Here is a 71,346-nt window from a genome sequence, read left to right as displayed (position 1 = left end):
GGGATCAAGCCCAGCATCGGACTTCCCGCTCAACAGGGAGTCTGCTTCTCCCTGTCCCACTCCCCTTGCTTGTGTTAACCTCTCTCACTGTGTCTCTCTCTGTCAAATAAATAAAATCTTTTTAAAAAATAAATTTTATTTAGTTATTTGAGCGGGAGAGAGACAGCGCACACCGGTTGGAGGGGTGGGGGACATGGACAGAGGGAGGAGCAGACTCCCCACTGAGCAGGGAGCCTGACGCTGGGCTTGATCCCAGGACCCTGAGATCATGATCTAAGCTGAAGTCACCTGCTTAAACGACTGAGTCACCCAGGCACCCCAGGAACATAAACTTTAGAATGATACCACCATTCTTGAATTCTACCATTAAGAATAAAGTAGATGTGGTGTATATATACAATGAAATATTACTCAGCCATTAAAAGAATGAGATCTTGCTATTTGTGGTAACATGGATCGACCTAGAGGGTATTATGCTAAGTGAAATAAGTTGGACAGAGAAAGACAAATACCATATGAGTTCACTTATATGTGGATTCTAAAAAACAAAACAAATGAACAAACAAAAAGCACTGCCCACGGGTTCTGTCCCTGTGCTTTAGTAAGACCACCTTTTTTGGGGCGCCTGGGTCACTCAGTCGGTTAAGCGTCTGCCTTCACCTCAGGTCATGATCCCAGGGTCCTGGGATCAGGTCCTGCTTAGGGCTCCCTGATCATCAGGGAGTCTGCTTCTCCCTCTCCCTTCACCCCTCACCCCTGCTCATGCTCTCTCTCTCTCTCTCAAGTAAATAAATAGTCTTTAAAAAAAAAAGCAGAAACAGCCAATAAATAGAGAACGAACTGATGGTTGCCGGAGAGGAAGGGGGTGGGGGAATGGGCAAAATCGGTGAAGAGGAGTGGGGGGGATACAGGCTTCTGGTCGTGGAATGAGTAAGTCATGGGAATGAAAACATTGGGAATATAGTCAGTAGTATTGTAATAGCGTTGTATGGTGACAGTTGGTAGCTATACTTGTGAGCATAGTAGAGTGTATAGACTAGTCCAATCACTATGTTGTGCACCTGAAATTAATGTTTTAACATTGTGTGTCAACTATAATTTAAAAAAAAAAAGAGACTATCATCCATGTAACAATTTGTAGTAAAGAAATTGAAGCAAGATGACATCATAAGAAGTTCCTGAACTCCGTTCCTCTTGTGGGCGCACCAAATCTACAGCAACATATGAAATAATTGCCTCTGAAAAGGACCTGAAAACTAGCTAAATAGCTTCTTTACAGCAAACGGTAAAAAGGTCACATCGAGAAGGGTAGGAGAGACAAGGATACGGTTTTGCCAAAATCCCCACCTCCACAATCAGGACAGACCTCACAAACCTGGAGCTTCTCCCTGAGAAGCAAGGGGTTTATGTCCCACATCAGGCACCCCAACCCTTGAGACTTGCAACAGAGAGACAAATCCCCCAAAATGTCTGGCTTTGAAAATCAATGCAGTTTATGTCCAGAAGACTCAAAAGACTATAGGGGACTGAGATACTTCTCTTAAAGGGCTTGTGCACAAACTCACTTGCCCCAAGGACAAGCCCAAAGGCTGCAGTTTGAAAAGCACTTAGACTATACATGCAGGAGATTAATTTGTTAACCTTGAAGCATCTGCCAGAGGAGCAGTGTTCTGTTGGGGCTCTCTCCGGGGCCTTACATGCTGGTAGGCACCATTTTTGTGCTCGCCCTATCTTGATAATGCTTGGGGTCATGCCCCAGCCATGTGTTCTCCCAGGCCCCTGTGAAAACTGGCAAGCACATGCAGTCCACACAGGGGATGCCCCTTATCACTTGGCTCTAGAGGCTTGGGGGGGGGGTGCATGCATTCCTGGATCCCATGGGACTATAGCAACCAAAGAGACAATTCTTGGGGCGCCTGGGTGGTGCAGTCGGTTAAGTGTCTGACTCTTGGTTTCAGCTCAGGTCATGATCTCAAAGGGTGGTGAGATCAGGCCCTGTATCAGGCTCCATGCTCAGCACGGAGTCTACTTCAGATTCTCTCTCCCTCTGCCCCTTCTGCTCATGCGCTCTCTCAATCTCTCTCTCTCTCTCTCTCTAAAATAAATAAATAAATAAATAAATAAATAAATAAATAGACCATTCTTGACAGGATGCTACCCCTTGGGCACTACATATAGCAGACTGAAACAGATCCCTAGTCTTTCTGTTAAAAAGCCCTATTTACAGGGTACCTGGCTAGCTCATTGGTGGAGCAAGTGACTCTTGAGCTCAGAGTTGTGACTTCAAGCGCCACACTGGATGTAGAAATTACTTAAAAAATAAAATCTTTTTTTTTAAAGTCTTATCTACTTGATTAGAGCTTTACCTTGGAGGGAAGAATTCAGTTTTGCCACATATCTAGATGATAGGGAGGGGCTCTCAGGAAGGATAGGCCAGGGGATTCCCTACACGTGCTCTCCCTCAGCCCTGCTATCGTTTGCTGGTACCTCCCAGAAAGGAACTTATAAACTTGTCTGAAGCCCCAGTTCTTGCAACTGTCACCTCCAGATCTCTGGTCTGAAGGCCAGCAGGGTTTATGATTGTGGTCCCGTAGGACTGTACAGGTTTGCATGGTTTAAACCTGCTGCCTAAGGCTCTGGTTTCCAATCACTTGAAACTGGATGCTGACTGAAACCCCTTCTTTTAGAACACCCTTGACAACTGGGACCTATCAAGAATAAATCAGGTTCAAGAGACAACCAAGAGGGGCGCCTGGGGGGCCAGTAGTTAAGCGTCTGCCTTCGGCTCAGGGCGTCATCCCAGAGTCCTGCGATTGAGCCCCGCATCAGACTCCCTGCCCTGCTGGGAGCCTGCTTCTTCCTCTCCCACTCCACCTGCCTGTGTTCCCTCTTTTGCTGGCTGTCTCTCTCTCTGTCAAATAAATAACTAAAATCTTTGAAAAAAAAAAAAAAAGACAACCAAGAGCTAGGATGAGGTTGAACAATAAGGTTCATCTGCTATTCAAGGCCATCCTTCAAGACTGGGGGCAGTAGCTGTTTTGCCTAATACGTTGAAACAAACACAGTGTGGGGGGGCACCTGGGTGGCTCAGTTGGTTGAGTGCCCAACTCTTGATTTCGGCTCAGGTCACGGTCTCAGGGTTGTGGTCTCAGGGTCACAGGCTTGAACCCTACATTGAGCTCCACACTCAGCACACAGAGTCTGCTTGTCCCTCTCCCTCTTCTCTCCCTGCTCAAGCTCACTCTCTCTCTTTCTCTCTCTTGTGTAAAGTTAAATAAAGAACATCTTTAAAAAAAACAACAACACAGTAAAACAAAATGAGGAAACAAAGGAATATGTTCCAAACAAAAGAACAAGATGAAATCTCAGAAAAAAACCTTCATGAAATGGAGACAAGAAATACCTGATAGGGACGCCTGGGGGGCTCAGTCAGTTAAGTGTCTGCGTTTGGCTCAGGTCATGATCTCAGGGTCCTGGGATCAGTTCCCATACTGGGTTCCTTGCTCAGCAGGGAGCCTGCTTCTCCCTCTGCCTGCCACTCCCCCTGCTTCTGCTCTCTCTCTCTCTCTTTCTGACAAATAAATAAATAAAATCTTTAAAAAAAATTTACCCTGATAAAGAGTTCAAAGTAATTGTCATGAAGATGCTACTAAACTTATGAGAAGAATGAATGAAATAGAGATAGCTTCGACAAAGAGATAGAAAATATAATGAAGGACCAAACAGAAGTCACAGAGCTGAAGAATACAATAACTGACCTGAAAAATACACTAGAGGAGTTCTACAGCAGACTGGATGATGCAGAAAGTGATCAGGGCAGTGGAAATTCAGGGCAGTGGAATAGGGCAGTGGAGCTCACCTAAACAGAGCAGGAAAAAAAAATTTTTTTTAATGTTTTATTTATTTATTTGACACTAAGGAGTGAATGCAAGCAGGGGGAGCAGCGAGCAGAGGGAGAGGGAGATGCAGGCTTCCCACTGAGCAGACAGCCCATGCAGGGCTGGATCCCAGGACCCTGGGATCACAACCTGAGCCAAAGGCAAACACTTAACTGACTGAGCCACTCACACACACCCCTAAATTTTTTTTTTTAAGTGATGGTAGCTTAAGGGACCTATGGGACAACATCAAGCAGGATAACATTCACCTTATGGGATTCCCAGGAGAAGAGAAACAGACATGCAGATCCAGGAAGCCCAGAGAGTTTCACAGAAGACGAACCCAAAAAGGTCCACACCCAGACACATTATAACGAAAATGTCAAGTTAAAGAGAGATGGAGCACCTGGGTGGCTCAGTGGGTTAAACATCTGCCTTCAGCTCAAGTAATGATCCCAGGGTCCTGGGATTGAGTCCCGCATTCAGGCTCCCTACTCATCAGGAAGCCTGCTTCTCCCTCTCCCTCTGCCAATCCCCCTGCTTGTGCTCTCTCACTCTCTTTGCCAAATATATAAATGAAATCTTTAAAAAAAAAGTTAAAGAGAAAATCATAAAAGTGGGAAGAGAAAAATAAATTGTTACATATAAGAGAACCCCTGTAAATCTATCAGTAGTTTTTTCAGCAGGAACTTTGCAGGTCAGAAGAGAGTGGCACAACATATTCAAAGTTCTGTAAGGGAAAAAAAAAAAAAAGTCCAACCAAGAACACTTTCCTGGCAAGGTAATCTTTCAGAATGGAAGGAGCAATACAAAGTTTTCCAGACCAGCAATAGCTAAAGGCGTTCATCACCAAACCAGCCTTACAAGAAATGTTAAAGGGACTTCTTTAAGCTGAAATAGAAGGGCATTAATTAGTAACAAGAAAACTTAGGAAAGTATAAATCTCACTGTAAAAGTAAATATATAGTAAAGATAGTGGATTAATCACTTATAAAGCTAGTGTGGAGGTTAAAAGAAAAAAGTAATAAAAATAACTATAACTACAATAATCAAATAAGGAATACACAAAATAAAAAGATGTAAAATGCGACATCAGAAACATAAAATGGGGGGGCGCCTGGGGGGCACAGCGGTTGGGCGTCTGCCTTCGGCTCAGGGCGTGATCCCGGCGTTCTGGGATCGAGCCCCACATCAGGCTCCTCCACTGGGAGCCTGCTTCTTCCTCTCCCACTCCCCCTGCTTGTGTTCCCTCTCTCGCTGGCTGTCTCTGTCTCTGCCGAATAAATAAATAAAATCTTTAAAAAAAAAATAAAGACACAAAACGGGAGAGTGGCAGTAAAAGTGCAGAGTTGTAAAGTGCATTCAAGCTTGAGCTGCTCTCAATTTAAGATAGACCCACGTATATAAGCTGTTACATGTGAGCTCATGGTAACCATAAAGCAAAAACACATAGTAGACGCAGAGAAGACAGTAAGAAAGGAATGTAAGCACCACACTAGAGAAACCCATCAAAACACATGGGAAGAGAGCAAGAAAACAAGGAAAGAAAGGAAAAGAAAGAAAGAAAGGGAAAGAAAGAAAGAAACTACAAGTGAGCCAGAAAACAATGAACAAAATGGTAATAAGCACTTAACTATCAATAATTACTTCAAATGTTAAATGGTCTAAATTCCCAGTCAAAAAACCATAGAGTGCCTGACTGGATAAAAAACAAGGACAAGCTATATGCTGCCTACCAGAGACTCCCTTCAGGTGTAAGGACACACACAGACTGAAAGTGAAGAGATGGAACAAGATGTTCCATACAAATGGAAACCAAAAGAAAGTTGGGGGACTTATATCAAACAAAATATACTTTAAAATAAAGACTGTAATAAAAGACAAAGATGGGCATTACATAATGATAAGGGGGTCAATCCAACAAGAGGATATAACATTTGTAAATATGCAGCCAATGTAGTGGCACCTAAATATATAAAGCAAGTATGAACAGACCAAAAGGAAGAAATTATCGGCAACAAAATAGTAGCAGGGGACTTCAATACCGCGCTTACATCGGTAGGTATATCATCCAAACAGAAAAATCAACAAGGAAGAACAAGCCTTAAAAGACACATTAAACTTGGGGCACCTGGGTGGCTTAATCGGTTAAGCGTTCAACTCTTGATTTTGGCTTTCGTCATGATTTCAGGGTGGTGGGATCGGGCCCCAGGTCAGGCTCTGCACTCAGCAGGGAGTCTGCTTGAGATTCCCTCTCCCTCTCCCCCTACCCACACTCGCATGCGCACTCTTTCTCTCTATCAGATAAATACATAAATCTTAAAAAAAAAAAAAAAAGATACCTTAAACCAGACAGACTTAATAGATAGATACAGAACATTCCAACCAAAAGCAGTTGTATACCCATTCTTCTCAAGTGCACGTGAAACATTCTTCAGGATAGATAATATGTTAACTCACGAAACAAGTCTCAATGAATTTAAGAAGTTTGAAATCATATCAAACATCTTTTCCAACCACAGTGGTATGAACTAGAAATTAATTACAAGAGAAAAACTGGAAAAATCACAAATAAGTGGAGATTAAACAACATGCTACTGAACAACCAATGGGTCAATGAAGAAATTGAAGGAGAAATCAAAAACTATTTGAAACAAATGAAAATGCAAACACAGCAAATACAAAGCCTCATAAGAAACCACTATGAATAATTATACTAGATTATTCATCTTACATCCTACACAAAAATTAACTCAAATTGGATTAAAGGCATGAATATAAGACCTAAAACCATAAAACTTACAGAAAAAAAAAAGAAACATAGTAAACTCCTTGACATTAGTCTTGGCAACAATTTTTGGATCTCACACCAAAATCAAAGGCAACAAAGAAAAAATAAACAAGTGGAACTACATCGAACTTAAAAGCTTCTTTTTTTTTTTTTTTTAAGATTTTATTTATTTATTTGACAGAGATAGAGACAGCCAGCGAGAGAGGGAACACAAGCAGGGGGAGTGGGAGAGGAAGAAGCAGGCTCATAGCGGAGGAGCCTGACGTGGGGCTCGATCCCATAACGCCGGGATCACGCCCTGAGCCGGAGGCAGACGCTTAACCACTGTGCCACCCAGGTGCCCCGAACTTAAAAGCTTCTGCACAGCAAAGGAAACCATTAACAAAATGAAAACGTGGCCTACTGAATAGGAGAAAATATTTGCAAATCATGTATCTGATAAGGGGTTAATATACAAAATACAGAAGTCATACAGTTCAATAGCAAAAAAACCCTAGCAATCCGATTTTAAAATGTGCAGAGGATCTGAATAGACATTTTGCCAAAGAAGACACATAGAAGGCCAATAGGTATATGAAAAGACACTCAGCATCACTTAAAAAAAAAAAGAAAAGGAAAAAACGGGGTGCCTGCTTGGCTCAGGATATAGTGCACGAGACTCTAGATTGTGAACTTAAGCCCCACACTGGGTGTGGAGCCTACTTTTAAAAAGGGGGGAGAAAAGGAGAAAAGGAAAGGAGAAGAAAGGAGAGGAGGGGAGGGGAAGGGAGGGAGAGGAGAGGGGAGGGGAGGGGAGGGGAGGGGAGGGGAGAGGAGAGGAGAGGAGAGGAGAGGAGAGGAGAGGAGAGGAGAGGAGAAGAGAGGGAAGGAAAGGAAAGATGCTCAGCATCGCTAATCATCAGAGAAATGCAAATCAAAATCACAATAAGATATCACCTCACACCTGTTAGAATGACTATTATCAAAAAGACAAGAGAGACATCCGGCTGGCTCAGTGGGTAGAGCATGCAACTCTTGATCTCTGGGTCATGAGTTCAAGCCCCATGTTAGGTATACAGATTGCTTTAAAAACAAACAAATAAATAAACAAAACTTAAGAAACGTGGGGCGCCTGGGTGGCTCAGGTCATGATCCCAGAGTCCTGAGATCGAGCCCTGCGTTGGGTTCTCTGCTCATTGTGGAGTCTGCTTCTCCTTCTCTCTGCCCTTCCCCCCACTCGTGCTCTCTCTCGATTAAATAAATAAATAAAATCTTTAAAAAAAATTAAAAGGGGTGCCAGGTGGCTCAGTCAATTAAGTGTCTGACTTTGGTTCAGTTCATGATCTCAGGGTCCTGGGATCAAGCCCCATGTCTTGCTCGCCAATCAGCGGGAGTTAGCTTCTCCCTCTGCCTCTCCCCTTACCGGTGAGCTCTCTCTCTCTCTCTCAAATAAATAAATAAAATCTTTAAAAAAAATTTTTTTTAATTAAAAAAAAATGTCCCTCAAGGGGTGCTGGGTGGCTCAGTCTGTTAGTCGTCTGCCTTCAGCTCAGGTCATAATTCCAGGGTCCTGGCATTGAGCGCTGCATTGGGCTCTGTGCTCCCTGCTCAGTGGGGAGCCTGCCTCTCCATCTCCCCCTCCTCCCCGCTTGTGCTCTTTCTCCCTCTCTGTCAAATAAATAAATAAAATCTTTTTTTAAAAAGTCCTTCAAAATAAATAATAAAATTTAAGAAATATCGTTAATAAAGCACTAATTAAAAAAAAATGGGGGCACCTGTCTGTCTGAGTTAGTGGAACATGCAACTCTTGATCTCTAGGTCGTGAGTTCAAGCTCCAAACTGGGTGTAGAGCTTACTCAAAAATAAAAATGAAAAAAATAAAAAGACAAAAGACAAAAAATAACAAGTGTTGCTGAGAATATAGGGAAAAGGGAAGCCTTATGCACTGCTGATGAGAATGTAAATGGCTGCAGCTAGTACGGAAAACAATATGAAGGTTTGTCAAAAAATTAAAAAACAGGGGCACCGGGTGGTCAGCCATTAAGCGTCTGCCTTCGGCTCAGGTCATGATCGCAGGGTTCTGGGATCAAGCCCCACAGTGGGCTCCCTGCTCAGCGGGGAGCCTGTTTCTCCCTCTCACACGCCCCTTGTTTGTGTTCCTTCTCTCGCGGTCTCTCTCTGTCAAATACATAAATAAAATCTTTAAAAAATTTTTAAAAAACAGAACTACCATTTGCTCCAGCAATTCTACTTCTGGATATTTATCCAAAGAAAATGAAAGCATGAGTTTGAAATGTTCTATGCACCCCATGTTCGTTGCAGCATTATTTACAATAGGCAAGATTTAGAAACAATCTAAGTGTTCATTAATGGATGCATGGATAAAGAAATTGTGGTACACACACACACACACACACACACACACACAGACAATGGAGTACTACTCAGCCATAAAAAGAATGAGATCTTGCAATTTGGGACAACATGGCTAGCCCTTGAGGTTGTATGCTCAGTGAAGTAAGTCAGCCAGAGAAAGAGAAGTAATACATGATCTCATTCATATGTGGAATCTAAAAAACCAATCAAACAAGCAAAACTCATGGACACAGAGAACAGAACAGTGGTTGCCAAAAGTGAGTGGGACCCAGCTTCAGACACATATAAAATCATCATTGGAGAAAGGCTAATAATCTTTCTGCTGCAAGGCGAGGGAAAAGATTAGATTTGGAAAAACCCATTTCAACACACACATACACACACACAGTGGATACAACTGGTTTAAACAGTAACTCGGGCTCTTGGCAGTTTTATCAAGTCAAAGACTGATATTTACTAATCTCCTAAGAATGGAAATGAAGGATGTTTGAGGAGGGAGGGGGTCTTCCATTAAACTAAATGAAATCTCCTGTAAATAGATAAGATAGACAATCCCCTCAAGAGAGGTTTTTTCCCTCCTTTTTCATTCTAAGGCATCTCCGAAATGGACAATCTTATTCATGTCAAAATTCTCAGAGCAGCCTCTACAATTCCAGACCACCTTCCGGGGAGTTAGGTCAGCAAGCAGTGCAAATTCATTAGCAGGCAACCCATTAGAAGTTGGCTGACTGTTGGTCAAAAATAAAAATATCACAGTTTTGGGCCCTAACCACAAGGAGAAGTTGCTCCGCCTACTTTTCAAGAAATCAGCATGACTCCGAAGAGCCCAAGAGGTAATAAAAGTCCAGATACAGCACAAAATCAATGCAATCAAGGAGGGAGAGAGGCCTCGGGCAGGGGAAACTCAAATGGTCTCAGATGTGCATTTTCTTACCGAATGGAGGTCAGAGCTCATAGCGGGGAGGGTCTTGGTTATCCTTGGTGGTGATTTTCCAGCCCAAGCAGCCAAAGAGCTTCTGGGACAAACCTGTAGTCAACGAAGTGAGGTTTACTCACTTGTTGCAATGAGAGAGACTGCGCATGGAGAAACTATGCGGTGTCTCACTAAACAGAGGAAAAGATGAGTTACAGGATTTGGGGGGAAGGGTGACATTTAGGTGACATTTATTTTATTTTATTTCTTTTAAATAAGAGAGAGTGAGCGAGCGAGAGCACAAGCAAGGGGAGCGGCAGAGGGAAGGGGGAGAAGCAGGACGCCGCCGAGCAGGGAAACTGATGTCCAATGCGGGGCTTATCCCAGGACCCCGGGATCAGGACCTGAGCCCAAGGCAGAGGTTTAACCAGCTGAGCCACCCAGGCTCCCCCATTTAGGTGAAATTTAAATGAAGCAGTGTTTTGATAGGATCAGAGCAAAGCAGGGTCGTGTATAAAGGAGGCGAGGTCAGATCTGGACCGCAAAATTGAACAGGCTCCTGTTGCCTTGGAAACTGCAAAGTTAAAGTAAGTGTGGAATGCTGTCTTCAGAAATCTCTCCTCTGAAGTTTTGCACCTGGACTGGACATCAAGATTGCTTCTTTGTGCCTTAGATTCTCTAAGAAAGAGTGGGACATTTCATTCTTGATTGTTATTTTCAAACAGCGAAGTCTCTAGTCTATGATGTTAGGAATCAGCCGCCTGGGTGGCTCAGTCGGTTGAGCTCTGCCTTTGGCTTGGGTCCTGATCTCAGGGTCATGGGATCGGGCCCTGAGTGGGGTTCCCTGCTCAGCGGGGAGCGTGCTTCTCCCTCTCCTTTTCCCCCTTCCCCCTGCTCATGCTTTCTCTCACTCTCTCACTTTCGTGCTCTCTCTCAAATAAATAAATAAATAAAATCTTAAAAAAAAAAAAAAGGAATCACTAGCCATTCAACAAAGGGGGCTGTTTTGATGCGTTACTATGGCACCACGTCCTTGGGAGAAACTTCATTCCTTGTTAAATTTGCAGCTGACTTTATCTGTCCTCCTAGACCGACACATAGCAGGGCATATTTTTACTTTGTCAGTTCCAGCCAATTTATTACTTTCTCAAGTTGAACGCCTGCAGAAAAAGTGATGCTCTTTCTAGCACTGTTCCGGACAGGAAAAAAAAGTAGGATCGAGATGGTATAAATTAATTCTTACTAGTTTGATATACTTAAGCGGTATAGACTGGTATATAGATAATCTTGATAAACTTTTCCAAGAAGATCCAAGCTGGGGAAAACGCCTCTGAACACACACTGCGGGGTTGCCTGGGTAAAAGGGTGCGGGTTTCCACACATTCATGCTTGAGATCCTGGCTGGGGAAGGATGAGGCACTGGACGAATTAGTTGTCCTTGCTGCAGTTTCGGTCAGCTTGCACTGAGCAAGTTACTTCGCACTCTCTGAACTGTGTTTCTCTCATCAGGGTTAGTGTGGGACTTAAAGAGGTTAACAGGTAAATATAGTTAACATTTGTTCCTGGTCCCAAAATATGTTACTCGAGAGCCTTGAAAAGCAGAAGAAAGTCTGGAGGAGGGGACCATGGAGTCACTGATGTATTCAGTAGATGGAGGAGGAAGAAGTAATTGCAGTTTGCAAAGAGGAGCAGGGGTCTAAAAAGATAGTCTCTAAGAGCCAGAGATATATGGTATGTTGTCTTCCAGCATGATCTTTGTCATATTCTAAGATTTCTAAAGTTAGGCTACAGCTTTAATCTATATATACATTTAATATGGTATTTCTTTCCTTTCTTTTCCTTTATTTATTTATTTTTAATTAGGCTCCACACCCAGCGTGGAGCCCAGTGCGGGGCTTGAACTCACCACCCTGAGATCAAGACCTGAGCAGAGATCAAGAGTTGGATGCTTAACCGACTAAGCCACCCAGGCGCTCCAATACAATATTTCTTATTGTTTGAATCTCTTTATGGCTGTTATTTTCTTTTAATATTATTGCATTGCCATCAGCGACTATGGCTCGATTTCTGTTTTGAATTGTATTGTATTTTGTCTGGTTCCTAAAGTTTCAAAACTAGTATATCTTCCTGATGTTTTATACTTTTATTAATATGAAGTATTTCACACTACCTTTTATTGCTTTTTACATTAAATTCCATTTTCCCTATTACCAGAATTGTTAGTATTGTAATGCTGTATATTTTCCCATGTCAATATTTTTCGCCTTCTTGTATCATTTTCTTTTGGGTCTATCTTCTTATAAATTACATACCCAACATTTGTCTTTATTTTACCCAGGCTCTCTTTTATCAGTTGAATTTCATTCATTCATGCTGTGGTTTCTGTTATGTTTGGACTTACTCCAGCCACCTGAATTTGTACCTTAAATTTACCATTTTTTCTTCTATGTATATTATCTTTCTTTCCAACTATGTCAGACAAACTCTAAGGTGGCACCACGTTATCCCCTCTTTCTCATATTCACACCTTTGTGTAATTATCTACCCTTGACTGTGAATGGGACTTCTTGGTTGCTTCTAAACAACAGAATTTGGCAAAGTGGTGAGATGTCACTCCCATGATTACCTTACCTTACATCTGAGGCGCTGTTTTGGTATTAGACTTACTCACTCCAGAGACTCTTTTGCTGGCTTAATGAATCTGAATGGATCATTTAGACAAAGCTTACACTGGATTGGATATCTAATAATTTTCTCTCCCAGTAATTAAGAGGGAGGTCAGAATAATTTTAGGTTAAAAAAAACTTGTGTTGGCAACTAATGAATCATCGAGCCTTACATCGGAAACCGGGGATGTACTGTATGGTGACTAACATAATATAATAAAAAATCATTAAAAAAAAAAAAAAACTTGTGTTGGGGGCACCTGGCTGGCCCAGTCAGTGGAGCATGTGACTCTTGATCTCAGGGTTGTGAGTTTGGGCCTCATGGTGGCTGTGGAGATTACTTAAAAATAATGTCTTAAACACACACACGATTGTGTTGTACCATGTAGTGTTATTTGATTGGTAGGAAACTGGCTAGACTTAAATATACATCAGTGGAGTAACACATGTGTTATGGTACAGCCTTATGATGATGTATTTTTAAGATTTATTTATCTGAGAGAGAGAGGGGCAGAGGGAGAAGGAGAGAGAGAGTTCCAAGCAGACACTGAGCTGAGCATGGAGCCAGATGCAGGGGCTCGATCTCACAACACTGAGACCATGACTTGAACCAAAACCAAGAGTCGGTCCCTTAACCAACTAAGCCACCCAGACATCCCCAAGATGTGATTTTTTTTTTAAGATTTTATTTATTTATTCGACAGAGAGAGAGACAGCCAGCGAGAGAGGGAACACAAACAGGGGGACTGGGAGAGGAAGAAACAGGCTCATAGCGGAGGAGCCTGATGTGGGGCTCGATCCCATAACGCCAGGATCACGCCCTGAGCCGAAGGCAGACGCTTAACGGCTGTGCCACCCAGGCGCCCCCAAGATGTGATTTTTTAAAATAAAATGTGTATTACTAATTTGACCATACGCACTTTTAGATAAAATCATTTTTATTTTATGTCATTCATACCAGTAATATTCATTTTGAATTTGATAAAAGAATGATAATTTGTATTTCTTTCTCAGAAAATCCATGAGAAAATTATGTACTTTTTGATCATTCAGGATGCTTCCGTTGTACTGGATAGTCTAATACTTGGCCAGTCTAATTTCTCGACATACTTAGGTCAGTTTCTATAGGATGTAACCACCATCCACACTATGGCCAATACAAAGAATAAATAGTGGTATATGAAATTATTCTGAATGTCCAAAATGACACAGTCAAAATATCCTGCTTCAGTAACAAAATTATAGGGTAAATAATAAAATTTCTTTTGTAACTTAGGAACTAACTAGTTCAGTCATATTAAAATACAACAAAAGTGAACTAAAAGAGCTTAAGTTAGTGTTACATCTCAAACTTGGAAAAAAAAGTAAAGACCACTGTTGGCACACGAAACAAACTAGAATGAAATAGTACAAAAATATTATAACTAGCCCTGTAGATTATTTAGTCTTTGGAGAGCTCAATAGGTACACAATTATACTACTTTGAGAAATGCACAAGAAAGAATTGCTCCAATCCAAAGGAATAAAAAATATGATGCAAAGCTATTTATAGTCTTCTTCATAAAAACAGAATTCCAAAAAACCCAATTGTAACCATGACCTTCTAAGAATGGTAGAATGTCTACAAGAACATATGCTTTTCATGAACATTTATTTTTTCTTGTCAACATGCATTTACATTTCCCCACATTTGCACTAACTTTTTTTCATTCCTTTTTGTAACTTGGGCCTTTTCTCTGGGATCACTTATTTCTACATTTAGTTTAAGCTTTAAAATTTCCTTTAGTGAAAACTTCCTCATGGTGAAGTGTTAGGTTTTTTTCTTTCAGAAAATATCTTAATTTCATCTTCAATCTTGAAAAATTTTTGGCTGGCAGAGAATTCTTAGGCATAGTTATTCTCTTTCGGCATATTGAATATATCATTCTACTGTTGATTGGCTCCCATTTTGTCCACTCAGAAGTCAGATCTAAGCCTTACTGTTGCTCCTTTGGAAACAGTACTTCTCTCCCCAGTTGCTTGTTATTTTCCTCTCTTATTTGTTATTTTTCATATTTTTAAAGGGAAATTTCAAAACATACACTAGACTAGAAATAATCATGAAATGGACGCAAGTATCTATCACCCACTTAAAAAAATTATCAGCGTTATTCCTATTTTGCTTTTTCTATATTTTTATGCTGTAAATACCATATACCATATCATTTTAGCATAAATATTTTTCGTATGTATCTCTAACAGGTAAGAACTTTCTTTAAAAGATAACTACATACTATTATGATATACATATTTTAAGTTTCCTTAATGTGTTTGTGTGTGTGTGTTTTGTATTTTTGTTTTTGAGAGAAGGGAGGGACAGGGGGAGAGGGAGAGAGAGCATCTCAAGCAGGTTCTTGTGCTTGAGCCCAAGGCGGGGTTCGACCTTACAACCCCGAGATCATGACCTAACCCCAAATCAGGAATCAAACGCTTAACTGACTGAGACACCCAGGCGCCCCCTTAGTGTGTTTTGAAACTGTCTTGTCATAGCTGATGGTTCAATCTGTTTCAAATAGAGGCATATAATTTGTATTGGATGGAATTGTTTTTTTTTTAAGTAACAACTTTAAAGAGATGTAATTCATATAGTTTAAAAATTCATCTTTTTATTTTTTTAAGGTTTTATTTATTTGTCAGAGAGAGAGCGTGTACAAGCAAGGGGAGCAGCCGACAGAGGGAGAAGCAGGCTCCCTGCTGAGCAAGGAACCCGAGGTGGGACTCGATTCCAGGACTCTGGGATCATGACCTGAGCCAAAGGCAGCTGCCAAACCAACTGAGCCACCCAGGGGCCCTAAATATTCATCTTTTAAAATGTACAGTTTGATGGTTTGTAATCTGTTCACAGTTGTGCAATCATCACCACTTTAGAACTTTTTCTTCACTCAAAAAAGGGAATCCCATACACAATAAATAGCAGCCATTCCCTACATCTTCTCCTAGCCCCTGAGCAACTGTTAACCTATTTTTGGTCTCTCTGGATTTACATATTTTGGACATTGCATATAAATGAATCATATAATGTGTGATTTTATATGTCTAGCTACTTTCACTTATTATGTTTTCAAGTTTCATCCATGTTGTAGTATGTATCATTGCTTTATTACATTTTATGCCCAAATAATATTCTATCATACAGATATACACACTTTGCTTACCCATTCACCAATTGATGAACATTTGGATTGTTTCCACTTTTTGGCTATTATGAATAATGTTACTATGAATATTTAAGTACAAGTTTTTGTGTGGACATGTTAACATTTTGTGGGTATAAATTTAAGAATGAGGGGCGCCTGGGTGGCACAGCGGTTAAGCGTCTGCCTTCAGCTCAGGGCGTGATCCCAGCATTCTGGGATCGAGCCCCACATCGGGCTCCTCCGCTATGAGCCTGCTTCTTCCTCTCCCGCTCCCCCTGCTTGTGTTCCCTCTCTTGCAGGCTGCCTCTCTCTCTGTCAAATAAATAAATAAAATCTTAAAAATAAATAAATAAAATAAATAAATTTAAGAATGAAATTGCTGGGGGGCACCTGGGTGGTGCAGGCAGTTAAGTGTCCGACTCTTGGTTTCAACTCAGGTCACGATCTCAGGGTCGTGAGATTGAGCCCTAGGTTGGGCTCCATGCTGAGCATGGAGTCTGCTTGAGATTCTCTTTCTCCCTCTGCCTCTGCCCCTCCCCCCGCTTGTGTGCTCTCTAAATAAATAAATAAATAGATAAATAAATAAATAAATAAAATCTTAGAAAAGAAAGAAATTGCTGAGTCATATGGTAACTCCACATTTACCTTTTTGAGGAAATGGCACATTGTTTTCCAAAGTTGCTCCTGTTTTATATTCCAACCAATAATATATGAGGTTTCTAATTTCTCCATTTTCTCACCAAAACTTGTTATTGTCTGTCTTTTTGATTTAGTTATCCTAGTGTGTGTGAAGCAGTATCTAACTGTGGTTTTGATATTTGCATTTCCCTAATGACTGATGATATTCAATATCTCTTCATGTCCTTTTCGACCATTTGTATATCTTCTCTGGAGAAACGTGTATTTGGATTTTTTGCACATTTAAAAATTGGTTTATTTGTCTTGTTTGTGAGTTGTAAGTGTTCCTTATATATTCTAGATATGAGTGTTTTATCACATATGTGTTTTGCAATATTTCTTCCCATTCTATGTGTTGCCTTTTCACTTACATGGTGTAGTCCTTTAAAGCGCAGAAGTTTTTAATTTAATATAAAAGGAATTATACACATGACTAGGTGGGATTTGTCCTGGGAATGCAAGCTTTATATTAATCTTATACCCTTCAACCTTGCTGAGCTCATTTATTACCTAATATTTTGTGGAGTCTTTAAGATTTTATATATACAAGATTATGTCATCTGCAAATAGAGATAGTTTTACTTCTTTTTCAATCTGGATAGCTTTCATTTTTCAATCTGGCCTAACTGCTTGGCTAGAACCTTCAGTACAATGTTGAATGGAAGCAACAGAGCTGACACCCTTGCATAGTTCCTCATTTTAGGGAGAAAGCATTCAGTCTTTCTTAAGTGTGATGTTAGCTGTGGACTTTTCTAGATAGTCTTTATCAGGTTGAGGAAGTTCCCTTCTATATGTCTGCTCAGGCTGCCATTACAAAATACTACAAACTGGGTGGCTTAAGCTCTAGGCATTTATCTTCTCACAGTTCTGGAGGCTAGAAGTCCAAAATCAAGGTGTCAGCAGGGTTGGATTCCGGTGAGGCGTTTTTAAAAAAGATTTATTTATTTATTAGAGAGAGCATGAAAGTGGGGGGAGGAGCGAGGGAGAGAGAGAAAGAATCCTCAAATAGACTCCCTGCTGCGTGTGGAGCCCGATGTGTGGCCAATCCCGGGGCCCTGAGATCATGACCTGAGCTGAAATCAAGGGCCAGCCACCCAACCGACTGAACAATCCAGGTGCCCCACGGCGAGGCGTTTTTTTCCTGGCTTACAGATGTGTTCCTTCTTGCTGTGTCCTGCTATAGCTTTTCTGTGTGTGTGTGTGTGTATGTGTGTGTGTGTGTGTGTGTGTGTGTGTGTGTGTGTGTGTGTGTGAAGAGATTGATCTCAGGTGCCTCTTCCTTTGTTTATAAAGATACCAGGTCTATCAGATTAGGGCCCTATCCTTATGACTTCATTTAACCTTAATTACCTCCTTAAAGGTCTTATTTCCAAATACAGTTAGGAGTTAGGGCCTCAACATATGAATTCTGGTGAGGGAACACAATTTAGTCCATAACCTCTTGCATTCCTAGTTTGTTGAGTATTTTGTTGTTGTTGTTGTGTTTTGTCTTGTTTTTTGAATCATGGAAGGGCGTTGGATTTTGTCAGGTGCCTTTCTGCAGCTACTGAAGTTATCATGTAGTTTTTGTTCTTTAGTATGTTAAAATATGGTACGTTACATTGGCGTTGATTTGCAGATGTTAAACCAACCTTGCATTCCTGGGATAAATTCCACTTGGTCATAGTGTATAATTCTTTTTATATGTTGCTGAATTCTCTTTCCTAGAATTTTTTTGAGGGTTTGTGTGTGCATATCCATAAGGTATATTGATCTGTAGTGTTTTCGTTGTATCTTTTTTAGGTTTTGATATCAGGGTAATACTGGCCTCATAGAATAAGTCAGGAAATGTTCTCTCTTTTGTTTTTTGGAAGAGTTTGTGAAGGATTGGTGTTAATTCATTTTTGGGGGGGGTGTTAATTCTTTAAACATTTTGATAAAATTCACCGGCGAAGTTTCTGGACCTGGATTTTTCTTCATAGAAAGTTGTTTTTGTTTTGTTTTGTTTTTTTACTTTAAAGTAATCTCTACCCCCAATGTGGGGCTTGAACTCATGACCCCACAATCAAGAGTTTCATGCTCCAACAACTGAGCCAGGCAAGCATCCCTCTTCATAGAAAGTTTTAAAAAATTATTAATTCAATCTCTTGTTCCATTTGTCTATTTCTTCTTATGTAGTTTAAGTAGTTCTTCTCTTTCTAGGACTTTTTTCCTTTCACCTCGGTATCTAAATTGTTGGTATAGCATTGGTCATTGTATTCCCTTAAAGGGAAGTTATGACATCATAAAGCTCTCTTCTGAGATTCAGTCATTTAAAACAAAAAATGCACCTTGGATTGTTGCAAGACTTTATTTCCAGAGTTCTAAAAAAGTGGACTTTGACAGTTGTTTCTGCCACTGTTCTCATTGCTTTTATGATGACATGAAATTTTGGATGCCCTCGCTCTGCTGTTCTGGAAGTAATTCTGATTAATAAGTCTGTTGAATACCTACTCATATATATATTTAGCTAAAAATGAATTTAATAATGGCTATTTTAGTACCTTACACCCTGTAGGAGAGTTGGAAAGCCACATTTGGGAACTCTCATCCAGCAACGATTTCCAAATCACACCACAAAATTGGCTCCATAAAGATGCTTCTGTCTCTACTGCTGCTGCTCCTGCTGTGGACAGATGCTGCTGCTTTCAACACTGACCTTCCCCAGGCTGGAAACTGAATGCTGCTGCTAGAACCTTTGGGAAAGCACCTCCATTATTAAGAAAGTAGTGGCCACCATGACTGCCACCTGTCCTAGTATTGCCTCCACTAAATCAATTTGATTCACTGGCTCCTGTCTCCAAGTCTAATGTAGGAGATTTCTTATTGATAGGCCACATATCTATGCTCTGGCTGTAAGGGAGCCTGGGAAAGCGGTTATTAAATTTCTATTTTGAGTGTTACTCCTTGCTTCTCACCAAGACTCATATGAGAATTCTCCAGACATGGGAAGACTATCTCCATTATGCATATAACCCATACAATGTCATAATTACGGCAAAGTGACTTGCACTTTAAATGTTTGCTTGCCATAATAAATCTTGCTTTCCATAAGTCTTCTTTAATCTTAGAACCACCTCACTCCACACTTTTTTTAGTCATTTATTTGTTGAAGGTATGGAACATTCTAATTGTTGAGTTCTCCATATTCTAGATTTGGATGGTTGCATTCTTTTTTTTTAAGTGTATTTATTTATTTTATTTTATTTTAAAGATTTTATTTACTTATTTGACAGAGAGAGACACAGCGAGAGAGGGAACAAAAGAAGGGGGAGTGGGAGAGGGAGAAGCAGGCTTCCTGCTGAGCAGGGAGCCCGATGTGGGGCTTGATCCCAGGACCCTGGGATCACGACCTGAGCTGAAGGCAGACGCTTAATGACTGAGCCACCCAGGCACCCCTATTTATTTATTTTAGAGAAAGAGAGAGCATGAGTGGGGGGAGGGACCCAGGGAGAGGGAGAGGGAAAGAATCTCAAGCAGACTCCTCACTGAGAGTGGAGCCTGACGTGGGGCTTGATCCCATGACCTGAGCCCAAATCAAGAGTTGGACGCTCAACTGACTGAGCCACCCAGGAACCCCTGGATGATTGCATTCTCATGGTAGTTTAACATGTGCCTGTATTTCTTGTATTTCCTGCTTACTGATAGCTGGATCTAGATTTAGCTACTTTGAAGTTTTTTCTCTCTCTTTTTCAAGATCGTTGCATTTTATTGTATGTAAATGACATCTAAAACACACCTCAACTTAAAAAAGCAAAAATAAAATGAAACAAAAAAGCCAGGGGAAAAGGAGAACAAAAAAATGCAGATGGCAGGTCATGTAGTTGGAAAATTACATGGCGCTTCCTGTCAGTGAAAGCTAAAAGAGAAACACAACCACTACCCGATTCTGTTGCAGAGGCTTTAGATCTGAAAATACTTGCTCTTAGGTACCTTCAGTGAGGGACAGTATCCTTGAGGACAGCTCTGTAGTATGGACATTAACAGGATTCCAAAGACCATCCCTGACTGTATACACCAATGTTAGCCCTACTGACCATTTCTGCAGCAGGAGTGTGGTGGGCAGGCAATGTTAAGCCAAATGAGCAGCTTGGAGGCTCACATGAGATGAGGACAAAGAGCTGAGGAAGCCTCGAACCCTTAGGCAAGGGGTGCGGAACTGACTGCCCAGTGTGACTAAGACAGCTAAACTCGCAAGTGGCTGTGGCACCTGCCCTATCCCAACGCAATTCACAAACAAATGGCTTCGTTCCAGGGGTAATCTGCAAAATTGCAACCAAGGGCCCTCCCGGGCACATCCATTGAGCTCCACGTAGCAGAGGCTCCTGACTGGGCCCCCACCTCCATTTTCTCCTTCTTCTTTCAGCTACAGAAGCCCCTGAGTTTTAACTGGATACATGGCCACCCAAGTAAGAGGCTCTATGTGCCAGCGTCCCTTTCAGCAAAGTGTGGCCACGCTGATTTGAACGACTCCAGGTCATATCCTTTGAAAAGAAACTGCTTTGTTCTCTTTCCCCAAGGTATTGTAGACACAGAGATGACCTTGTGGGCAAGGTCAACACCCGAAGATCGGCTGAGCAACAAGAGAGAAGGAAACCAAGGTCCCAGTGACCTTGCACAGCTAAGTCTGCCCCAGACCATCTGATTACACCTGTACTATTAGAAGTGAGAAGAATAAACTTCTACTAAAAGCCACTGTACTTTAGGTTCTCTTTATTAGAGCAGCTTAGCCTGTAGCTTAACCTCATTCACAACAGAATGGAGAGATGCCAGAGGGAGACTCCAAAGGACTCCGGCAACACCCTAGAAAAGTCATGTCACGGTTCACTTCAGCAAACAGGTCAGGAAATGATAGCCATCACACCAAGTTATGCCTCCTACTGGTGCAGGAGAGGCCCAACTGCATCCCTGGAGTAGAGGGAGAGGCTTTTATTACAGCCCAGCCCAGCCGGTCCACTGCGGACCTAGGCCAAATCCTCAATAGCTGGAGATACAGACTGCTTTCCCCACCAACACTAGGCAGGCACAGCCCTGTCCTACCTTTTCCCCTAAAGCAGGAAAGCTTCACACTTCTCCACTCTTCATAATTACCATTCTTGAGAACAGGCCAAGTCCAGGAAGGTGTAGGGTGACACATCTGCTGGGGGGCTGTGTGTGAGGGTCAGGGGAGGGGAGTCCAGATCCCCAGAACGGAAGTCACAGCTGGGAAGAGGGAGAGAAGCCTCCATGTCTGCCTTGGGTTTCTGGGGTCCAGGGGCCTCAGGGTGCAGCACCTGTTCCTCCTGTGCAGTCCGCCTGGTGACAGAGCTCAGCCGGGCAGCTGTCAGCCACTACCGAATCCTAGCCAGTGGCACCTGCTGCTGCTTCCGGCTCTTACTGAAGAGTTCCACGTACTGGACCATAGTATCTGCTGGGCCATAGATGGCATTGCGGCTGTTCCCGACACTGTTCCCTGGTGTGTGGCTGCCTAGAAAACTCTGTAGGAACTTGAGCAGCAAGCTCCAGCTGCCGCTAGCTACCACACAGGGGTCATACTCCACCGCTACAGAGAGGCCTCGGGAACTGGGTCCCCTGGCGACCATGCCTGTCTTCACTAGGAAGTCACAGTACTGGTAACGGGTACTCCAGGTCTCAATCGCTGGCCTTGGCACTCTGGAAAAAGCCCTTGAGCTTCACCATGAGCACATCGAAGTTGGTGTCGGCAATAAGGCAAGGGCCATTCTCAAAGGGTACTCTGAGTCATGCGTCACGTACATCGGCTTCCCAGCCTGACCTTGGCTGCCAAGAGTAGAGGCCGCTGTGTGGTGGGTCTCATAATCCACGCAAAATGTTCCTTGCTTCTCTGCCTCAAGCATCTCCAATTTCCGGTGAGGAGCTCCACCCTCTGCTGGACACTCTTGCCCTCAGCCGCAGGCATCTGGGACACACGAGTCACTCCCGTGGTACTGAGCCAGAAGGGTGGCAGGTACAAACAGTTGAATTACAGTGTTCTCTGGCTGCCCACAGTAAGGGAAGCCCCCTCATGCAAGCTTCTGTCGAGGTTCTTTTCTTTGTTGTTAAACATTTTGGTTTCACCAAAATGTATCTCTGTATAGATTTCTCTGTATTTTTCCTACTTGCAATTTGTTGGTATATTGAATTTGTAGATTGTATTTCTTGTTTTTTCATCTTCAGTAGCTTTTTATTTTTTATTTTTTTAAATAATATTTATTTTGTTATATTAGTCACCATACAGTACACCCCCAGTTCTTGATGCACTGTTCCATGATTCATTACTTGCATATAACACCCAGTGCACCATGCAATATGTGCCCTCCTTAATACCCGTCACCGGCCTATCCCAATCCCCCAGCCCCCTCCCCTCTGAATCCCTCAGTTTGTTTCCCAGAGTCCACAGTCTCTCATGGTTCATTCCCCCTTCTGTTTACCCCACCTTCATTCTTCCCTTCCTTCTCCTACCGATCTTCCTATTTTTTATGTTCCATAAATGAGTGAAACCATATGATAATTGTCTTTCTCTGCTTGACTTATTTCACTTAGCATAATCTCCTCCAGTCCCATCCATGTTGCTGCAAATGTTGAGAAATCGTTCTTTCTGATGGCTGAGTAATATTCCATTGTATATATGGACCACATCTTCTTAATCCAGTCATCTGTTCAAGGGCATCTCGGCTCCTTCCACGATTTAGCTATTGTGGACATTGCTGCTATGAACATTGGGGTGCATATGGCCCTTCTCTTCACTACGTCTGTATCTTCGGGGTAAATACCCAGTAGTGTAATTGCTGGGTCATAGGGTAGCTCAATTTTTAACTTTTTAAGGGACCTCCACACTGTTTTCCAAAGTGGCTGTACCAACTTGCATTCCCACCAACAATGTAGGAGGGATCCCCTTTCTCCACATCCTCTCCAACATTTGTTGTTTCCTGCCTTGTCCATTTTTGCCATTCTAACTGGTGTAAGGTGGTATCTCAGTGTGGTTTTGATTTGAATTTCCCTGATGGCTAATGATTTTGAACATTTTTTCATGTGTCTGTTAGCCATTTCTATGTCTTCATTGGAAAAGTGTCTGTTCATATCTTCTGCCCATTTTTTGATTTGATTATTTGTTTCACGTGTATTGAGTTTGAGTTCTTTGTAGATCTTGGATACCAGTCCTTTATCTGTAGTGTCTGTAGATTGTATTTCATCACTTCTGGAAAAATTTCAGCCATTTTCTCTTCATACATTGCCTCATTCTGTCTCTTTTACTTTTTTTGGGGGGGGGTGCCGTCCACCCCACATGAAGAGCCTAAGGCTCCTCTTCCGTCCCGCCCCATGTGCCGTGCTCACCTCTCAGTGGGCTGCTGTGGGAGCCTCTGTCTCTTCTTCTAGAACTCCAATTAAACATGTTATACCTACCTACTGTAACCTTTATGGCACTGGCTCTCCATGGCAATTTTCACGTTTTTGTCTTTCCATGCTACATTTTGGATAGTTTCTTCTCAACTATCTTTCAGTTTACTAATTCTTAACTTGCATCTACTCTGTTTTTTAGGCCCATCCATCTTTAGTTTTTAATTTCATTTATTGTTTTGTCTAAGTTCTACTCGATTCTTTATCAGATCTACTGTGTTGCTTTAATAGTTTCCTCTTCCCTGAGGTATTTTCAAGTTTATATTTTATTTCAATGTAGTAAGCAAGGAGACCTGGTATCTGCTGGATTTGTTCATTGTGTTGATTCTCACTCATGGTGGATTTTAACTTATTATGTATTAGTCATTATGTTTGAAAAAACATTTGTGGCAACCATCAGAAATCTAGGATGAAGAAACGATTTTCATTTGCTTTTTCCAGGCACCTGAGGCCCCTTACTAGAACTATCTTAATCTAAATTCTGAGATTAAGGTTCCCTTAACTACTCAGGTGAGGAAACTGGGTTCACAGGTCTTTTGGAAGTCCTTAGTTTAATGGAGTAATTGGGGTATCAGAGTCTCCACTTGGGGGCGGCCTAGGCTTTTGACTTCTGTGCCCTTTGTCAGGTAAGGCCATCAAACCCAACTTTGAATGCCAGACCTACTTTTCTAGGTTTTGATCTTCTCTAGATTTTAGCCAGGTGAATTTCTCATTATATTTTTAGTTCGTTTAGTTCTTTTAAGAAGACTTAAAAATATATTTCATCCTGCTTGTGTTCAGAAGGATTAATTTGAATTACTTAGGTCATAGTTGCCGAAAACAGAAGTATTAAATACTTTTTGAAAAAAAAATCTAATGAGAATTTTATCTCATATAGATGTATACCTGAGAACATATTCTTACCCTACTATGAGGAATGTGCTAATGCATGGAAATGTGACTATTTACCGCTAAATAAAAAAACAAGATGATCTTACGAAGCATTTTATGGAATAATTTAAGAACCACTGACATCTTCATGTAAGGCATTTTCTTTTCTCATGGCAACAAATGGAGTTAATAAACTGTGATCATTGTTCTTAATCAACTTATACTAAGAATTTGCATACCTTTTCCAGAATTGTCAAGAGAACAGTAATTAATGCCTGTGTATTTCCTAGCTAAGAGTGTCTGCTTGTTTCTGTTAAAGGCAGAGGAGTGAAATTTGCCCCGTTGGTGTCCTTGATGAAGAAAGATGATGGTTTCATCAAGGGGCAAATATTTATACCCAGGAGAATTTAAAAAGATTCAGATTGAACACTCGCCTCATAGTCCTGTGAATCTTGGCTATGGGTCAGTGGCAAATCTCTGCACCTGCGCTAACGCCAAGACCCTCCTCTCTTGGGGGTCAAGATTATAATAAAAAAAATAAAGAATCCCACTCTCAGCAGAGAACTGGAAGTGAGATGATGTCCCTGAATTTGTCACTGTGTCGGACGGGAAATAGAAGAAAAATAAAAATCCTTTTGATGTCTGTATCTTAGTGTTCTCAAACATCATCCTAATAGCAATTAAGATAACTTTAATTAAAAGAATAAGGGAAGACCTAGGCCAGGGTGAAGTTCTTCTTCGATTTGACAAGTTTTAAGTCCTAGTTTACATGAACTGTAACTAAAGAATAAACATATGAAAAACACAGAAGTATATATTTTAAATGAGATCAAAGGTATAACTTGGAGTTCTTTTTGTTTCTGACGAAATCATGCAAAAGCATGATTTTAAAGAATTTGAATTGGGGCACCTGGGGGCTCTGTCAAGTGTCTTTGACACAGGGGCCTGGGATTGAGCTGCGCATTGAATTGCTCAGCAGGAAGCCTGCTTCTCCCTCTCCCTCTGCTACTCTCCCTGCTTGTGCTCTCTCACTATCTCTGTCAAATAAATAAAGTTCTTAAAACAAAATAAAAAAATTTGAATTGTATCCATACTGCAGGTATTTTAAAATCACTTCCCCCAGAATATGAAATGCATACTCAAATATGCATTTTTCCCTTACTTCCAATGATGTGGTCAGTGTGGTGCTAAAGTCCTAGAAAGTAGTAATGAAAATTCTTAAGACTTATTTTCAGTATTTTAAGTCTGATAGAAATCACATATTTAAAAAAATCTGCACAAGCTAATGAAAATATCGTTTCTTTGCTTTTAGCTGGCATTGTAGTTGGTGGTATGATGCCAATTATCACAGGTGGAAAATTCTGAATGACAGCTATATGTCCTTTTTTTAATTTAAGATTTTAAGTAATCTCTACACCCAACGTGGGGCTCGAACTTAGAATCCCAAGATCAAGAGTTGCTTGTTCTACCGACCGAGCCAGCCAGATGCCCTTTGTGTCTTTTTAATAGAAATGTCATCACATAATGAGCAATATATTTGGTAAGTATATAGCCATTCAAAATACACAGTCCAGGGGAGCCTGGGTGGCTCAGTCAGTTAAGCCTCTGACTCGATTTTGGCTCAGGTCATGTTCTCAGAGTCGTGACATTGAGCCCCGCATCAGGCTCTGGGCAGGGCATGGAACCTGCTTGAGATTCTCTCAACAAATAAATAAAAACAAACAAACAAAACAAAGTGAAAAACAACCAATCCCCCCCAGAGTCTGTGAAAGAATATATTTAAAGGGTGTCCTGGTAATGAAAAATGTTGCAACTACCCTAAAATACCATTTAGCCCCTACTATCACTGTTCTTTCATCCTTCTGCTTGCAATGTCTGTGGAAAACTTAAGTCCCAACTGTCTCATGGTTCAAGAAAACTTCAATAATCCTATAGGACAGATCTCTCATGAGAATGGATAGTTTGCTGCATGCAATTTATCAAGACTCTAGTTTCATTAGAGGAAAAAGAATCAACTGTAACAAATATCTTACTTTCCAACAAAGATCTGAACACTTACGAATTAATTTTATTAAAGACTGATCAATCTTAATGCTTACAGGTCATTCCTGGAAGTGACGAAAGCTTCTGTTCAAAATCTAGGACTCAGAGATACTTAAGGTGCTAGAAATTGAAGATTCCAAAATGTAGTGAGTTGGTATTTCCAATTAGCTAATTTCTCCAATTTGAAAAACCAGATTAATAAATTTTGCCCTAGGGCCTTTTGTGGGGTCAGTCACTCTTGTTCTTTAATTAAACAATCATTCTCTGTAAGTGTTGACCAGCCAACACACAAATACCCAAGCAGAGAACATCTGAAGAAACCCCTTTGTGCAACCTCATTAAGGATAGCAAATTCAGTAAATTTTAGTTACTATAAAAGCCAAAAACCTCAAGAGCCTTTTAAACTAGATGGCTTTTGGGGCACCTGGGTGGCTCAGTTAACATCTGCATTCAGCTTGGGTCATGATCCCAGGATTCTCGAATGGAGCTCCTTGCTCAGGAGGGAGCCTGCTTCTCCCTCCCCCACTCCCCCTGCTTGTGCTCCCTCTCTCGCTATTAAGTAAAATCTTAACAAAACTAGATGGCTTTCAAAGATACAATTTCTTTGAAACTACACTTAAAATATCTACATATAGATATGCTTTTTTTGGGGGGTCAGAATTCATTTTTGGCTAGATTCTCAAGAGATAAGCACTAGAGTTGCGTAAGGAAACTTGTCTGCAGGATAGTGGTTCTCACATATTTCTCATTTGTGTTGGGTTTTGATAAACCCAAACCTTTAAACATTGTTATTTGAAATTCCTACATTTTAAGTAACAAATTGGGAGTACACTGAATAACCTTTTTTCAAAATCCAACGCTGTCCCAACACCCTCTGAGATGGAGATAGATCTCCCCCAAAATGGGGGGGGGTACGTTTTTTTTTTTTTTTTTTAAGATTTTTTAAAAAGTAATCTCTATACCCAACACGGGGCTCAAACGTAAACCCTGAGATCAAGACACATCCTCCACTAAACCAACCAGATGCCCAAGGGGTACACCTCTTGAATGAGTACTGAAAGAAAAAAACCAGATTAAGCTGCCACTTAAACATAAATCAAGTCTTCAGAATATACATTACCCTGCAATCCCAGGAGAGCGCTATGCTCTACCCTAATTTATAAAAAGCAGTGGCTGATAAGTCAAAGGTGAATTTTTATTTCTTGCCATTCAACCAAAATTCGTTGAAATTGCACATCCAATTAAACTATTTCAAGACAAAAATACAAAACCCAACTGACCCTACAACAACCCATAGTCTTACGACAGTATTTTTGAATGACTTCATAGAAAAGGTAACAAAAAAATTGCAGTACACCTGCAGTGTCCTTGAATCACTTTTAATCAGTGAAACTTGGCATCCCGTGGTTGACATCCTATCAAAAAATCTTGATAATGGATAGATGAAATTTCCAGATATTAAAAATCAAGTATTAAAATTTACAATTAGCAAAAATCCAGTCCCCGTCATCATTTTGAAAGATGCACCAGGGAATGGTATAAAAGCTCTGCTTACCCACGTTAGTATCCCAACAGACATCTTAATATTCTTATTAACATAACTGAGACTACATAATATTAGTAAAATTAATAACGTTTCTATTAGGATGAGTAACACCGCACAGAACTTGGTCAAAACCATTCAGGAAGCACATTTAACAAGGTAACACAGGCTACTTATGTTTGTGTTGTAAGGACCTTAGAATTTTCACCCTCATGCCTTCAAGTAATTTGTCAGATTAGTTTTAAATGAATACTTCAGGATGACACCTCAATAACTTCATCGTTCATCCAAATGAAGTCCTACAGCTTAGCCTTGCTGTATTTAAAATTTTATCAGTTGGCATTCACAGAGCCTGAATTTAGAGTTCAAAGCCCCTTGGGGAAAAAAAAACAAATGCATTCTTTCAGTTCTTTTGTAAATTTCAAGACAATCTCTAGATGTAGTGTATTTCTTCAAAGTCATATATATCAAGACTTGATTGAAAAGTTTGGATTTTGTTTAAAAAGCCTTTATTCATTTTTGATCAGGGAAAGGACAATCTCAATGTCAACTTCTCACCTAATCGTAAATTTGAACTTAACAGGATTCACTGCCCTAAAGACGCTGCACCTACAGACTTTGACAACATAACTTAAAACGAAAATCTCCCTTGTTCCCTAAGGTTGCATGTTGAAATAATAAACAGTCCCTTGCAATAACCAACACTGGTACTTGGCCTAGGTTTAAGGTCAAATAGCAAAACAGGAGCAAAAGGAGGCCAAGTGCATTTAACTTGATAGCCAGCAAGTACAAACATCATTGAACAAAGAAAATTGCAGGCACCAAATGAAACAAAAGGCAGGTTCATCAGCATAAAAAATTTACATTTGGTTGAAGGTGAGGTCAACTATTCCGCATGTGAACATGTAGGTCAATCCTATAGACTAATGTGGCACCACAGAAAACAAAACTTAAATCCAACTACACTGAATGTTAAATTCAAAACTTCTGTTTACCCAGGAAAATTCTCCCAAATCTAGGGCTAAAACTGCTCTTCAATGCACCAGGAAGATGTTTTAATGACTGTTGCTTAGATTTGCACTGACCTACGAAAACTTAAAGTGTACTTTTCCCTACTAATCCTCCCTATGTCTGAATCTGGGTATGCTTAACTACTCAGTTCATGCACTAATGCATTAATGATGATGAAATCTACTACCATGACTTCTTCTAAGAACTCACACCACGTTAACAGTTAACACCCAATATAGCTTCCTAAAAATGCCCCAATAGAAAAATTTTGTTCAGCTTGGTGCTTGCTGTGACAATACCAACAGAATACAACTAATTTCCTCAGCCACTACTTCACAAATACCTGAACCTAACTTTTGCTCAAATTTTAACCACCTCATACCTATCTGCCAAAATGCTTGTTAAAATTTAACTGTTTTTGATACTCTTAAACTGTAGCTCCTACACACAGTTTAACAGTGCCTTTTCCCTGGGTGTATCTGGACATTTTAATCAAGAAAACAATTAGTCATCATGGTATTATGATTAGCCAAAGCTCTTTCTAGCAGACCACTGATAAAGTCTGATTTAGCGTATCTTTAATAAATGGCTTCCCAGAGACAGGAACAAAGCACAATCTTTTCTATTCATGAAAGGAGCTACCCACGTGCTTTGTGCCAAAAAGGTGCACTTTCCAAGACCTAGTCCAGAAGATTCATGGTCTGCTAGAAAGCTTCCACTAATGACAACCCTATGACAAGGTCTCCAGATATACAGAGAAGAAACGTTAAAGGTGTGGTAGAAGCCTCAATTTAGCAGGGAAACGAAGCCTTAGAGGATAATATACATCTAACAAAAATGGGGAACAGAAGGACACTGTAGCTGGCTATTCATAAAGGACCACAGTTTCTCCCTATGGACCAATACTCCCTACAAAATAAACTGTGCCTTAATTATTGCTTATTTTAAATTACACTTTTACAGAGCTATTTAGTACCTGACGCAGAAAAACAATCACATAAGGAAGCATTTATTTGAGGTTTAACATGAAATCATACAAATAAAATTTGTATAAACACAAATCCACATCGAGTCATAACACAGATAGCAAAAGACAAAGTAAAAACAAAGAAAACTAATTGGCGGCTATATACAGTTGGACACAGTTGTGTCTTGTACACTAGAAAGTCTTTTACAAAATAATCATCTTAGATCAACAGAAGACCGATCTTCAATGTCGTCCTGCAAGATGGGTTAACTTTAGCAATCTCCTCCTAAAAACAAAAACAAAATAGCAATTAGATTTGTGTAACTCTGAAAGCTTTCAAAGGTCCACTTTCATGAATTGTTTTAAGTCCTCAATTTATTCTTTTCTTCAATAATTAAAGATCACATGCATATTCGATGGCAAAATGTAATTTGGGTCTTTAATAAATTCACCCTGGAGTTCCCAAATGATACTAAATTTAAATTTAGTTAGGGAATTGGGGAATGCAATCTTCCCATATTCACAGGTTGAACTGTGCTAGATTAAGGTCTACTAGAAGTATCTCTAGTAAGCCAAAAACGCTCTTACAAAGATGAATTTCTAATAGGCTTATTGTATTTTAAGGAAACGAATTGCTGTGTGCATATGATCTTTAATTTATATCCCAGATTTTAAAGTTCTTGTTTTGGTTTGTAGATTTCACTATTAGCTATAAAAAGAAAAAGCAAGCATTAAATCTTAAAGAATGAACACTTAAAATGAGGCTCCACAATTGAAATACAACACTAAACAGAAGACCAAAATGATTAAGCTGTAAAAAGGCATTTATGTACTTTAACTCCTGTAAAAAACCATTTAAGTTAAGTTTAGACACTTAATCTTCAAAAAGATTAAAAAAGAAGCCAAAGTCTGAAGTTTTCCACTTTAATCTTTACGCTGGTACATGAAGTTGGAAGAGACCATACCACAGGACAGCGTTTTCTGGTGTATGCCTTGCGCTCTGCCCGCAACGTGCGACCCCCAGAGATAGACGTGGTCAGGGTGACACACGGCCTGCAATGAAGTTCCCGCTGGCGGGTACAAACAAGGTATAATGTCAGAGTTAGAAGACAACATTCTTGTTTTCCTTAAGTTGTACCCATTTCAGTACTTTACCTGTTAATAGTTCTAAAAAAGTTTAATTATTCCTCTAGACCACCTGGTACACAAAGCAAACAGAAAAACTCTTAAGTTTTTCTGTAGTACTAAAGAAAGTGAGATAAGACTTTAAAGTTAAAGATCTATAGACACTTTAGGCAAAACAGGCTCATAAAGCAATTAAAAAGTTAACAATTTAGTAAAAACAGACTACACAATATTTTGTTTTTACTTATTTTTCATTTGTCTATTGATCTTTAAATTAAATTAGACATTTCCACTGGTTTCTTGTACTCTTACACACACCTGTTTTCTCCAACGTCCTCCTTTAGTATGGCTGGTAATTGTTTTGGTGATTGCCACCCCCTCGAGATGCCTTGCCGTAAGTGCTCTGTTGGCCTATTTTGAACACAGAAAAATTATATTGAGATAGTTTTCTACAAAATGGTTTTATTTTAAATACTTTAGAAACAAACACGTACAACTCTGCATGCCAATGTTAAAAATATCAGATATTTTAAACAGCCATTATAAACCAGTCACTTATCACATATTCTAGAACACTTCTATTATCCAAAATCCTTACATTACTATAATCACCCGATGACTATCAAATGCCTAAAAACGTAACTCCAAACACTTCAAGAACGGAAAACCCACATAACAAACAGTTTCAGAATGGGACTGTACTTTAACATGGAATTTTAATACCATTGGTTTATGAAATTAAGTTAAATATTCTTACCACTGTAGTCTGCATATCCCTGTCCATATCCATAGTTCCCATAGTTATACCCAGTATAATCATAGCCGCCATAGCCACTATAGTTTTGATCACCACCATAGGCACTATTGTAATTTCCATATCCTTGATCATAATAGTTATTAAATCCTTGGTTCCAGTTTTGGCCCTGACCTGAAACAATGCACAATGATTGTTAGGAAACAACTTCTGACCCCCAATCCTAACATAAAATGTTGTGTTCCTGTCCCTCACTCTGAAAATCTTAAGCAGGTGGAATGGACATCTATGTAGTTATCTGAGAAAGTGATTATTATTCCAGTTGTGATAGAAGGGGGCAGAAAGTCCAATTGTGCCAATTATCAAGCTTCCTAACTTATGGAAAATCAGAACAAAAGTGAAGACAGGTAGGCTGTTTAGTTTTAAAACAAGGACTCCTGCCCAAAGAAACCCAGGACCCTATGGTGTTATCATGTAATCTTAACTACATTAAATTGGTTATTATTTTCCCAATAGTAAGGACACTGTCAGAGTGACCATTCTTTTTACTGACGCCAGTACACTAAGTAACAAAAACCCACCCACTAACTTGAGCACTTTTTATGTTGAAAATCTTGCTTTACTTTCTTATGGGCTTATTCTTATTTAGCAGTTTACAGCTTAAACCACGGAATCATTCTCAAATAATTCAGTTCCAAAGAATTAAACCTACCTCGTCCACGACCCCTAGTACCACCTCGTCCACCAGCTGCAGCACCTCTTCCTCCTTTTTGTTGTTGCTGTTGCTGCCTATATACCTCTTTGGGTTGTGCAACTTTAATTTCACACTATAAACACATTAAAAAAAAACAACAATTTTTACTGTAATGTCAAGCCATTGTATTCCTCTCAAAACAAATTGAGAAATCTCACTGAACAAAACAAACGAAAAAACCACCTTCAAAATTTTCACTTAATAGAAGCAAAATGTCTTTACCTTCCCAGAACCAATTTGATGATATCTGCTTTCTAACAATTTCTTTACTGGCTCTTCGTCTGTGTATGTGATAAAACAAAACCCTCTTCTTTCATTTGTTTTTGTATCCATGGGAAGTTCAATATTTTCAATCTGAAACCAAGAAGCACACTCAAGATCATGCAGCAATGATAACAGCTACCAAAAGGTATTACAATGCCAAAGGTCCTCTTCAAGCTTCAATATAACATGCTGCATGCTATTCTAGTCAGGTTACTTCTGTATGGAAACTCATTTTATTATCAACATTGCAACACAAAGATTCATCTGTGAAGCATTTAGAGAAGCGCAAAACTTCATTTAATATCATTTTGCACCCAACAGATGCCACCGGTTGGTAAGTCCAAACACTGACCACCCCAAAGCACCTGTGTTTTGGCCAAAATAAATTATGATGTTGGTTTCCATCACAGCACAGAAAACAGCGATTAAGGTACAGTGACTAGAAGGGATCTGAGCAGTTAATTTAACCTCTTCCTCACCTAAGAAATCAATTGGTTCTGTAAAAAGCTGGGGAATAACATTACATAAACACACGAAGTATGAAAGACATATAAACATAATCATACAGCGCACCTCTCCAAAGGCTCCAAAATATTCTTTAATTTGCTCTTCAGAAGTATCTGGGCTCAATCCACCCACAAAAACCTTTTTGGGGGGTTCCTTCCCTTTTAAAGCTTTGGCCCTTTTGGGGTCTATCAATTTGCCATCCAGTTTGTGTTCTTTCAGTTCCAAAACCTAAAAGACAAATGTATTTAATCTGACAATATACAACCAAACCCCCAATTTGCAAAAAAGGACGCAGAAGCAGCACAGTGCAAACCTGCTCCTACCTTATCAACACTAGCAGCATCTTTGAAAAGCACAAATCCAAATCCTCTCGATCTTCCAGTCACTGGATCTGTTTTAATTGTACAGTCTACAACTTCCCCAAATCGAGACAAATATTCAGTCAGATCTTTCTTGCTTGTATCCCAGCTCAAGCCTCCAATAAACATTTTACTAGAAATAAAGTTATTGTTTAAAAAAAAAAAGATTAGCAGCACCTCAAGGATTACTTCAGCTCTGGAATTATGTTCAACTACGAAATAAGTAGGGGGAACTTTAACCGTATATGCAAGTTAATTCAATCCGTGTCTACAGTTCACGTATCAACAAAAGACCACAAAATCCCAATTCCATCGAGGTCACTTGTTCGAAACAGTGGAGAGCTTGCTCACCACACTGCATAATACAAAATTTAAACGAGGCCAACAAAGTGTGTTCCACATTGCTAAGTTTTTGAAATCCAACTTCCTAAGCTGATCCCTCACAACTTAGGTCCACCCTCTTCCACAGCTGTCAAGGCAATGTTCCACCTCAAGAACTCGTAACGCGTACTGGGCATCCGGGTACCAGTCACACACTGATTCCCAAACTAAGAATTCAGTCAACTTTCCCCAGGAAAGCTGTGCGGGGGCCCTAACACAGACACAATGAAAAGGCGGCGGCAGCTGCAGCATGTGGCGCAGCGAGGACGGCCCCTCCCCCTCAGGCCCCACGCGGCGCCTGCGCACTCGGGACACAGACGCCGCCGCCCTCCTCCTCCAACTCCTCCGCCCTTCCCCCACCTTCCGCGGGCCTCTCTAGTCACCCCCTCCGTCTCCTACTTTCCTCTTCCCCCCAAGGTAGTGGGGCCCAGCGGGCACGCGGGGAATCGACTCGGGGCAAGAACAGGGGCAGCGCGCGGCTCCCAAGGGATGAAGAGCGCGTGCGGCGCGCTGGGGGAGGGGGAACAGAGGAGAAGCGTGCGGTACCCGTCATCCTGCTGATTCTTGCTCGCGTTGATCTTGGATCCCTCTGCGAATTCCTCTATGTTGCTGTACTCGTTCATGTCCTCCATGGTGGCGGAGTTGTCGGCCGGGGGGTGCTGGCGCGCAGTCCGGGTCGCGGCAGCAGCGGCGGCGGAGCGTTGTATGGAGCTGGATTTAAAATGGCGGCGGAAGAGATCCGGGCGCCGCCTGCGCCCTCCCTTTATAGCCGCCCCGCCCGCCAATCGGGAGGGCTGCTGGGCGGTGACGTGGCGCTGGGCCCGGCGCGCCCCCTGCCGGGCGGAGCTGGGAGCGAGCGAAGGGAGGAGCGGGGCGAGCTGCCGCGGCGCCCGCGGCCGCCAATGGGAAAGGCTGCGGGAGGCTAAAGTAGCGGGAGCGGAGGGGAACAATGGCGGCGGCACATGGGAAAGCCGGGGCGGGACCTCCATCGCGGCCCTCCCGGTGAGGAGCGAGGTCGTGGGTGAGGGGACGCGGGCTTAAGATGAGAGAAGCGTCAGAAGAGAAAAACGAAGGGGCGAAAAGTCCTGGGGTCAAAAATCCCGAGCAGCGCCGTCGCAGGGCCACAGTCCCTCTTGTCTTGAGAGCCTTTGTCTCTGGCGTCCGGTCCGGCCCACTCCTGGCAAAGAGCCTTCAACCCCGCCTTTTTCCAAAGCCCTCGGTCCCCCAGTACGGACTGCTGCGGAGGCGGCTGCTGCTATCGATTAGCACCGTGGCCGGGTTGCTCCAGAAAAAAGGCGGACTGCGCCCGGTGCCGGCGGCTGAGACAGCTAGCGCGCCCGCCCGCCCGTCGCCGCGCGCACGCGTGTTTTGTCCTCGAGCTGGCTGGAACCAGCCGAACAGGAAGCGGGCGCGCGGTGGCCCCTCCGGACAGCGGCGCGGCGCGGGTGCCTCTTCCGCTACCGCCACAGGCGCGCGGGCCTCCTTAGCCGATCAGCCGGAGCCCAGGCCAACGCAATCAGGCAAACCTGTCCCGGCACGGCCTCTTTTGCAGGCTGAGGACGGGAGGAGGGGCGCGAGCCCGGTCAGGTTACTGTAAATATGCAAAAGCGGAGGCAGTGGGCGGGGAGGGGGCTAGGTGCCGTAGAGGGCAAGGGGCACTCACATCCCCGGCGCGCCACTCGCGGGGCTTCCGTCTGCACGTGCCCCGGGCCTCTCCCGCTCGCTCAACCAGTCTGCGGAGCGCGCGCGCGCCCGCGCACCCGGCTCCCGCGTTCGCTTCTTTGTTCCCGCCCACGCAAGGCCCATTTTGACGGATCGGGTTCGAGGCTCTCTGGTGGCCAATCGGCGTCGACGCCTTTACCTACCCCCACCCCCTCGGAACTCCGCGAGGGCCGCCCCCTTTCCCTGCCCACGTGCCCTAGGGCCCTAGGCAGCTAGGTAGTTCAGAGCGCCTGTGCGGCCGTCTCATCCACCTTCAGGGGCGCGGAGGTGGCTCTGTTCCTCGTGTTCCGGACCGCACGCGGTTGCCGAGTGGGAGATCCTTGCGGGGCTGTCGGAAGCCTAGGACGGTGCTGGGGGCGCAGTGGGCGCCGCCCTCCGCCCTTCCTACCAGTAGGCCGATTCCGGTAGTTGCATCCGGTAGGGAAATGGTCGTGCTATCGGTGCCCGCCGAAGTCACTGTGATCCTGTTAGATATCGAAGGTACCACAACCCCGATTGCTTTCGTGAAGGTGAGGGGCGGAAGGGAGCGGGGAAGTGACTTGTGCTTAAAAGCAATTAAAAACATTTTTTTTTTAAAGTATTGTATACCTTGTACCAGAGACATGAGGGGTAGGAGAGGCGGTGTGGCTTTGCACCCGCTGTGGGGTGGGAGGAAGTAGAAAGGCTGCAGCGGGTTGCGGGGTTGCTTTTCGTCAGCGCACGCTGTTCGTCCTCCGCCGTCCCTGTCCTTGGTTAAATGCAGATGGATGGGAAAGGGGTGGAGATGGTGGCGAAAAAGGGTGGAGGAGGGCAGATACGTCCGGGTGGGGAAAGGGAACGTGCCCCCCCGCCCCCCGCCGGCCAGGTGTGCGCCCCGTCGCCCCGCAGGTGAGCGCGTGCTTGGCTCTGGGTTGGGCATGGCTAGGCGGCGGCCGCGATTCAGTGGTTCTGGAGGCTTCTAGTCCTGCAAAACGTAGACTGAAGCGTCAGGATGACTTTTCAGGTAGCCCTGGTATCTTGGGCCGTGGTGGTTACTCTTCGCCCCTTCCCACTCCTGCTATTTAGTGGCCGAACTGCACTTTTTATGTTATTGGACTAGGCACTGCGGAATGCAGTGCTGATTTATTAAGCTACAGAACAAACATGTCTAGATTACGTTCATTTTCCTCTGAAAACCATGGAAACTTGAACCTCTTACCCAAAGCCTCTATTCTCGGGTATCACTATTAACCAAACAATTGTCTACGCCTAATTCGTAAGCTTATAGCTCTGCATTATAGCAGGGCTTAATATTAAATATCAATATAACTTTAAAAAGAATTCCTCGGGCCTAGTCTACGCTTTATTGGATTTCTGTTTAAGATGAAAACATTAACTAAAAGGGTTTGCATACAATAATAGAGATAACTGTTTACGATGTAGGAAAAACCCATCTTCCAATAAATTGAGTAGTCTTTTAAATTTTTTAAAGTTTTATTTTATTTATTTTTTTTAAAGATTTATTTATTTATTTATTCAACAGAGATAGAGACAGCCAGCGAGAGAGGGAACACAAGCAGGGGGAGTGGGAGAGGAAGAAGCAGGCTCATAGCGGAGGAGCCTGATGTGGGGCTCGATCCCATAATGCCAGGATCACGCCCTGAGCCGAAGGCAGACGCTTAACCGCTGTGCCACTCAGGCGCCCCTAAAGTTTTATTTTTAAGATTACCTATGAAGAATGTTTTTCTTGATGTGGATTATAATGTAAAATCAGTGTACACTTTTAGGACTCCAGTATAACAACCACTTACAAATTTTTTAGAAGAATCACAAACCATCTTAGCACAAGTTCTTAAGAAATCTAGTTTGACATTTTTTTTTTCTTAGTTTTTAATCACACCAGAGGCCTCTGTAGAAATATTCAGGATTGACCAAATGCTGGTAATGGAGTTGACTTTTTTTCCCTTAATGACTGACAGAATAACTGCTTTCTCAGAGTTTTCAGAGAAGAAAGGATTCCTTGTCTTTATGGGTTATAGTTAACAGCTTAACTCCACCAGGGATAATGACAGGAGAGGTAGTGATACAGCATAAGATTATGTACTATTCTTGGAAAGTTGATTAAGGACTAGATACCTCATGCAAATCAGTTTTGTAACAAAACATCATAGGTGCCTCTCCCACCTCTCCACTCCCCCCCTCCCCAACCAATCCTGTCTTTTGCCAGATGACAGGAGCCACTTCTTGAAATCTTTGTTTATGGTAGACTTATTCTGACATCTTTCTGAGAGTTAAAATGCCTTCATCGCCTAAATAGATCTTTTTTTTTTTTAAGTTTGACACTCATCTATAAGTAAAGTCAAGGCAGGCTGAAAAAATGATTTGGGGGGGGTTTGTTTATTTTTTAAATTTTATTTATTTTTTTAATTTAAATTCAAGTTAGTGTATTAATAGTTTCAGGGTAGAGTTTAGTGATTCATCAGTTGCATATAACACCCAGTGCTCATTTCAGTGGTTTTGTTTAAAGGATAGTTTCTTGTGCTTTGTCCTGTAATCTGTCTTTATTTTATTCACATTAATTATTAATCTGTTATAACCTAATAAGCTATTATTAATTTGTTACACATTAGTTTATCAAAACTGTTGTTTCCAAAAGTATATTCAGAAGAACGTTAAGTCTGTGTGGATATTTACAGTAATTCTGCAAAAAGGATTCCATTATTAAATGCACTTTTGGGGAATGTTAGGCTATACACATTCAACTGGTTTCTTTATTGCACGACTTCTCAGAGCCTTTATATCATACACATACATGCACACACATATATGTTTAATGAGCCTTCAGGAGAGTGACATTTCACAAATTTACTTGAACAAAAAACTTTTAGCAGAGTATGTCAAGGATTAATCTTTTAAACACCTTTTAAAGAGGTACTAAATCATATCCTTGAATCTCTGAGCGTGGAGGTGGGAATTGGGAGATGTTTGTTCTACTTTGGAGTTTATTAGTCACGTTAGGGATGTGGAACATATAGGCCTACTTCCTGCGGAACCAAACATCGAGTACTATATATATGTGACTTGTATACTTGACTCATCCTCAAAAACTCTGTGAGGTGTGTGCACTGTCCACATTTTACTCATAGGAAACTAAGATTCTTAACAATTGAACAGTATGCCTGGAATGTGAACCCAAATTATCTGACTCAAAAACTCTTACTCTTTACATGATTACACTTGACCTCTAAAGTGGAAACCACAGTGCTTGTTCCATGTCTTTGCTTGGTTTCTGTATATGTTAAATGACACAGTTGATATGAGAGCACTTTAATCAACACGAAGTACCGTAAAAGGATATGGTAACAAATTTCGGTTTATACTGCCTCTTGGTGATAGGTTTAGGAGTGAACCCTTGAACCACAATAACTATAATTGAGTCTTTATTTGGAGATTTGGTCCTATAGTCAGTGTATACTGTGAAAATTGAGTATTGTCGAAAATTGCCCTTGAAAAAGACCCATAGGAAGTCATTCCTCTTCGGCGCCTGATTTCCATTTTTCAGTAAGTCATGCATTCATTTTTCCTTTAAGGTGAAAACATATCCCTGAACATAGAGGAAGTAGTTGATTTGGGATTTGGTGACATAAATGAAAAATATGTTATATCAAACATTAGCCTCATACTGAGCCACTCACACTGTAAGAGACACTGGGGGAACTGAGACTATTCCTCTGGGGAACAGAACACCCCATTGAGTGGAATAACACACAGATTGCCAGCACTTACTATGGTTATTTTTTCCTTTCCTCCTTTTTTTTTTGGTCTGAGCACTTACAGTTAAATGTGTTTATGATGCACCTTAACTATGTAACACAAACAGTCTGGGATATCTCATGGGATTCTCTAGAATCTTCTCAGTCCGGGAGGTGGTGTTCTCTGGACAGCCTGCTGCTCTATCACGGCATGCCTCAGCCCTTCTGGGTCAGACAACAAAAAAACAATGGATTGATTGATTGATTTTTAAAAAGATTTTATTTATTTATTCGACAGAGAGGCAGCGAGAGAGGGAACACAAGCAGGGGGAGTGGGAGAGGGAGAAGCAGGCCTCCCACTGAGTAGGGAGCCTGATGCGGGGCTCGATCCCAGAACACTGGGATCGTGACGTGAGCCTAAGGCAGACGCCCAGTGACTAAGCCACCAAGGCGCCCCAAAAACAATGGTTTTATTTACCTGCTGTTGTATCTTATTTTCTCTGAGTCATAGAATTGTCAAATTTCTAGGACAGGAGGGGCTCCTAGCTAGGATCATGCAGTGAATTTTGCAACCAGCTAATTAATTTCTCATGAATTGATGCCCAGAGGGAGATCCTGTGTGAGGTCATCACAACTTGTTGGGAGCAGAGCAGCACTAGAGCCCAGCTTTCCTTATCTAGATGGTCCCCATGCATCTGAATCCTCAGCCTCCAGCCTTGCCCCTCACTGCAGGACACATGCCTGTGGATTTGGTTTTCCTTTCACGTGCTGATTCTGATCCTTTCCAGTGCTGCTCTCCCAACACTTTTTGGTCATGTACACCATCAGCAGAATTGGAGCAGGCACGGCCAATAGAGTTTATCAGTTGTGGGGGCGCCTGGGGGTTTCAGTCAGTTGAGTGTCTTACTCTTGATTTGGCTCAGGTCATGATGTCAGGGTTGTGGGATCAAGCCCCGCGTCAGTCTCTGAGCTCAGCAGGGAGTCAGCTTGGGATTCTTTCCCCCTGTCCCTCTTCTTTCCCTCTCTCTCTCTCTCTCATATAAATAAATAAATCTTAAAAAAAAAAGAATTTATAAATTGTGTATACGTACTATTATTATGTTACAATGGAATTTGAAGATGAGATTAAAATAATAATTGTGAACAAATGTTGTTATACTCTCTTCCCTTATCCCATTGAATCATCTTGCATGCCCCATGGAGCCACCAGTTGAATTTTGTCCGTGTGTTGTAGTATTCATTTTCTGACTTTGTACATTGTATTATTATGGTGTTTTTAGTCTGTTAGCCTCTGAAATAACACTGTCACTAGTCTCTGCGGTTATCCTGTCAGGAACCTTCAACCATTGTTTCTGGATTTGGAGAAAATTATCCTCTTGTTTCTGAAAATACTCTTTAATTTGGTGGCTTTCCTGTTGTTATCTGTTGACATGTACATGTAACATGTACATGCAACAACAGTTGAGGTAGTTACGTTCTACAGAGTCACTGAGAACCTTGTATTAGCAAATAATGACTCATTGCCCCTAAAGAAAATACAAGGCTAGGTTCTTGTGAGCCTCTGGTCACAACATTTCTGTGAACTGACTAGTATGTGACCTTGTCTTATGTGTGTTTCTGTTTCCTTTATTTAATGTATATTGTTGATGGGTTAGCATTGAACTCACAGCCAGTTGTACTGTAACTCCTGCTTTAATGAAGCCTATCTAAACACACGTATTTTCTCCTGAAGGCCCATCACAATTTATTGTGCTCAGGAACACTAGGCAGTACTTCAGCATTTTGCTTGGGGGCCATTTTGAACTGCAAAATCAGCAGAAGGTACAAAATGCAAAAAATATGGCACTAAACAGACTCTGAAAAGGATGCTTGTTTAAACTACGAGAGGTGAAATGAGGTGAATTGTCACTTTGTGCTAGGAACGTGTACAATCAAGTGTTTACAGATTTTTGCCACTGGGCACATGTACTTAATTTTGAATGATCAGGAAAGTGCAGCGAGTATTGATTTGGGGGTTACAAGTAAATTTTAGTGAGTAGGAGAATTTGCGAGTACGGAATCTATAAGTCATGAGAATTGACAGTATAGAGTAGTAGTTATACGTGTGGGCTTGGACACCTTACAGGTCTGGATTGGCATTCTGGCTGCTCTCTGTGTTTTATGGCAGGTTAGTTAATGTCTCTGAGTCTAGGTACATATTTTCTCAGCTGTATTGTGGAGCTGTCTACCTCAGAAGGCTACTGTGGACATTTAATGGGTGCTTAGCCCTTAAAAAAACTTCGTAAAATTAATGAATATGTTTACATCAATATTTCATCTACCATCCCAATAGATCTTGTTAGGGAATAGTGGGCAGGGGACATGTTTTTCATTTATGCCTTAGGAAAACCTTGTGCTTGAGAATAAAATCTTGGTTATAATTAAGAAGATCTCGTTCACTGAAAATATGAATCTGATTGGGATTTTTATCCCTAAAATATGTTAAGTGGGGACATGGTGGGTCCCCTAGCCAAAGGCTCTTTATGTCTGTGCTTCTCAGACTTGACTGTGTATACAAATCATTCAGGGATATTGATAAAATGTTATTTCTGATTCAGAAGACCTGGAATGGGACTTGATGAATTTTTCACAGGTGCCCTGGTGCTACTGCTGCTGCTCTGTATACCACACTTTTTAAGTATTGAGGCTTCATACAGATTTGTTAGTTGTACCTATGTGTAGGCCTGTTAGCACTGCTCTTTTCTAATGGCTCATTTGATATGATAAAGTAGACCAAGCAAGAGAGTATAGATGAGTTAGAGGAAGTCTGTCAACATTAACAGAAGCACCACCTCTCAAAGGTTAAGTAAATTGGTTCTGGATCAGTAAGGCTGTATACAAGAGAACAGGTAATGTAGTAAGCCTGGTAGACAGCAAAGCATTATGCAAATGGCCACTTCCCAACTTTAGCAAATCGTCTTCCAGAACTGAAGTGTAAAGAAAGCAAAAGCACCATTCGTTCTTAAAGGACAAATAGAATGTTAGCAAGGAGTTAGGCGCACTTACAGGACCAACTAGATAGTATACACTTAAATATTTATTTAATTGAATGTGTATGTACAGCAGGGACCTGCGTAAGAAGCTTTTGGGCTCGTATCCTGGCAGATGGGCAGGTAAACAGAGCTTTGCTAAACCTGTTGTATTCGTTTCTCCTGGTTGCTGTAACAAAATTACCACAAACTTAGTGGTTTAAGACAGTATAGATTTATCATATTACACTTCTGGACAGTCAACTCTGAAATGGATCTCACGGAGTTAAAATCAAGGTGTTGGAGGGGTTGTGTCCCTTCCGAAAATTCTAGAAAAATTTCCCTGCCATTCCCACTTTCTAAAGGCTGCCCACATTTCCTGGTTTGTGGGCCTTTCTCTGTCTTCAGAGGCAGCAGCATGGCATCTTCAGACCAGTCTCTCACTCTCTGTCTTTGAGTTTCCTACTTCCTTTTACCTTTAAGGGCTCTTGTGATTGTATAAGGCCCAACCACATAATCCAAGGATAATCTTCCCATCTTGATTCTTAATTTAATCATGCCTGCAGTACTTTTGCCATATAAAGTAAGTTTGGGATACGGATATCTGAGAGGGGAAATTTTCCCCTCTAGCTACTTGATGAACACGAACATTTCTAATAGATGCCTTTGTCTGTTCTAGGGCACATAGGAATTAGAATTCATAATGACTCCACTTGTGTTTTGAAATTTATCATTAATAGTGTTGGATGCAAGCTATAATATTTTCTTTAAGATTTGACAGATTTTCTTTTTTTTTTTAATCGTGTTGGTGTTTAAGGATTGTGCTTGTATAGAGGTTGGTAAAGGCAGTGTTTAGGGGCTGGAGTTTTAGAGAATGAGGTAGTTGGCAAGGTTTTGACTTAGACTGAGGGGGAGAAAAGATCCCAAACTAAACTTTCTACTTTAGAAAATAAGAATTAGACAAATCCTTGATCCTGTAAATAATGTTTATTTGAAGTAGCAGATACCCATTTAATTGAAAATCAAAATGATAAAGATTTTAATTTTATGTATTTATTTTTAAAGAATTAATTAATTAAAAAAGTTTTTAAGTGGGCTCCTTTCCCAACATGGAGCCCAACGCAGGGCTTGATCTCACCACCCATGAGATCATGACCTGAGCTGAGACCAACAGTCAGACGTTTAACTGACTGAGCCACCCTGGCCCAGGTGCCTATCTTTAAAGATTTTATTTTTAAGCAAGCTCTGCACCTAATGTGGGGCTTGAACTCACAACCCCAAGATCAAGATTCACACACTCCACGGACCAAGCCAGCCAGATGCCCCTTGATTCTCTTTAAAAACATAATCCTGCTTATATGCTCTTCTGGTGTTTGTTTAATAATTTTTTGAGATGTATTTTATGTTAAAACACTTTTAGAAATGGAGAATGTATTCTTGATTGTTTAACGATGGTTGTAATTTACTCTTTTATGTTCTTTTATAGTTCAGCAGTGTATTTTAGAGGATAATAATTGAGAAATGTTGAAGTTGACATTTCTTTCTCATGAAAACTGCTATGTTAATTTTATGGTCTTTCTAGGAAGAGAGCTCGTGTTGTCTGATAGTATATCCCAACTTCGATTAAACATCCATCTGATAAGTATTGCTTCTAATGTTTTCAGCACTGAGAGGTATATGATGCCTATTCTGCCCTCAATAGGAAACTGCTAGAAGACAACCCTCAAGGGACAGCCAACTAGAACCTTCCTTCTACCTGTGCTGTTGATTATTGACACCAGTAACTGCATTTGAGTCATGTTCCCGGCCTTCATTCACTCTGTGAGATTATTAGGCTTTTTCACCTGCAAGGATGAGGTTATAGAATCTGTTGTGCTTGTAAGGTGGTGATGAAGATTGAACGAAGTAGAATGCAAAAGTCTTCGAAAATTATAAAGCTCTTTAGAAACACTGATTATAACGCAAGAAGTACCAGACTGATACAGGAAGTGCTTGTGAAGAGTCAGTAAGGAAAAGAGGGAACTAACATTTATTGAGACCCACCTGCTCCACATTTTTTCCCACCATGATTACCTGCACCTCTGCTGCTTATGACCCTAGTCAAAAATACAGTAAGAATGAGGCCCAGAACGTGCCTGATCTCAAAAGAATCTGTGGAAGCATTGGAATGGCAGGACTGTCTTGATAAGTGGCTGTTGGTGGTTTGCTTCACATTCCCCCAAGCCTTCCCCATTGCTAAATACTGTTTCCCAAAGGGAGATAGACCCATGGTGGTATGTGAGAGGATTTTTGTTGATTCAACCAGAAGCAAAGGGAAGAGCCTTTGGAGAAGCACTGTATTGGGTCTGAGTATATCAAGTGGATGGAAAGCCCCGCCGGCCTGAACTTCTGGTCTCTTATTCTAGAACCTTTTGTGTCACAGCACTTGCATGATCTTTCCTTCCCCTCTGTCACATTTATTTGAATACTTATCATGTGCCAGGCTCTGCTAGGGATCCAAAATCCCTAAGACCCAGCCATCACCCTCATGGAACCTGGTAAGGAGGACAGGTCCATAAGTAGGTTGTCTTTGCACGGTAGAACTCCTTTGTGGTTTTCTGTGGGCTAAGAGATAATGTTTCAACTCGTGAACTTCAGTGAACAGGTTTTTCCAATTTCCCTCTATTCCGTTGCACTTCTTATAGCTGAACATGTCCGTCCAGTCATGCTCCTTCATGTCACCACTGTTCCTCCAGCTTGGAGTGTAATACTTTTTTTCCCTCCAAGTACAGGTTGGTTTCATGTACTCATTAACATAAAAAATATTTATTGGGCTAGGCTGTGGGCATAGAGAGGTAAGACTTGCTTCTGCTCTAAGAGGGCTTTGTTTAAGCAGGAATTTTCGAGTCTTCTCCCCTTTTTGCAGGGTCGTGCGTTTGCCACTGCAGCACATGCTGCCTTTGGGGTTGTATTTGTGTCCTGTCTCTCAGCAGTGCTGAGAGCTCCTTGTGGACAGAGACTGAAGCCTTTTTTTTTTTTTTAATTTAATTTATTTTTATTTATTTTTTAAAGACTTTATTTGAGAGGGAGAGAGAGAAAGAGAGAGCATGACTGGGGAGAGGGAAGAGGGAGAAGGAGAGGGAGAAGCAGGCTCCCTGCTGAGCAGGGAGCCTGACCTGGGACTCTGTCCCAGGACCCTGGGATCATGACCTGAGCCAAAGGCAGATGCTTAACCAACTGCCACCTAGGCGCCCCTATTTATTTATGTATTTTTAAATACTTTATTTATGTATTTGAAAGAGAGTGTGCGTGTGCATGAGTGGGGGTGGTGGGGGGCACAGGGGGAAAGAGGGAGAAGGAAAGGGAGAGGGAGAAGCAGGCTCTCCTCTGAACAGGGAGCCTGACACGGGCTCCATCCCAGGACTCTGAGATCATAAGCTATGCTGAAGGCAGATGCTTAACCAACTGCACCACCCAGGCACCCCTTTTTAAAATTTTAATAGCAACTATGTAATTTCCTTATAAGATGGAAAGCCTGGTAGGTTATTAGGGTAATGGCCTGTAAGTATATAGCTTAACCTGTACATATGAATTGATTGGGACCCAACACAATGTGAAACATAGAAATTCAGAACCACGTAAGGTGTATAAGGCATTCAGCCAATGCTTGGTGATTCTGGATGCATTCCAGAATGGGCATGGGCAGGGTTGGGATTAGGTTTCTCCTAGCCTCTGCTATCCTTGCTATTTCAAATTTCCTCAAGGTGCTACTTTATCTTATTTAAACAGCATGCAACTTAGCTGAAGTGTTTCGAGAGTGATATTAGAATTTTCATTGAGCCAACATTTCTAAAACCTAGAAGTCCAAAGGAAGAAATCAGCTAAAAATGGACATTAAAAACTATGGAAGAAGGGTGCCTTGGCTGGCTCAGTTGGAGGAGTGTGCAACTGTTGATCTCGGGGTTGTGAGTTCGAGCCCCAAGTTGGGGGTAGAGTTTACTTAAAAAAAATCATGAAAAATAGAAATTTTATTAACAATTAAAATTAAGTTAAAAAGCTAAATATATCATGCTGTGGAAATTTGTGTCTGTTATTTTGTGGACAGAGGAAAGTTTTTTTCCTCAGATTTTTCCTCAAAATAATTCATGCTTGTTATAAATTGGAAACATTACAGAAGAATATAATATAGAGAGTGAATGTCTCCTTTTGCTCCTGCCACCCAGAGATGACCATTAAGAACTTGGTGAATATTCCTTCTGACTTTTTCCTATGCATGCAATAATTAAGATTATTGAAAGAAATGTAGTCCAACCTACTCCCCAAAAGGCACCAGTTATAATATATAGCCCTCACTTTTTAAATATATGTAGGTAGGCCTCTATCTAGGTCAGATAAACTTGGGGGTTTTTTTTGTTTGTTTTTTGTTTTGTTTTTTTGCTCAGATAAACTTTTTAAGGACATTCTGTATTGAGCTCTGAGAAGTCTTTCCTTGTCTGATGATTCTTAAAATTTTCCATTCTTATTGCCTACCCCGTTGTTCCCCCTTCACTGAAGGAAAAAAGGCATTCTTTTCATAGTGAAAGTTTATTTTTGTGTAATACTTTTGATTTTCATATTTATTAACTCATTTAATTTTCAAAATTGGTTTTGGTGGAGGTAGGAGTCAGAGAGGGGAGAAGCCAACTCCCTGTGAGCCTGTTGTACCCGGTTCTCCATCACCCTTCTAAAGTGTGTGGATAGTCAATAGTCCTGTCCTCAGAGGCCCTCATGGGGCCTCCCGGGACCTCTTCCCAGGGGGTTCTATTTCAGAAACACAGATTTCTTTCCAAAGACACAAGTCTTAAATACCGAAAAGGGTTCTTTGCCTCTGAGTGTGTACATGAGGGGTTCATTAACTTGATTTTCTTTTCAATGATTCATTTTCTTAAGTCTAAAAAGTGTGGAGCTGACACCCTTCCCTGAGTAAAGAGAGACTAAAGCATGTAGTTTGGACACTAGTGGTAATCACAGCAGTGGGACCTGGGTGGGACTTTGGAGAGGAGCCATGGTCAGGCCAGTGTTTGGCACTTCACATGCTATGCTCCAAGAGGCTGGCTGACTCCTGGGCTGGGCCTTGTGTGGGTCTAAGTCATTACAGGTTCGGTTAAGCTCATAAGATCCCTGCAACCAGGATGATGAAGCTCTGGGATCTGGCTCTTCAAACTTAAAATAAAAAAAAAAGATCTGATTGATAAACCGTTACCATAGTCTATTAATTTGTACTTAACCTTTATGTGCTTGTGTAAAATGGAATAATAGCACCTGTTTCATAAGGTTATTATGAGAATTGAAATGAGATCATTAAGACCATTCATTAATTCATTGAATAAATTTGGAGTGCTAGGTAGGTTCAGGGAGAAGGTCCATGCCAAAGCTATGGGTTTTGAGGATCATCAGCTATAGATAGTATTTAAAATCTTGAGATTAGATGAAGTCACTAAAGATTGACTATGGATAGAGATGGGCCTGGAAAAGTAAGGGCTCAGTAAATGTTGGCAGTTACTTCCACTATTACTACTTGTATTATTTGTGTTATTACTTGTATTATTGTATTATTACTACTATTTATTAGAAATGTTACAGAACTGCCAGGTGAACCGAAATCTCTCATTTTCTTAGTACAAATGTATTTTGTACTAAGAAACCAAATCTTTGTTAGAAATTTCTGTAGAGACTATCAGGATTGGGGCGTTCGGTGATCCCAGTGAATAGTGCTCCCCAAAGTCATCCATCTACAGAGCTGGATAGGCCTAGCCATTGGGATTTGATAGGCCTAGATTTGAGTCTTGCCTTTACGTTGTATCAGCAATGAAACCTTTTAGAACCTCAGTTTCTTCATGTGTTCGGAGGGGTCACTTTGCAGGAATGGCAGGTGGATTCAAAAAGGTAGTTGTCAGGGCACCTGGGTGGCTCAGTCGGTTTAGCCTCTGACTCTTGATTTCAGCTCAGGTCACGATCTCAGGTTATGAGCTCGAGCCCCGCATTGGGCTCCGAGCTGGGCATGGAACCTGTTTAAGATTCTTTCCCCATCTCTCTGCCCCTCCTTCTTCTCTCTCTCTCTCTAAAAAAATATAAAAAATTATCAATTTCTTTCCTTTCCCTTCCACTGCTAGGGGCTAGGACTTCAGACCAATCATGTTTCCTTCTTGGAAACTCCAGAGATACTGATACTCTGTCCCTGTGCCTCTTTTTTAAACCTTATCCCAGCTACTAGCCCCTTGTAACGATAACCTTTCCTTGTGTGATATGATTCATTGCAATTAATTAGATTATAGTTTATCTTTCTTTAATTAGTTTAATCTCAGTGGGATTTAGAAGACACGTTTTTCTTATCTGGTAGTGCGTTTATTAATTCATTTTGAATGTAGATGATGAAATCTAATGTTCATTCCTAAAGGTTGCTGCTTTCAAGGGGGAATGGTTACATCCCTGCTTACCCCATTGAAGATAGGGACACCAAAATTAAAATCTCTGAGCTCCTGTGCCCCATGTAGCAGTGAGAGCACCCAACTTCTGGTAGTTCCTAGTATGGTCTTCAGGAAGGATATTTAAAGAGCAATTTTAAAACTTTTTTTTTTTTAAGGATTTTTTTTATTTATTTGAGAGAGAGAAACAGAGCATGAGCTGAGGGAGAGGCAGAAGCAGACTCCCCACTGAGCAGGGAGCCCAATGTGGGGCTCTATCCCGGGACCCGGGGATCATGACCTGAGCTGAAGGCAGATGCTGAAGCAGCCACCCAGGTGCCCCTATTTAGGAGCAATTTTATTTTGTTTTATTTATTTATTTATTTATTTTAAGATTTTATTTATTTATTTGACAGAGATAGAGACAGCCAGCGAGAGAGGGAACACAAGTAGGGGGAGTTGGGAGAGGAAGAAGCAGGCTCATAGCGGAAGAGCCTGATGTGGGGCTCGATCCCATAACGCCAGGATCACGCCGTTAGCCGAAGGCAGACGCCCAACCGCTGTGCCACCCAGGCGCCCCTATTTAGGAGCAATTTTAATCCCACAAGTGCTGAAGCTGTCTAACAGATGGATCACTGCCATGAAGTAGTAAATTCCCATCGTTGGAAGTATTTAAGCAGGTACAAACTTCCAGTTATAAAATAAGTAAGTTCTGGGAGGTAATGTACAGCATGGTGACTAGTTAATGATACTGTTATTGAATATTTGAAAGTTGCTAAGAAAGTAGATCTTAGAAGTTCTCATCACAAGAAAAAATTTGTGTGATGATGGTTGTTAACTAGGCTTATTATGGTGATCATTCTACAATATTATATGCATCTATCAAATCACTGTTGTACACCTGAAACTAATGTATGTCAATGATATCTCAATTAAAAGAGATTATGCACTCTCATTTAAGAAAATAGATAACCAAAAAGCAAAACAAAAAACAAGAAACCAGAAACCTTTATAAATGGCCCTGTTCCCCTCAATTTTGTTCTGTGCATTAGATATTCCCCAGAATGGGATTATGCTGTAAATTTGAAACCTGTTTTATTTCTTATTTAGAAAATGTGATTTGTTTCTAAGACCCAGCAAGCCACTTAATTTTCCTTTGCTTTTTATCTTCTGAGAAAAATAGTAGTCCACCACTATTGCCTTTGTGTTGTTTAATTTTCTGGCTGAAAAAGTTTTATTTATTTATTTATTTTAAATATTTTATTTTTAAAGATTTTATTTATTTATTTACCAGAGAGAGAGAGCATGAGCAGGGGAAGCAGCAGACAGAGACAGGGAGAGAAGCAGGCTCCCCACTGAGCAGGGAGCCTGATGTGGGGCCCAATCCCAGGACCCCGGGATCATGACCCGAACCGAAGACAGGCGCTTAACCGACTGAGACACTCAGGAGCTCCTTATTTTATTTTTGTTTTAAGTAGGCTCCACGCCCAGTGTGGGGCTTGAACTCACAACCCTGAGATTAAGAGTCGCATGCTCTACCGACTGAGCCAGCCAGGCACCCCTGGCTGAAAAAGTTTTAAGTTCTCAAATACTTTAAATCATTAGTTGTACTGTGTGGTTCATTGGAAGGCTTTTAAAATAGTTTCTTAAATAGCTATACTCTAAGTATTACCCATTACCTTTTTATTATCCATTTTCCTCAAAGGAGACTTGAGTAAACGTTAAGCGACTCTTTTATTCTTATTGATTCTATGACCTTTTTATTAAAACAACCACTTGACCGTAAAGCAGATCCATATTTGGACTTCTAAACATTAATGAGGCAACTTCTTTAATTAGATGTTCAGAACTGTTGTGGCCCTTAAGGAGCCTTAATGGAGCTCTTTCAGAAAGCTACCATTGAGCTGCATGGAGTTGCATAGTATCCCCGCCCGCATTTAGTGGAACTTCGTCAGAGTCCCCTGAAAGACAAATACTCTTATTTAGTTCTATGGCCTTTTGTTATGTGTACTACTAAACCATAACAGTCCCTTAGGTGCCTGGTGGACTAAAAATATTTCACATGTTTATAGAACCCTGGGTTTATTGCAGCATTTTTTTCATACTGTAGTATTCTGAAATTACCCGTAAATGGGTTGTGACTGAAGTTGAAACATTTGTCATCACAGTTATTTCTGGAATTACTTTTAAAGCCCGAAAATGTTCAGTGGGCAGTGTTGGGCAATAAGCACTAGGTTTACCAAGTCTATTTTTAGAACGTTCTTACATGTTATCATAGCACATAACATTCATATAATTACTGGCTTTTTAAAAATAAGCAACTTGAAGGGATTTTATTTATTTTATAAAATAGGTTGCTCAAAAAGTATGTTGAAAGAATAGGATAAAGTCTTCATAATTTAGTTATTTGCCCCATGTGCCTTTATATGGTAGAAGTCTGCTAATATGTCTACCCCACAGAGTCTTGATACTCCACGTGTTATATGCTAAGTTCTGCCTTCGTTGCCTAGCTTGTGTGTTTACTCAGTGCAGAGGGGAGTTTCATATCTAGAGGAAAGGGGCAAATTGGATGATCAGGAATTCTGAAGTAATCTCTAACTCTTAAAGCTTCTCCTAAAAGTTCAAAATTGTTTGAAACCTTGCACCTTTTACCTCCGTGAGTCCTCTGAGGAGAGAGGCTGTGGTTGGTAACTGTTATCAGAAGTATCTCGGGGCGCCTGGGTGGCACAGCGGTTGAGCGTCTGCCTTCGGCTCAGGGCGTGATCCCGGCGTTCTGGGATCGAGCCCCACATCAGGCTCCTCCGCTATGAGCCTGCTTCTTCCTCTCCCACTCCCCCTGCTTGTGTTCCCTCTCTCGCTGGCTGTCTCTATCTCTGTCAAATAAATAAATAAATAATCTTAAAAAAAAAAAAAAAAGAAGTATCTGGCGCTCAGCAGGTCCTCAGTAAAAGTTGAATGTGTGAGTTCATTGTGCTTGTGATTTATCCTCTGGGAACTTCTCTGCTATTATTTATCACTAAACTTTGGGCAAAGGTGATCCTTGCCCGCTGAAATGTTTGTGCTGGAGAATATAATAAGTGGTCAGGCCTATCTATCTATCTAATTACTGCAGTGACCTTGCTTGGTATTATTCCCGTTTAGCAGATGAGAAAACCGAGGCTTAGAGAGGATAAGTTGAACATAGCAGTAAAAGACAGAGGTTAAGGACTTGGGCTCCCAGGATTCACAGGCTCTTCATAAATTATTCTTGGGATCAGTGAAGCTGGGTTAGGAAATTGGGCTTTGTGACGCACAAAGTAGTATAGCACTGCATCTGTTTTTATGCCTTTTCAGCACTTCAACTTTTCAGTTACTGGGAGGCCCTGAATCTAACCAATAGTTTCCCCCAGGAATGTTTCCAGTTGTGTGAGAACTGGGGAATAATGGAGACAGAACATTAGGGGAGGATGACCAAGTGAGAAAGAAGCAGGTAGAGGATGAGGGATCAAAGTTGACTTGTTTTTTAATTGTAAAACATTTTAAATAAGGAAGAATAAGGATTAATGTAATGACCATGCACCACCACAAAGCTCATTAGATTTTATACAATTTTGTTTCAGATCTTAAAACATTACAGATATAACTGAGACTCTTGAGTACCTCTCATTTTGTGTTAGAGTTTTATTTATATGTTAGAGTTTATATTTATGTTTATAATTTCAGTACACTGATTTTTAACTGCTATATGTTGTTTTAGAGTATGAAGGAATATACCTGAGTTTATCTGTTCTCTAGCTGATGAAGATTTAGTTGCTTCCATTGGTTTTGTTGTTACACCCACTACTGCAATAAACATTTTTTTACTTTCTTCTTTGCGCACATGTAGTAGAGTTTGTCTGTGGTACATGGCTAGGAAAGGACTGGATGTGTGTGCATAAAACCTTCAGGTTTTCTCTGTCTTCTCAGAGAGCGTTCTGGAGTGGGGAGGCCAGCTTGCAGTCCTACCACAGTGCCTGAGTGGGGAAGAGATAAGTACGTGAAAGGCAGGATAAGGAGAGGCATGATGTAGGACACTTTGGGAAAACCAAGTCTTTAAAGAAAAGCGGAAGTATATCAGTATGGTAAAAGGAATATCTTGCAGAAAAAGCAGGCTGTCAGTCTCGGCTCTTCGTTTTCCTTCTTTGAGATCAGGAATGAGTTTTTATTGTGCTTAAACAAGGCTGTTCTGTCAAGTACGCCGAACAGTTTGCTTGATTACACTGTATGCTTTTGAATCTGCTGAATGATCCACTGCTTACTGGAATGCCACATGAGAACAAGCAGATTTGAATAACTTCTTTATTTTTACTCGGGCTGGTGAAATTTGAATAACGTGTTATGAAGAGAGGTAAATGCTTCAGCTCTACTATTTATTTATCTTTTTTTGTTGAAATCTAGTTGACACATGGTATTATATTAAGTTTCAGGTGTGCAGCGTAGTGGTTGGGCATTTATATACATTAGGAAATGATGACCACAATAAGCTTAATTACCGTCCCTAACCATACGAAGTTATCACAGTGTTCTTGTATTCCCTATGCTGTACTTTATATCCCTGTGACTTATTTATTTCATAACTGGAAGTTATAAAGGGCAGCCAGTAAATACTTGAATAAATAAATGAGGGAATGAGTTTAAATGGACTCTTTTTTTTGAAGATTTTAGTTATTTATTTGTCAGAGAGAGAAAGAACATAAGGAAGGGGAGCAGCAGGCGGAGGGAGAAGCAGGCTCCCCGCTGAGCAAGGAGCCCGATGCAGGACTCCATCCCAAGACCCTGGGATCACAACCTGAGCTGAAGGCAGATGCCTAACTGACTGAGCCACCCAGGCGTCCCTAAATAGATTTCTTGAGTTCCACGTGATTATAGAATTTTCCTTAAAATATAAGAGCTCCTCTGAGTTGTATACTTGGGGTCTACACTCCTGGCATATATCCATTTTCTGGGTTTTTTAGATGGGTAATTGCTAAGACTGTTGCAGAGTCGTCACTCTGGATTTGTACAGCATTGTGCTCTTGCTTGGCTTGTCTGACCCACTGCACCGTGTTGCAAGTCTTGTTTGGCTGCCATCCTCCTGTCTCCCCACTAGATTCTTAAGCTTATTGAGAAAAGGGACTCTGATGTATTTATCTTTTCAATTTCCTTTTCCATGCCCCACTAGTAGACACTAAAAAAAATTATCGAATGTGCCACATTTGATTTGAAAAGGTACATATGCTCAATTGTAAGTACACAAAAATTTTGACCTAAGAGAAATCACCTTGCCGATGTACGGATTACTGACAGGGTATTTATCTTTGAATTGTCTTGCCCATCACTGCCTTCTAGGGAGTTGTGTAAGGAGTCTGATTACCAAGAAAGAATCATGGTGATCAGTTTGTTTGTTTGTTTTTAAGCATTTGTCATGTAGGGACACCACTCTTTCAGCATATATTTGAGTTGTGTACAAGAGCCAAGTACTATGTGTGTATCAGCGATACAGCTGTGAGCAAGGATCCCTGCCCTCACGGACCTGTGGTCTAGCCATCTAGTTCAGGAGTCAGCAACTCTTCCTGTAAAGGGCTGAACAGTAAGTGTTTAGACTTTGCGGACCATATGATCTTGGTTACAAGTACTCCACTCTACCATTGTGGCCTCAGAGTAGCTGCTGACGCCATAAGTGAATGAGTGTGGCTGTTTCCAGTAAAACTTCATTTACAGGGAGTGCCTGGATGGCTCAGTTAGTAGAGCATGTGACTCTTGATCTCCGGGTTGTGAATTCAAGCCCCACAGTGGGCATAGAGCTTACTTAAAAAACAAAAATAGAGAAATCTTCATTTACAAAAACAGGAGGTAGACTGTCTTTGGCCCACAGGCCATAGTTGGCTGACTCTTGACCTAGTTCATTTGTTCCGTGGTCTTTGTTTCTATTTCACTCCTATAGCCACAACAGAAATTTTCATGTTTACATGTAGTTTTCAGTGGCTTACTTGCTTCAGTTAGCAAAGGTGAGACTGTTGAAGAACTTGATCTCATGCAAATGACTAAAGTTAATTCTTGTTTGTTTGTTTTTTAACTTGTTTATCCAGGACATTTTATTTCCTTACATCAAAGAAAATGTTAAAGAATATCTGCAGACACATTGGGAAGAAGAGGAGTGCCAGCAGGATGTCAGTCTTTTGAGGAAACAGGTTGGGGCATTGCTCTCCCATTGCTTCCACATTCCCAAGTGTCTGAGAATTGAGGATGCCTGGAGACTCAGATGTGCTCTGAACATACTGCAAAAAAAACGCTCTGGATTCACAGGGCATGGACGTTGTGGTGACTTGCCTGCTTAGGAATTCACAGTACATAATTAAACGGCCAGATCATGGCAGTTGATTGTCTCTACAGTTCCCTCTTGCTGGATTCATTTCGATTGCATAAAAATGTCATGTATTTTTAAAACTAAGCTTTTTCTGGGTAGTGTGCAAGAGATTTTGGTGCCATCTTACCACATTTTTCATTCATGTCTTCAGTGATTCTCCAGTCTCTTCTGCCTCCTGGCAGGAGCCCTGCTGTCCCCTGCACAGAGCTCCTGGGGCCTCACCTCCACGCAGCCCTGCAGACCTCATGCCCCGCTCACAGTAGGCCCAGCCTTCATCTCCTATGCTGTTCTGCTCTGTTCTCTGCCCGGCTTACAGTCTGTTTTTCCTTCCACATTCTGTGCTATAGAACTCCTGTTTGTTTTCTTCTTCAAATTGCTTCTGTGGCAAAGATTTACACACTCTGCAGGGTGAACCCTGATAGTTATTTTCTGTTTCATGTTCTGCATCAGATAATGTGGAATGCTCTAGAAATGTTTTAATGGTTGGGAGTTGGGATTGGAAATATAGCCTTTGGGCCATGGGGTATTTGGGTTTGTTAAATGTTCTAGATAACTCTGGGTTAGTCTGAAACACTCCCCTCCCGTAAGCTTTCTGTTGTCTCAGTTCTTACTGAAATTACACATTCCCCCTTGTAGTATATACATCATTGGTATTTAGAAATTGGACATATACTTCATCACAGAGTCCTTGTTCTAAGTAGCTGTTAGGTTTTTTTGGGCAAAATGAGGAAAACTGCAAGATACTGAGAAAGAACCAACCCCAGATATTGCTTTGCTAGCTTCTTTTCATTGAATTCCAGGCATAAACGGATTTTGTTGACATTTTCTTTGTTTCTTCCTTGGTTCATTATAGTGCAGAGGAAATGATCAGATTTAAGTGAAGTCCTGGTGTGTTGATCCCTGTAAGTGAATCAACACACTGGGTCCCACTATATCATATTATCATTGTATGCTGTCTCTCTTCTCATGTACAACATGTCTCTCCATTTAAATTTCAGCTTTAGCAATATAGGAAAGGTGTCACATTTATTAATTATAATCCACTTTCCTTTAGGAATCATTCATATCAGTCCCCACAGTGTGAGATACTTTAATTCGTAACAATGCTAGATGCCAGTGGTAGTTGGAGAGAGTTGGTCCACTGGGTTTTTGGGTCTCATTTCAAGTGATCTTTTTTAAAATAAGTAAGAAACAAACTTCATGTTATTTATGACTTAAAGGCTGAAGAGGATTCCCATCTGGATGGGGCTGTTCCTATCCCTGCTGCATCTGGGCATGGAGGAGGTGACCCGCAGCAGATGATCCAGGCCGTGGTGGATAACGTGTGCTGGCAGATGTCTCTGGACCGGAAGACCACGGCGCTGAAACAGCTGCAGGGCCACATGTGGAGGGCGGCATTCGCAGCTGGGCGCATGAAAGCTGAGTATGTAACTGCTGAAGGAACTCAAAACATTTCACCAGCCCTGAAACCTAGTACCTTTTCCACTGGTCCTCTCTTTACAGTGTTGTGTGATTAGTCAACTAGATAAAATCAACATTCTTTTTATTTTATTTTTCTAAGATTTTATTTATTTATTTGAGAGAGAGTGTAAGAGAGAGAAAGAGGAGGGTGGGCAGAGGGAGAGGGAAACGCAGGCTCCCGGGGAGCCTGATGCAGGGGTCCATCCCAGGACTACAGAATCATGACCTGAGCCGAGGGCAGACGCTTAACCAACTGAGCCACCCAGGCGCCCAGCATTCTTTTTATTTTAACAAGCGTTTGTTTTGTTTTTTCAAAGCCAGGATAAAGCATTCCACCCAGCTAAGTTCCCCAGAGCAGCATGGCTGGCTTTGCGGGATGGTTGAGGACTTGTACCCCAGTTTAAAACAGCTTCCTAGAAAATAGTGACTTCTTTGAGCTTGGGCATATTTGATCTCTAGCAGACAGCACTGTCCGGGCTCCTTCTCAAGACTGTTAGGTTACCTGCTTTCTGCTCTGCTAGAGAAGGAAGAATGCTGTGAGATTAATTTACGTGTCATTTTGGTATTACTCAGAGTGGCAGCAGTACTGCTGTGTCCTGTGCTGATACAGCAACTTCCACAGTCTGGGCTGTGGTGTTCCTGAAAGCCTTCCTGCCGAAGGACACTCGTGAGTCTTGTGTTGCTAAGGAATCCTTTTTTTTTTTTTAAGATTTTATTTTTAAGTAAGTAATCTCTACATCCAACTTGGTGTTCAAACTTATAACCCTGAGATCAAGAGTTGCATACTCTACTGACTGAGCTAGCCAGGCACCCTGCTAAGAAATTCTTAGTAAGACACTGCCACTAAGGATTTTAGGCCATTGCCTGATGTACACCCTGAGATCCAGGACTTCTTCTAGTTGCTATATTTCTTCTGTTTTTCTGTCGAATGAAATGCCATTCCTTTATTTATGTACTTTACAAGGGGCTTCCACTTTTTAATATATTTTTTTAAAGATTTTATTTCTTTGAGAGAGAGCATGTGCAGGGCAAAGGGAGAGGAGAAGCAGACTCCCCGCTGAGCAAGGAGCCTGACTCTGGGCTTATCCCAGGACCCAGAGATCATTACCTGAGCCAAAGTCAGATGCTTAACTTTAACTGACTGAGCCACCCAGGCACCCCAGGGGACTTCCACTTTTTAAAGGATGCATTAGAATTTTAGGATAGGCCAATCCTCTGGGAACAGCTGCTAGTTCACTATATAAAACACTAAAGAGCGGAGCTGAGAGAGGATACTCGAACTAATTATAGTTAGTCCTTCCTTCTCTTGGACTGGTTTCCTTAATTATAAACCCAGGTGCTTGAAATAAGTTATCTTAGATTTCTAAGCCCTGAATTGGAGCAATAACAATCTACAAATTGAATGTAGAGAAATCCTGTCTCTGCGATCGCAAAATAGCACACAACGTAACCCACAGTTCTGTGTGCTGGTTTCAAACTAGTTGATCTCTTTCCTTCAATTAGTGTAATCTGTTAAACTGTTTCATCCAGTAGGAGACTTCCCTGACATTTTCCAGTTAATCTTTTAAAGATGACGGGTTCCACGTTCCAAGTTCCTTGTGCTTCTCTTTTCACCTATTTCTGTGATAATTCCACCACTGAATAGTAGAACTGGGAAGCAGGACTTAGTGTCAGGAATCAGAAAAGCTAGACACTGTTTGCTGATTAGCTGATGTGAGATGGTACAGGTCTCTTAACTGATTGTTATGTGATTTTTTTCTATATTTTAAAACTTTAGGTTTTCTTAGTTCTTAAGAAATGGAGTTCCGTTTTCTAGCTAGTCACATATGAATAGCTTTGAATCCTCAAATGTTTTTCTTGTAATTGTTTGGGAGCAAATCTTTTTAAAGCCATTTCCATGCTTTCTGAAGGCACACCGGACATAATTTAATCTCTTGTCATGAATTACATTGAAGATTACATAATTGTTACTTGCTTTTTTGAGAGCCTTGGGAATTTAAAAAAGCACTTTATTATTTCATCCCTTCTTTGTAATCACTTTTTACTGTTATTCGTGTGGCTGCCTGTCAGAAACTGTTCTCGCCACCTGGATTGTTGCTTCTAGTCCGCTGTGGTCCTGGAACTCCAGTGACAGGCTTGTCAGCTCAGCAGGAGTCTGCAGTCTCTTGGAGGTGCTTCTCACGGCGACCCTTTGGGCTCAAACAAAAGAAGCTCGTTACAGCTATTTTGACTGGTTTTCATCAGGCACGATAACATGTTCCCGCATTTGAACCTGATGGTCTTTCTTCTAGGTTCTTCGAAGATGTAGTTCCAGCGGTCCGGAAATGGAGAGAGGCTGGAATGAAGGTGTATATCTATTCTTCAGGGAGTGTAGAGGCCCAGAAGCTATTATTTGGGCATTCTACAGAGGGAGATATTCTCGAGGTAGGTTACCTGATTACTCTGTTTTTCTGACACTATCAAAGCATGAAATAATGAATTTTAAAGGAATATCCTACAGTTACAAGCTAAATCAACAGTCCGATCACTGCATGCATATGCTAAGCAGGTGGTAAAGGGAAGTGGATAAGCTGGGAATGCATTCCAGGGAAGGGTGAAATGTTTTCTGTTGTATCAGTCTTGGCACCAGAGATTCTTAAGCTGTTGTGAATAAGGATCACCAGGGGAGTTTGTTAAAAGCATAGAGCCCTGGGCCGTGCTTCCTAGCAAATCTGCATTGGCAGGTCTGGGATGGGGGGGGGGGCGGTCAGGAATATATATATGGATACGTAATACAACTAATAAGATATGAGCTGGCTTGGAAATCAGCTGTCTTGCCAACATTAGATAATTGTCAGCTCAGACGAAACTGATGGCCCCGTTCTTTTGCTGGTTTCAAGTAGCAGGTGAGCAGTACAGGAGTGGCACATGCCCCATCCGAACGCATGCTCACGAACACTTCTATAACAAAGCAGAGCGCAGGGTAGAGTCATTTGTTTCTGGCACTTTGGAGAGAGAATGGATTTTATTTTAGCAGAACCCTCATTCTTCTGTAAGAGAACTGGGTGTGTTATTAAACGATGATGTAATGTTAAGGCCACCTGTTCCCTTTCTTCTTAGATGAGAAAATTCTTGCCAGCCCCTCTGTCCCACCATCCCTGCGCCATCTGGAGGACGGGGCGGGCACTGGGAAAAGAGCAGGCTTTAGGACTTTAAAAAGAAATGCCAACTAACTGAATACTGGCTGAACTTAGTGATATGCAGGTCACTCAGCCACCTGTCTTTTAAATAAATATTTATTGAGCCTCTACCGTGCACATAGAACACTTTGGCTTTGGAGATGTCCTATTCTCATTTTAGTACTGTCTTGTGTTTTATCTTAGTTTAAATCAAATATTAAGTCAAGAATAAAACCCTTTAAGTATGGGTATACAGATAACGTGTACCTCCTCTGAAATACAGATGTAAACTACTCTTTTGTTCTCTCTGATGGAACAGACAGTAAGGTGATAGTAGATAATACACAGTAGTTACTGAATTCAGTGGTAAAAACGTACTTGCTTATATACCTCTAGCTCTTGCCTAACAAAATAGACCAAAAGCTCAAAGGTCAGCGGCAGAGCGAGACAGTTAAGTAGCAGCTTACTAATGAGGCAGATTAGAGAAATCTGTTCATTTGGGGATCAAAAGGACAATGTTCAGGACCTGTCATTGGGAATGAAACCCAGCCCAGTAAGTAATTTGAGTGTAAATAGGGTTTTAAGGATAGAAAGTCGGGCATGTATATTTTAAAAGATTATGGATATAAAATTAATGCTAATCAAAGAAAACCAAATAAATTATAACATGATTTTATATATATTGAATTGGTAGTTTTCTTCTAAATGTTTATTTCTTTAAAATCTTACTTTATTTTCTGTAGCCTGCATAAAGTCCTCTCAAGTAGATTTTCAGGGATTATTTATTGAAGGGACAAAATCACTATGATTGTTACATATTTCAGAGCGGATGGAGGAGAGACCAAGGGGTCACACTGCAAGTGTATTTATAACATCAGTCTTTTCTTTCCCTGTGTGCAGCTCGTTGATGGGCACTTTGATACCAAGATTGGACACAAAGTGGAGAGTGAGAGTTACCGAAAGATTGCAAGCAGCATTGGGTGCTCAACCAACAACATCTTGTTTCTGACAGATGTTACTCTAGGTGAGTAACCTGACTCCTTATATCGTATCCTCCAGGGTAGGTGCTGAGTCTGGCCCTGCAAACACATGGCCTCTATAAAGAAAGTGTATGTGGACCCTTGAAAAATGAAACAGGTTTATAAAAAGAAACCGTGAACCAACTGGTCCATGTTTTTCTCCATTTCCCCATCCTTGGGGGTAGTGTGTGGGCAGGTGGCACTGGAAGGACTAGATCTCAATGTAACTCTTATCCATGGTTCCCCACCCATCCTTTTGTACACACACACAGACGAAATGGTAAGATAACAAAGGACAGTTTAAGGGGTGTCATTGTGGGAAGGAGCATGGGTGGCAAGGGTAGGAGGGTAGGTGCATGGTCAGTTAGGGACATAAAGTTCTAGTGGCCCTGATCATGTGTATTTAATAGCAATGACATGAGCTAAAAACCAAAAAAGAAACAAAAAGCTACAGGGAAGGAGAACTCACTTTTGCCTCTTTGCTGTTGCAGTTGATGAGCCCTGCCCCAAGGTGAGTAGGGGCTTCCTCTCCACCTGCCCGCAGGTGATCTCAGTCCCCAGGCACCCCTCATGCTCTGAACCTCTGGCCTTGTTGCGCGTGATTCACCTGTTGAAAGCTAGACATCTTTTTTACCCAGCATGGCCCTCTTTACTTTATATGGTACGTTAGCAGATGCATTATTACTTTAAGGATTGAATGCGTGTAACAGTATACACTGTACCGTATCGATAATTTAAGTGAGTTCAAGAGCACTTTTGACCAAATGTAAAACTCACACTCCAGCTCCTGTGTAAGAATGTAGATCTTCTAGAGAATTACAGCAGGAAACTGTAGTGAATGAGGAAACAAGCAGCAGCCGGTGAAGAGGTAGTGGGTGCTGGCAGAAGGTTGGGCTCTGGTTCTCCTCTGAAAGCCTCTGCTTGGTAAGGCTTTCCCACACTCACCCACCTGGCTCCAGCTTTGGATTGCATGCTCATCGTCCTTAGAGTTTGTGCATCTCCCAGGGGGCCTACTTTTGGTGTGTTTATAATTGCACCTGTATTTGAGGGCAATTCTTTGTAATTGTGTTCCTTCTGCTTACCTTGGATCATAAGTTTCACCTTCCATCTACCCCAGAGCAGGACTTTTGTGTCCTGTGCGGCTGCCCTGACATACTATGTCTGGGCCGGCAGGCTGGGGAAGGGCATTTAGGGAAAGAGCCTGAGGGCTGGGTGCTCTCTTGCCTGGTTGGCTCCATGTGAGTCCTGGGCCCCTTGGAGTCTGTAGGCCGTCTCCCTCCCTCTGGCCCTTCCTATCGTGTCGTGGAACTAGAGTCTCCCCTACCCACTGGGACTTTCAGAGATAGGAACCCAAAAGCAAATCCAAGATGCTGAAAGGGTATCTTATCAGAGGTAGTGTGTGTGAACTGCATTCTTTCTCTGCTGCTGACCTTTGAGCTTTTGGTCTGTTGTGTTAGGCAAGAGTTAGGGGTATATAAGCAAGTACTGATTTGCTAAGTCGTTTAAAAAAAAATCTAGGGGTGCCTGGGTGGCTAAGTCGTTAAGCATCTGCCTTCGGCTCAGGGCGTGATCCCAGGGTCCTGGGATTGAGCTCCGCATCGGGCTCCCTGCTCAGCAGATAGCCTGCTTCTCCCACCCCTACTCCCATTCCGCCTGCTTGTGTTCCCTCTCTCGCTGTCTCTCTCTGTCAAATAAATAAATAAAATCTTAAAAAAAAAAACAAAAAAAACTTAACCAGCATAGATCATGTAATGCTTTCAAAAAGTTATAATAATGTTTTCTAGAGAAAGAAGGAGTTAATTTTAACTGACATACAGTAGACATTTAGTAATCGTTAATGTCTTCATTAAATTTCTGGCCTTGGTGAATGTAGACTGAAAGTTCTGATCTGGGTAGATGGTGCCACGTCACAGCCATTTGTTGTCTTGAGTTTGGAAACAGCAGATAACATGTCGTACGTATCTTGGCTTGGGTCAGCTTCAGAGTCCAACGGTTTCTACAAACTGTTGTCTCGGTTTTCTACATCCTGGAAAACTTGACATTTACTTTCGGACCGCACTGAAGGAGAGGAACAGACAGACAAGACGCACGGGCACACTGCTTCAGGGTTCCCTGTGTAACTAGGTAGCCAGGCCACGTAAACGTAACCATTGGCGAGCATCAGCCTTGACAAAGCCATTTCACCTGGTCTCTACCCTGGACTGTAAATATTTGCCTGTCTTATTTCCTTATAGAAACTTTGGCCAATTCAAAGCTTTGATCTACCCTCCCTTGTGAATGGCTTCTGGGGGCTTGGAGTGGTGGGATGAGGAGCTTGCTTTACCGTCTCCGTAGGTTAAGGGTGTGAAACACAGCAGGCCCTGTGCGGAAGGATAATTTGAAGACCTTTTACTTTGTTTTGTTCCTTATGGAAAGGAGATAGGCCTTGCTCTGCTGAGGTTAGCTGCATTAATCTGTGAACTGCTTTTCTGTCATCATTCATATGAAAGGGGCTGGTGGAGATGCAAGTCTGTGGTTTACCCTCTGTTTAATTTCCTAGCACTTTGGATGATAAGTTTCTGCAGGCTAAGAATTAGAGAACTGCTTTGTGGCTGGAGCTCCCCACATAACCAACCTGTCCCGAGTATCCTGGGATTGAATGTGTTGTGATCCCCAGGTCTTCACCCCATTCCTCACGGTTTGGTTACTATTAATTATAATCCCTGCTCTGGTAAGATCACGTACAGGTTCTTCATATTCTCACCTTTAGCCACATTTTTTTTCTAGTTGTTACCATAGTACATCTATAATTTTATAGATGTCTTTCTCTTTTCACTTAAGCCATTTCTTTGGGCTGCAGTCCCAGAAGCTATTCTTAACTTTAGCGAATAGAGATAATCCCCAAATCAGCCTCAAAACAAAATTGGCTTTCTCCAAGGTCTCTGCACAGAGGTTTTGTTCTTGTCCCTCATCTTCTGCCAGCTGCACACCCATTTAGGCAGTAGGGCCAGAACTGGGCTCATGTGTAGCTGGGATGGGGCCACGCAGCTGGCTGCTTGCCTTGTTCTTTTCTATTATTTCTGATCCTGTGTTTTTGGTACCACATGCCCAGACTCCATTGCCAAGGCAGAATGGAAGACTAAGTTGATATCCCAAATAACATCCAAGTATGAAAGAGAGATCCAAAAGACTTTTTCCTCTTGGAGAAAAGGAGGGAGGTCCAGGGTTTTAAGTCAGTATTATGCCAGCAGGGTAAATAGATTCTTAGGGACAGCACTTGCCCGGTGGTGGCCTAGGTAAGAGGCTGAATGTGCAAAGCCGCTAGCTAGTGTCAGGTCCCACGTGGATCACGATAGCTAAACTCAGTTGGGATGGTGGGTGGCTAGTCAAGAGGAAAGCTGTGCTTGAGGCAGTCAGGCTAGGGACTAGGGATGAGGGGAATGGCGCCTGCAGAGTTTACCTGGAGGAAGGCGTTGCCACATGACGAGGGGATGGGTTAGCACTTCGTTTGCTCTGGAACGGTGACAGCCCTTTTACAGGAAGAGAAGCTAGACTCTTGAGGTGGGTAGGTGGAAGAGACCGCTCTGCCCCATTTACTGTCTCTGGGAACTTCGTATCTCTCTTGGCACTATTGCCCTTTAACCCATTCGGATGATGCGACTGTTTTCCAAAGGTTGGGAAGCCACTGAGGTTTCTTACGACACCAGATCTAAATGCCATAGAACATGTGTCAGATTCTTTGCCGTTTTGTTCTTTCTGTTCAGATATACCACATCTGACCTGTGTCCTGTCTCCTACACTCACTTGCTCCATTCTTCCAGTATTTGTATGTGTATTTCATGTCTGCGCAGAATGCCTCCTCTCTTGCCAGTCTTTTTTCCTCGAAACTTCTGATCAAAACTTAACTTCTGTGGGGGCGCCTGGGTGGCACAGCGGTTAAGCATCTGCCTTCGGCTCAGGGCGTGATCCCGGCGTTATGGGATCAAGCCCCACATCAGGCTCCTCTGCTATGAGCCTGCTTCTTCCTCTCCCACTCCCCCTGCTTGTGTTCCCTCTCTCGCTGGCTGTCTCTATCTCTGTCAAATAAATAAATAAAATCTTTAAAAAAAAAAAAAAAAAAAACTTCTGTGCTGAGAAGTCATGTGTTAAATCGCAGATCCTAATTCAGTAGTTCCATGTTGGGGAGTTGAGATTCTCTGTTTCTTTTTTTGTTTTGTTTTTTTTAAAGATTTTATTTATTCAGAGAGAGAGAGAGAGCATGCTGGGGGCGGAGGGTGGGAAGGGGGAGGAGCAGAGGGAGAGAGAATCTCAAGCAGACTCCCTGCTGAGTGCAGAGCCTGATGTGGTGCTCAATCCCATGACCCTATTATGACCCGAGCCGAAATCAAGAATCGAATGCTTAACTGACTGAGCTACCCAGGCGCCCCAGAGACCTGCATTTCTAACCAGCTTGCCGGTGATTCCCCTGCTACAAGTCCATAGGGCACATTTGGAATAGTATTGCTCTAGAGCAGAAGTTGGCAAGCTTGTTCTGTAAAAGGCTACATAGTGTATTTTAGGCTTTGCAGGCCCTGCAGTCTCTGTCACACTCTTAAACTCTGTCCTGGTAGTGAAAGCAGCCATAGACAATACACAAGTGAACGGGCACGACTGTGTTCTGATAACATTTTATTTACAAAAGCACCTTGGCAGGTCATCATTTGCTCGCCCTTGTTCTAGACCACAGACCGGAGAGTCAGGCTCACGCTCTCAGACTTTAGCTCTACCAGTCACCAGCTCTCACTTTCCATGTCTGTGGAATGGGGATAGTAGTACTAACTACCTCAGGGTTGTTGTGAAGATTTAAATGAGAATGGGAGCTCCGTGAAGGCAGGAGCTTTGTTTTGTTCATATAGGTCTGTTCCTAGAAGAGCACCTGGCACATGGTAAGTGCTAAACTAATATAAGATATTAGCCGTTATCTTTCACATGGAAACAGCATGGAGAGAGGAATGTAACCCAAAGCATATTAGAGCTATCCCCTAGTATACCTGGCTTACCTAGTTTCTTTTTACTAGTCCTATTTTTCCTTTACCATGCAGTCACTGATCTTAAGGCGCTCACTGTCTAACAAGAAGAGAGACAACAGATCATAACATGTCAATTCATTTAGTGGTGATAGAGCTAAACACAGAGCATTAAAGGAGCACAGGGCAGTAGTTCTGGAAGGCAAGATATTTGAGCTGAATTTTGAAGAGTAGAAATTTGCCAGGCAAAAAAGATGGGGAGGCTGGCCAGGGGGTAGGACATATTTGGGCTCCTGATGTGACAGCAGGAGTTTTGGCCTGATTGGATCACGGGCTTCCATTTGTCCCATCTCTACCTAACTGGTATTATTACTGACAGCCTGACTTTTGGGAAACACTCAGTTTTCTGTGGGACTGATGAGAGGGAATGGAGGAAAGTCATGGACAGAACATGGCTCTTTCCTTCTGCATTCATAACTACTTAATAAAAGCTCAGACATCTAGGATACATAATACACTATATACCAGGACAGGGAAGTCTAGACCATTCTAGTCTGTCAGGTACAGTCATGTATTTTTAAACATTTTTAATTATGGCAGTATTACATTTACGTAAAAGAAAGAATAACATACTCAGACCCCCATGTGCCCATCTTCTAGCTTCAACAATGATCAAATCGGGGCCAAACTTGTTTTTCCTTCCCCACATGCCCCCGATTACTTTGAAGCAAATCTCAGGCATCACATGCTGATGTTTCTGACATGTACTTGGATTCTCATAGAGGCCAGCGCTGCCGAGGAAGCGGATGTGCACGTCGCTGTGGTGGTGAGACCCGGCAACGCGGGGCTGACAGACGATGAGAAGACCTACTACAGCCTCATCACATCCTTCAGCGAACTGTACCTGCCCTCCTCAGCCTAGACCGGAAGCCGTAAGGAACACCGGCCTGTCCTCACAGACTTCTCCCTGTAGTCTAGTTTTATTCTAATGGTAAAAGTAACGTACTTAAAAAACCATATATACACACACATAGGTATGCAAGTGTATATATGTGTATGTTTAAATTGCCTTCCTCAGGCACATAAGTGAAAAAAAAATCTCCGTTCAGTGAAAAGGAAACTTAGTTAAAAATGCTTTCTGTGTAGAAATCGTTTGAAACCACAACTCTAACCCTTACTGAGGGCAAAATGTAGCTGATAGAAGAATTACCACAATGCAGATCACACGTGTTATGTTTATCAAGTCAGGTACCAACATGGAAAGGTACGTTCAAGAAGTTACTCAGAAGGCTTGTTATTTTAAAAACTGGAAGTATTTCATAGACTTAGTCCTAATAATAATTAATTCCCCTTTTAAATTATGAGTTAGAAGATTATGACAGCTGGATTTCAAAATATTAGCCTCCCTCTGTACAAAAGACAAAGCCTATTTGTTTCTGCTCTGAAAGAGCAAAATTGGGAAAGGAAACTCATTTGAATCTTGATGAAGCAAGTGTCTATTACTGAAGAAACTTGAGCTAATCATTGTGGCTCCCCTATCGCCTTACCAATAAAAAAGGTGCATTGATGTAACAGCTAAAATTGGAATGTGATTCTTAATGTTTAACCGAATAGTGCTAATCCTGCCAGTTATCATTATGGATTTTATAGTTGCCTTTCTAACTACTTTTTAGCACAGTTTGAGAATATATGTTGCTATTTACTATTGAAAAACAAAAGGTTTACTGAAATCATTCCATAAGACCCTTCTAGAAGAGCCCTAATAATGTAATATTTTCCTCTGAAATGGATGTGAAGAGTGTAAATTTTATAACAGCATTATTTATCCTGGTTCAATCCAAATGGGATGTCATGTCAGTTTTGTGTTGTGATTAATAAAAACATTTTCTTCTTCACTCGGTTTTATGTAGGTTCCTGAACCATTCCACCTAGCCATAAGCAAAAGATAAACTGAAGAGAGATTGAGAAAATAAGAACTTTATTTTAGTTTTTGCCTTAATCTTGTGTGTGTGTTTTAATGCAATGCCACTGGAAAATCATTGGCTATTATATGATCTCATTGGTTATTATTTCATTTGGATAGTAAGCATTCATGTTATGAGTGGGGTTTCTTAGATTTTTGAGAATCTTACATTTGAGATATATAACATAATGTTCGAAGGAGGCGTGTTTTTTTTTTTAAAGAAGGCCACATGACCTCTTTTTTTTTTTTTTTAAGATTTTATTTATTTATTCGACAGAGATAGAGACAGCCAGCAAGAGAGGGAACACAAGCAGGGGGAGTGGGAGAGGAAGAAGCAGGCTCATAGCAGAAGAGCCTGATGTGGGGCTCGATCCCAGAACACCGGGATCACGCCCTGAGCTGAAGGCAGACGCTTAACCGCTGTGCCACCCAGGCGCCCCAGGAGGCGTGTTTTCTTAATTAATCAAGAAAAGCTGTAATGAATCCTGGAGGAATAATTTTGGGGATGCCTTGAATATGAAAAAGTATTGCAAATTTGAGAGGACAGGGAATACAAAAGACTTTACGTTGATAATTTTTATCTCCCAGGAACTAATTACGAATTCTGAGGACTATGAAAATGTAGTAGAAGGGTAGTAAAAGGGAAATGAGTTTAAGTAAATCTTGGAAATGGTAGTAATGTAAATGATAAAGCCATAAATGGCAATAGAACTTACTGTAGTTTTCAAAAAAGCTCATGAGAAGATGATAGAAAAGGTGTCTCTTAATGCCAGTAAAGGAATAATTGGAAAAGTAAGGAAGAAATGAGAAAATTATGCACCAGAGTCTAGATTAGAAAGGAATTAGGGGTGCCGGGGTGGCTCAGTCAATTAAGTGTCCGACTCTTGGTTTTGGCTCAGTCATGATCTCACTCAAGGTTGTGAGATCGAGCCTCGCATTGGGGGTTCATGCTAGAAAAAAAAAAAATAAAGGAATTAAAGGGAAAGGAGGGTGCTCAGTACGTAGCCAAAAGAGAATTGGGGTGGAGGTGTATAGTCTGTTTGGGCTGCTCTGACAAAATCCTGGAGACCTGGGTGGCTTCTAAACAACAAAATTTTATTTCTCACAGTTCTGGAGGCTGGGAAGTCTGAGATCATGGTGCTGGCAAATTCACTGCCTGGTGAGAGCCCATATCTTCACAGACCAAAGTCTTCTCTCTGTAACCTCCCATAGTGGAAGGGGTGAAGGAGCGTTCTTGGGCTGCTTTTATAAGAGCACTAATCTGGGGCGCTTGACTGGCTCAGTTGGTAGAGCATGTGACTCTTGATCTCGGGGTTGTGAGTTTGAGCCCAATGTTAGGCACAGAGATCATTTAAAAGAAGAAAAAAATATATATGTATATATGGCACTAATCCCATTTATGAGGGTTCCATCAAAGGCCCCACTTCCAAATATCATCACCTTGGGGGTTAGATTTCAACATACGGATTTTGAGGCGGACACAGAAATTCAGTCAACAGCAAGAGGCATTTCCTTTCCATGATGAAAAGTGTAACAGAAAAACCTATTTATTTATTGAGAGGGAGAGAGAGAGAAAAAAGGTGGGGAGGGGCAGAGGGAGAGGGAAAGAGGATCTCAAGAAGACTCCCCCTGAGCGCGGAACCCAATGGGGGCTTGTTCTCACAATCCCAAGATCATGACCTGAGCCAAAATCAAGAGACGGTGGACCCTTAACTGACTAAAGCACCCAGGCACCCCAAGACTAATTTATTTCAAGTACTTGGAATAGATTCAGGAAAAAAGAGAACGTTCCAATATCAGATTCAGTTTATTAAAAGTGGGAGGTGAAAGGAAGGGAAAAAAGTTGAGTGGAATATTTCTTAGACCCTGAGAAACTCATTCACAATTAAATGTTACGGAAAAGGATCTTAGGAAGAACTTGAGGTATTAAGTAGGTTGGTCATGAGGAAGGAAGAATGCCTAAGCAAGTAGTGAGCTAGGTGGTGAATCCAGAAAAATTCATGGTCCTTAGTAAGGGAAGGAGGAAAAATCTCACCTGGAATTTCCAAAAAGAGAACAAAGCCATTAAATTTTCTCAGCATTTTGTTTGCAGAAAATATAGGGCAGACAGGCCTCTTAAAACTGTGGCCCTTTTTATTCCTGTTCGTTGATCCCTGTCTTCTACCTCAGTCGTGCTCGTTCTCACAGTGGCACTGATTTCCAGTCTTGGATCAAAACCCAATCAACCCAAAGTTGATTTTTCTTTTTTTCTTTTCTTTTTTAAAGATTTTATTTATTTATTTGACACAGAGAGAGCGAAAAGAGGGAACACAAGGGGAGTGTGAGAGGGAGAAGCAGGCTTCCCGCCGAGCAGGGAGCCTGATGCGGGGCTTGATCCCAGGGTCCTGGGATCACGACCTGAGCTGAAGGCAGACGCTTAACGGCTGAGCCACCCAGGCACCCCAGTTTTTTTATTTTTAAAAAATTTTATTTATTTGAGAGAGAGAGAGCTGGAGCCTGGAGGGGGAGGGGCAGAGGGAGCTGGACAAGCAAACTCCCTGCTGAGTAGGATCCTGGGATCATGACCTGAGCGAAGGCAGATGCTTAACTGAATGAGCCACTCAGGTATCCTAAAGATTTTATTTTTAAGTATCTCTGCAGTTAGTGTGGGGCTCAGACAACCCCCAGTGCAAGCCCTACGAACTAAACCAACCAAGCACCCTGAAAACCCAAATTGATTTCTTAGAAAGGAAGCCTCAGACAAAGGGGCTTCTCTGATCTTGTCAGCACTTCTAGAATGGGAGGGCTTCCTGTTTGGCCTTCTGGAAGACTAGCTTTAGTTGCTAACCCGAGCTGATGTCCAGTTTAGAGTTACTCAAGGAAAGATGGAGAGCCCTTGGCGTATTGCTGAGACAGGCGCGCAGCAGCCTTTGCCCAGCAGATGGTGTTGTTTCTCCAGAGACCTCATCAAGTGTGAGGCCACCAGCTATAGCAAATGGAGCTAAGAGGTGGCCTTAGGAGAGAAAAATGAGTAGAGTTCATTATCCTTAAAAGCCTGTAGCATGATGTTGCAAGAGTCAGAGCAGTTTGGAAAAAATGGCAATAAT

At 41.7% G+C, this 71,346-nt stretch overlaps 2 protein-coding genes and 1 pseudogene across 7 annotated transcripts; 1 reads left to right on the top strand and 2 right to left on the bottom strand.

Moving 5' to 3' along the window:
- Positions 1–21,805: 21,805 nt before the first annotated feature.
- On the bottom strand, positions 21,806–22,449 carry LOC123789221 (mediator of RNA polymerase II transcription subunit 20 pseudogene; annotated as a pseudogene).
- Positions 22,450–30,325: 7,876 nt separating this feature from the next.
- On the bottom strand, positions 30,326–35,618 carry HNRNPDL (heterogeneous nuclear ribonucleoprotein D like). 6 transcript variants are annotated; one of them, XR_015725428.1, is made up of 9 exons: positions 34,995–35,618; positions 34,032–34,200; positions 33,775–33,936; positions 33,160–33,291; positions 32,896–33,010; positions 32,187–32,357; positions 31,748–31,840; positions 31,270–31,374; positions 30,326–30,590 (listed from the first exon to the last, which is right to left on the bottom strand). XR_015725428.1 is itself a non-coding variant. In XM_045790390.2 (8 exons), the coding sequence occupies exons 1-7, from the start codon at positions 35,435–35,437 to the stop codon at positions 31,770–31,772; spliced, it is 1,263 nt and encodes a 420-aa protein (XP_045646346.1). In that variant the 5' UTR covers positions 35,438–35,618; the 3' UTR covers positions 30,326–31,374; positions 31,748–31,769. The 6 variants fall into 6 exon arrangements, 5 of the variants coding, with proteins under 5 accessions (XP_045646346.1, XP_045646344.1, XP_045646364.1 ...); XM_045790390.2 differs by having other exon boundaries at positions 30,326–31,374; XM_045790388.2 differs by lacking the exon at positions 31,270–31,374.
- A 671-nt stretch (positions 35,619–36,289) lies between these two features.
- Positions 36,290–68,192, top strand: ENOPH1 (enolase-phosphatase 1). Its single transcript, XM_045790426.2, has 6 exons — positions 36,290–36,679; positions 55,397–55,498; positions 56,895–57,097; positions 59,427–59,559; positions 61,194–61,317; positions 67,080–68,192. Exons 1-6 carry the CDS (start codon positions 36,596–36,598, stop codon positions 67,217–67,219), a joined length of 786 nt encoding a protein of 261 aa, XP_045646382.1. The 5' UTR covers positions 36,290–36,595; the 3' UTR covers positions 67,220–68,192.
- The last annotated feature ends 3,154 nt before the right edge of the window (positions 68,193–71,346 follow it).

Source organism: Ursus americanus, chromosome 8 (assembly GCF_024610735.1).
Source record: "Ursus americanus isolate L20-20 chromosome 8, mUrsAme1.1.p, whole genome shotgun sequence".
Classification (NCBI taxonomy): Eukaryota; Metazoa; Chordata; class Mammalia; order Carnivora; family Ursidae; genus Ursus; species Ursus americanus.
Note: the sequence above shows the minus strand (reverse complement) of the source record. Positions and strands in the feature narration are given on the sequence as shown.

Excerpts from the sequence above, each read along its gene's own strand:
- HNRNPDL (XM_045790390.2), bottom strand. The coding sequence starts at position 35,437 with ATGGAGGTCCCGCCCCGGCTTTCCCATGTGCCGCCGCCATTGTTCCCC. Across the intron at positions 34,201-34,994 it reads AAGAATCAGCAGGATGACGG|TAAAATGTTTATTGGAGGCT; the intron begins GTACCGCACGCT and ends CTTTATTTCTAG. Across the intron at positions 33,011-33,159 it reads ATCAAATTGGTTCTGGGAAG|TGTGAAATTAAAGTTGCACA; the intron begins GTAAAGACATTT and ends ATGTGTTTATAG.
- ENOPH1 (XM_045790426.2), top strand. The coding sequence starts at position 36,596 with ATGGTCGTGCTATCGGTGCCCGCCGAAGTCACTGTGATCCTGTTAGAT. Across the intron at positions 57,098-59,426 it reads GCTGGGCGCATGAAAGCTGA|GTTCTTCGAAGATGTAGTTC; the intron begins GTATGTAACTGC and ends TCTTTCTTCTAG. Across the intron at positions 59,560-61,193 it reads CAGAGGGAGATATTCTCGAG|CTCGTTGATGGGCACTTTGA; the intron begins GTAGGTTACCTG and ends CCCTGTGTGCAG.